Genomic DNA, 71,405 nt, shown 5'->3' on the forward strand with positions numbered 1-71,405 from the left:
CTCAGCCACAATAGCATCGATTTCAGCTTCTTCTAGCTGCCTCAGAGTACCTTCCTCCCATGTCATCAGACCAACCTCAATGTTCTTTCCCCCACTCTCCACTACCTGTAAATTTGCAAACCTCATCAGTTTTTTTAAAACAAAATTCACTACTTGTGTCTGCAAAATAGGTTCATTAAACATTATTTTCTAACTCATTTAGTAAAGTCTTTTTTGTTAGTTTTGCCTTTAACTAAAGCCAAAATTTCTAGGTGACGCATATTAATTACAAAATCCACACACTTAGGTACGTAAGAATCTGATACAAATGATCAAAAGAAATTACTTGGTAACAGAGCACCCATCAATAGCTCAAAAGAAACCTACTTGGTTTAGTTATAGAGAACAAAGGAACAAACTAACCTCAAGCAGAGCACGAATAGAAAATTTCACAGTTTCTTGGAGAAGGAGGAAACCGAGATGAAAATAGAGTACCACTTGATCTTAATCAGGGAGGAAATCTTCGCCTGTCGTTGAACAACTTCAATCTATTCCTAGTATATGCAAATAAGGAAATTAAGATCAACAAAAAAAAAACACAGAGGGGATTTCGAAATCCTAACCTCTACGATCTTGGGAACCAAGATGATAAGAACTGCTCCCGAGCTTTGAACAACTCCAATTGTAGCCGGCGGAGATTACAAAGTTATTCTAGTGGCTGATGTTTAGAGAGAATAAAAGAAATAAGGAGGATGAAAAAGAGATGTGATGATGAGTTCAAGGTCTCTGTTGAACTAAGACGGCCGCAAAAGAAGGTGGTGATGGCGAAACCTAATCGCCTCTTCGTTGGAGAGAAAGAAGAGTAGGAGTCGACTACGTGTTCTAATGTTTTTTCTTCTTCTTTTTTAACTTTTTAGATAATAAAAGTAAAAACAATATGAATAAATTATATTAACTTTTAATAGTTGTATTTAGAAATTAATAGAAAGGGCAAAAAAGGATTTGTATTATTGTTTATTCTATAGGGACAATGATTTTGGTTTTAATTCTAAGGGGACAAGGTTGTAGTTGTTTTGTTCCTTATTTCTAAATTTCCCATTATTCTACATGTTTTTGAAAGTACTTTCCACCTTCATCTACCAATCTTCTTTTGATCTGCATTACAAAGAATACAAAATTCCACCACTTTACTTTTGTTCTAAGTTGGTAGAAAACTTTTCTGCCGAAACAGTTATTACAGTGATGGAATTCCTAAATGCTAGGAAATTCGGTAGGAAATTAGCGACAAAAATTGCAGTGCTAATAAACTTTAGGGATGCAAGGGAACTGTTTGAAAATTGTTCTCATTACTGGTTCTGTGCCATGGAGGGATAAAATCCAAAAAAAATTGTAGTAATTTGACAATTATGTTAATGCTTGGACATTTATGGATATTTCTCTTTTTTTTTGTCTTGAAGCAACCACAAGAGGCACGTTCAAACGGGAGTCAGTGAATTCTACGATCTGTAGCTCATGTTTTGAACCTTTAATATTAGAGGTTTAGAAGAGACGCTGCAGGAGTAACAAATATACTTTAAACAAATAAAATCAATGATTGACAGAGTCCACTTATGCTTTTAGGATATGATGCTAAAATCAAACTTCCGGTTTTATTATTCATCAAAGGACATCAGACAAAACAGATTAAGTGAGGTATAAACATAATGAGAGCATCTAACAAGTTTTACAAACTTCTAACTCCTTCATCTTTCCATAAACATGAACAACTCAAACACCTCTTTGCTTCTTCCATTACGACAGCATCCACGGATCATAGAATTCCATAGCATCAAGTCCCGTATAGCTGCCTCTTCGAATACTTGGATAGCTCTGCATGTCAACCATAGGACCCCGTATAACAACATCAATATCATAGCCGTTTCTGATCAGGAACCTGTGGGTTACTTTGCCTAAATTAAGAGAAGGAATGTTTGCACAACCCACGAAGAGCGTAGCTAGTGTGTACTTGCTAGGTTTTGCCTCAAGTTGCATCCCTTCAAAGAAAGATAAGGCTGGTTCGTTCACTCCTGTCAACTCGAGCTAAACCAGCCAATAAAGCATTCCATGAAACCTCATCCTTTAGTTCACTCATCTGACCAAACAAAACATTGGCACTCTAAAAGGTACCGCATTTGCCATATTATCAAGAATTGATTGGATATAATCAAATGCATATCGTATCCATGTCGGTAGATAAAACCATGAGCTTGCTTCCCCATTTGAACATCTGAAACACCTGAGTAGAGCAGTCATTTAGAATCTACACAAGTGTGAGATTATCAATATCTTCTATCTCCTAGCGCATCAAAGTTAAAAAATCCAGTGCCTCATCTTATTCATTAGCACGCATATATACATCCAAAATCGGGTTCCATGAGATTATATTCCTCTCAGGCATCAAATCAAACAGTTCCATTGTTAGGTCAATCAAGAGAAGCATTTTACTAATTTATTTTAATAATTTATAAGTGCCAAAAAATTGTAACTAAGGGGCAACATTTTTTGTATGCGGTTTAGGTGCCAACGGACTTCGGATCGGCATTGCTAACAACCTAACTCAGCAATCAGCATGATTATATTCAGGTAATGAACACATTCTCTAGTTGTTGATTGTCCTAATTCATGATTCTAGTTAGCTACTTTAAAACACAAATTATATCAATTGACCTTGCATTCTAGATAGATGTTTCTTCACTTTTCCTTCACAGCCTCTACATTAACAGTGAAGAGAATCAAGAGATACTCTAAGAACAACCACATGCTTTTCCAAAACAAACACACAACAAAATCAACCCTCAAATCTTCCGTTGTTTAGCATTCAAGCTCTATTTTACTTTACTTGCCTGGTGGTCCAAACCAGAAGAAATCTTATTTTTCTCTACCATGGCACCGCTGGCACCTTTTCTTGCCTCAAAATATTAACCAACCATATCTTTACCCGAAGACTCGGATAAAGGAACTGAGTCGTTTCCAATTTCTTGTGAAGGAGTCCGGCAAGTCACCCAAACACACATAGACACACAGTCGTGCAGTCTCTACGTAGTTGGGAAATGGTTAGTTCGGAAACCGGTAGTAGTTGTGTTAAAGAGGCAGAAACCTGAAAAACTCAGTTGGGATAGGGACATCAAATACAGATAAATCAAATTATCACCTCTCTGCTTTGCATCTGTTAAAGTTTGGGTTTTGATGCTAATGATGACTCGAAACATTTGTATTGCTACATCTTCCCCAAACTCCCCACCACACCTGGTTTCTCCCAAACCTCGTAGATATCTTTACACTCCCCGTGACTTAACGACCTCTTCAGCCGAGGTTTGGAGCTGTTGTTACTCCTTTGAGAATGTTGAAAGGAATCAAGACCCATTAACTTGGCAACCAAATTAGTCGAACCACCACCGACCGTCAATTCCAGTTCTTTTGACAACTCCTCTTCTAAAAGCTTCTTTATTGGTGTTCCATTGACTCTTATGGCATCCTGCAGTCACAATGAACACAAAGTGAACATTACATATATGAAACCGAAAGCTGTTGTCCTAACAGGAATAATAAACTAACAACTTTATCTTCTATCAGATCAAGTTGATTCCTATTTAAAGAACCTGTGGAGACATAATCACCATCCCTTAAAGATCATAACTTTATAAAACCCAGACAGTTAAAAAGAAAAAAAAAAAAAACTAACCATCATCGAAGAAGGGTTTATCAGGGAGAAACTTCTTCCCAGTACTGACTGTTCTGAAGTCGAATAGGTTTAACATCCGACCCAAACACCCTGGAATCTGTCTCCCAATGCCCTGAGGCTGCTTCTGCGTGATTCTTCTTCGATTCCGATACACTTTCGACGGCTGAAACATATTAAAGAAATTGTTATTAAAATAACAGAGATTTTCTTGCGTAAGCTGAAGTACAAATAGTGTTAGAGGAGGAGACAAGAGATTATTATTTTTAAGGGAAACAAAAATCATGGGAAATAAAAGGAAGGAAATCTATTGAATTAAAAGAGCAATCAAAGTCGTCGATGATCAAGCTCTGTATTATGATACTGAAACACATAAATCAAAAATTAAAGATACAAAAGTCTTATCTAAGGTCTCAGTTCTAAACTGAAGTCAAATTTTTTTTCATCTCTCAATCTTGTTCCAGTAAAATTAAACTACATAAAAATCAAACCTGGCTGAAACCGAATAGATAGATATTAATATAGAGAATTGTTATAAACCTGGCTCTGATACCATATCAGTTGAGCTCGATAGAGTCGAAGACGAAGCTCAAAATGGAAAATGATTTTTTGTTATTCACCTTTCTGTTACAACCGAACATTTATAGTAATAGAGATACCGGTTTACACGGTTTACATCAATCTAATCTCAATTACCGATTTACACGGTTTATAACAATTCTCTATATTAATAATAGACCGAGAAGAAGGCAACCAATCATTGGTGGTATTGAGAGAACGGCTGCTTTCTCAAAATTAATGTTCTGCTGAGTGGCTTTTGATGTGATGCTTCTCGGGAGAGGCACCAGGCAGAGAGGTTTGTAATAAGAGTGAGAAAGTCTTTCCGGGCGGAGGGAGACGGGTCGATGACTCATTCTATCGGAGCGGAGGCTCTTTAGGGTTTCTAGATCGTCTCTAGGGTTACTCGTGCTTGGAGCAAGTGAAAGCAATGTAGTTGCGGAGAGTATGGTAAAGATCGAGTGAGTTCGTCTTCTTCTCGTTAATGGAGAGCATCAGATTAGAGATCGCCGACGAAGCCATGGCAGATGAAGAGATTATGATGATTGCTCTTCTGATTGTTTATGGAAACCTAAAGGGTCGCTAAAAATAGTTGATGCAAGCCAATACACAGATTTAATGATTTTAGGGCTTTTTCAATTTGTATAAATTTATAAAAAATGTACTTGAGCCCACTTGTGCAAAAATCAATGAAATAGAAGGTCGATAAAAAATTAAAAAACGCAGATTTTTTTTGTGTGGCACCCACAATTTGCCTATGTGGACAAGCTCAGGAGAGAGCAAAAAAATTTCTATTATAATATAGACTAGGGAGACGGGTATGTGAATGAATGTGAAATATATAAATATCTCAAATTTTAATGAATATTGAAAACATAAGTGTACTCTTGTTACATTAATTTTTACTATAAATTTAAGAATAAAAATATACACAACGGCCAATACCAAAACACACCATTAAACAATACAGCATCAGAACTCGATGAAACTTCAGATAGCTCATCTCACTCACTCACGAAGTGGCCCTCGCAATCCTATATGAAACTTCAGATAGCTCAAGAAAGAAATTGCTTGTAGAGCCTGCTCCAATCTCATCTGCTCAAACCTTAGATTAGACTCAATATAGATTTAATCAAAAAGAGAGCATTTTAAAGAAAATGATGATGGTATCTTGTCTCATGCAATCAAAATCAAAAAATTGAACGAATCGGTTTAAATTTTTGAGTTCCAGTTTGTATCTGAAGAAGAAAGGGTGGAGAGTTACCGAGAACGACATTTACGCCAAGAATATATTTGTGTATAAGCCAAGAGACTCCTTTGACTTCATGAGGCTTTAGGGTCGCCATGACTCCGAACTCTCTTCAATCCAGAGGAAAGTGGATCTCAGTTATATGCAATGGAAGTGAACTACACATCAACCATTAGATTACATGGAGGAGAGCCAAATGCATTCGTTGTGCCAAAGAGACGGAGAAGCAATTAGAAATCAAAGAAATAAAAAGGTTTTATATTTTTGCATATAAGAAAAAACTTAGAAAATGAGATAATACTGCTGCATCCCAAAGCTGCAAAGGATCCAACCGAGCGAATAAGTCTTGTTGAGATTGAAGCAGCCATACAAACCAACCGAAGAAACCCCTACTGCTCATCTACATCACCAAATCGAGTTTCTTAATCTAGGCTACAATGCAATCTAAACGAAGCACGAAAACACAAAATCAGAATGTCAATATATAAGAAGATTAAATCATATTGTGCTCACTAAGAAAAGAAGAAAACTAACCGGTCAGAGGAGTGGCGATGATTGACGGCGAAAGCGAAGAAACTATCAAGGTGTCTGCAAAACGTTAGCAAATACAAACAAAATAATCAAACGCATGCGAAATCATTTCTGAAATAGGTGAAATAAAACAAACTAATAATCAATCTTTGTGAAATAGATAACAGACTATTAAAAACACAAATTGACAAATACAATATCGATTCAATACAGCGCATGTGTGTGCAACTTTCAATCTGTAAATTTAAAACAAAAGGCGGATCTAATACATAACCTGAGAATCAAGCAAGAGCATGTCGACGCCCATGAGTTCTACACCACGGCGGACGTTTCTGGCCTCCCAGAAACGGAGAAAGCGGACTTCAACTGTGGAAGAGAGGCGGCCGGTCTGCAGATCGAAGAGGAGAACCAAAATGTTAGCCATAGTTTTTTATCTGATTAGTTTAAAACGAATGAGATGTCTTTTCTGGAAAGAGGAAAAGCATACTTTCTTATAGTAGACTTCACCGACTTGCACAACAAAAATATCGCGTTGAATCTACATCGTGGTTGATTGATTAATGGGGGGGGGCTTAAAGATGATTGATTGGTTACTGGTATCACGCGACGAAGGAGACGAAATATCAGCTACACAACGGTGGTGATTAAAGCACATGACGGGCTGCACAGCGAAACGGTCTAATAACGAAAACAATCAGGCGAAGCCCGCAATTATTTATACGCTGCGTTTAAAGAAAATCAACACGTGTCGGCTCTTCATCACCCTATTTGATGAGGTGGCAAGAGGAGAAGATAATCTCCCTCTTCTTTATAGTATAAGATTGGCATACTTTTGTTAACAATTTTTTTTTTGAAAATATGGATGGTTAGAGATCTTGGCTGAAGTTGACCGAACCAGCTAAATGCATCTCTAGAGATAGAATATGGGAAGATCTTACATAGCATATGGTATTCAGATACTTCATTCTGCTCGCTCCCCGGCAACGGCACCAAATTTAATTAAAGAGTGATTTATACTCTTTCAAATAAAAGGTTGAGCTGTAGTACTTAGGGATCTAATTCACAGGGAGCTAGGGCACACACTAGATATAATAGTTATATGATTAAGTTAGGCTAATAGATTATAAGACTGTGTATATAATATATCAAAAAATAAGGCAGTAAATAAGATGAACAAGACAATCGTTCAGCTTGACAGAGAGTTTTTTGATGGAATGATGGTTTGCTAGATCTAGGGTTTCTATTCAGGAATCATGATTATAATGATACAGATGCTATATAAGCTGCGTGCACGATATTAAAGGACTCAACAGTAAGAATAACCGATCAACTTTCATCTTCTAGGTTATCTATTACTAGATCCAAGATCTCCAACTGTCGTTGAGAAATCCAGGAAAGCATCGATCGATGTCTCTATAAGAGAATCGACTGATATGCCTTTCATCTTGTCGATCGATATCTCTATAAGAGAATCGGTCGATACGCTTCTCGTAAGCTTTTAGCACGGGTTGATAACGTGTTCACTACGCTTTCTAAATCAGCCGTCGCTTGTTTCTAGCAATACTAGCTCAGAGAAGACAAGACAGATAATAAATCTATAATCAAGTTCAGGTTAATTACTCATAAACAAGCATTAAGAACAATCTTCTAAGATGAATATCACAACTTAGCAATTCTATATTTGGGGCTAATCCATCCTAACCTATCTTAATCCTAAACCTTACAGGTGGATATATACATACATGAAGTTTGTCATAGAAATCATAGATGAATAGATGAAATAGCATAAATAATATAAAACCAAACCCAATGGAGTTCCAAGAGGACTCTGAAGGAGTTCCTCTCTTTTATCCTAACTAAGGACAATGAATAATGAAGTAAATAAATCGTAGCCTTCAACAATTGCTTAAAACACACATAAATAGGGTTTCTAGTCGTCCAATGGTATTTTGGTAACTTTGTGGTAGCTTTTGAGATTCAGTCGGTCATAAAATATACTCGGTCCACACTCTGACATCCCCGTCAATCGATGTGCAGTGTGCTGCATTGATCAACATATGTTCCTCTTCTCGACAGTTTCCTCTCACGAGGAAGACTGATCACTCTTCACTAAAACGAGAATAACATCTGCTACATGATGCTGATTGACCTCAAACCGGTGGCGTTGGAAAGCTAACTCAAATCTCTATCGTCTACAGAAATATGGGTTCAATCTAACGGTGGGAAGGTCTTCATCCATACCTAAACATCTGACACGTATGTTCAGTTCTGCACTTCGAAAGACTCCAAAAAGACAACAAAATCACAACTTTCCTCCAAATCGTCTCTGAACCTGTAAATACTCTAGAAAGACTCCAATACATAATAAATAGTATCTAAATCACTTATATACCATGGCTAAAAGTGGGTAAAATCTATGGTATATCAATTTTTCGGTAAGTCATATAGGATAAACATGTTAGTTTTGCATTTGACCGGATTGTGTCAGAAATATGACTTTTCCTAGACGATTTACAAGGAAGACTTAAAAAGGAAGTCGTCTAACAGAAAAATAAAACTTTAATATTTAACTATAGTTAGACGATTTCCATGTAAGTCGTTTCAAGTTACTTTTGCAATTAAAAAATAGAACATAAATATTTAATTTTATCTGGACGATTTACATGAAAGTCTTCCGATAGACGGCTTACACAAAAGTCTTCTTCAATAACCAAGGTTTGACCAAAATCTCGGAATAAAATTCTGAAAGACTTTCTTGTAAGTCGTCTATTAGAAGACTTCCGTGTAAATCGTCCAGATAAAATTAAATATTTACGTTTTATTTTTCAATTGCAAAAGTAACCTGAAACGAGTTACATGGAATTCGCCTAATTATAACTAAATATTTTAGTTTTACAAGTAAGTCATTCAGGAAAAGTCAAATTTCTGGCATAATTCGGTCAAATGCAAAACTAACATGTTTATCCTAGACGATTTATCGGGAGATCTTCTCTGGTATTTTCGAGATTTTTTTTTACTAACAAAGAAAAGTGGAAGACTTCCCCAGAAGTCTTCTCTAAAAATACATATAAAAGTCAATTGCAAAACTAACATCTGCATTGACCAGAAGACTTCCGTTTAAGTCTTCTACTACAAGAAGACTTACGCGGAAGTCTTCTGACGAATAGATCTGGGGAAGAAAATTGATTTTATAGTTTAAACCTTCGTTCGGAAACTCGCTAGGCGTTACGCGTGCGGCGTACTGGAGCCTAGCGATTTATTGAAAAATCGGGAAAAAATCGGGGAGTATGCGGAGCGGAATTTTTTGTACTTTTATACATATAATACCTTATTTATATGTATAATACAAAATATAATTGTAAATACATGTTTATGTATAAAATACTCTTGGTACTAAAACTATAGATTTGCAAATACATACTAAATTAGTTCACAAAAATAGATCGCATATAGGAGATAAAAAAAAAGTTGTTGGAACACATCCAAAAATGAAAATAATGGGGTCAAATACTAGCAATAACTAATTTACAGAGATCAATATGCAAATATAAATGAACTAATAACACGTGCTTGCTACTGACACCACAATTCAACAATAACTTTGTGACCAAAGTTACTTTCTTCTTTCTTTGTCCCGATAATCAACCTTCTTCTTCTTCTTCAATTCTTCTGTATCTTTAGTGATTTTTTTTACTGAATCTTGTTTTTATGTTAAGAAACAAAACTTAATCACAGACAAAGAAAACAAGTTTCTGTTTCAGTCCGGTCCTCAGCCTCCGTTAATCACCATAGATGAAACAAAGATTGGGGTAGAATCAACGATTTCTGACCAAGCGATTTTGTGGATTACGCGGCCGAGTTCTATAAATCTACGCAGTCCACGCTCATTACTCGGCTCACTGCGTAAAGCAACCGAAGTGGCCCAATTCGCCACGGTTGAGCTCCGGATCACGTTTACACGGCCGATTAAACGTCTCCGCGGCCGATTTTTAGAACAAGGGTTTAAACCAGTAAGATAACTTGTTTAGTACACAGAAGTCTTCTCCAAACACACATAATCTCATACGAAAGTGATTCACCAAGAATCATAAGCTCGAATGGTTCTATGAACCATAAAAAAAATTGGATCAAAATATTGTGTGTTTGGATGAATTAAGAGAGAAAGTGAAATATATGTTGTTTTTAGTTCATAAGAAATGAGATAAAAAAGTGTAAATCGCTTTCATGTGCATTAAGAACTTCAAATTGGTTGTTCGTGATGGTTGGTGTGTTGATGGCAATGACAATGTTGTAAATAGTTGAAGAATATGAGGATGAGAGATTAAAAAAATCATTTTCGAAAAAGAAGAATAATAACATTTTCATGAATAATTTGAACTTTTGGGGTGAATAGAGAAAATGAAAAATCAACATTTGAAGTATGAGAAACATATCAACATTTGTTTTATATATCATTAATTATGAACAAAACTTTGGATGAATTAAGAGAAATTAATTTGCTGGTTATGAATGTAATGCAGATAATATGCAGTACAATTAATTTGCAGATTCATCTGCATTTATTTGCCATTCACTCTTTTAAATGCAGAACAAATAGAAATAATAAAATATTTATAAATCTGCATGCAGGTCATTAATGGTCTTTAAAAATCTGATCTGCAAAAAGTAAGAAAAAGTAGTGGGTAAGATGCAGATGACCAATTAGAGCTTATGAATAATAAATGTATTTTTTTCATTTTATTAGTTTATTATAATTAATTTATTTAGTTTCTAAATCAAACAAAAATTCTTTCAACCCTATAGTTTAATATTTTATTTCATTTTCTATTTTAGTGTAAAATTTTGTTTTGATGAGTTTATTTTCTAAATTATATAAAAATCTATATTGTTTTATACATCAGTTATCTTCTAAAAATATATTTAAAGAATGTTATATATAGAATTTACATATTCACAATAACATATAAAATTAGACAATATTAAATTATAGGCATGGACATTCGGTTTTCGGTTCTTACGATTTTTTTTGGTTAGAGGTATAGAAATTATTCAGTTTATTTATGAAATTCGGTTTGGGTCCGGTTTGGTTCTTTTCAGTTTAGGATCAGTTTGGTCGCAATTATAAGAACTGATTAATATCCGATAATTTTTTTATTCCAATTCTTTTTTTTTTGAATGAATTTTAAATTTATTCAAAAAAGCCTTTTTACAACAGAGTGCAGACCAGTTTAGGATCTAACCAGTAATAACAAGATTTCAAAAAAGAAAACCGACTACACTCTAGATTGGAACCAATAACGAAGAACATCCTCCATGCCTTTCTTCCCCTTCAATCTGACCAGACTAAGCTTGTTCCTGATACACTTGTTTGCAAACTTCTTTAGCATAGTTATATGCATCAACTTCTCTCCATGTTTCACTCTGTTTCTCTCCCTCCAAATATAATAAGTAGCAACATGAAACGTATACCTCAAACAGAACAATGATATCCTGTTGAGGTTTCCTTCTGAAACTTCCTTCACAATTGTTGTCCAATTCTCCGAGTAGGCACTACCAAGAATACCTCCAACTAGAGAGTGCCAAAGCTGAGCAGAATATGCGCATCTGAAAAATAAGTGATCACGGGACTCAACATCATTATTACAGAGCACACATTTGACATCAATTCCCTGACTCCATCTCGCAACCCTATCCATAGTTGAGAGTCTATTTTGCATAGCTAACCATACAATAAAAGCAAACCTTGGAGTCGCCATTGAGAACGAAACACCCCTAGGCCACTTCAACTGCATAGTATTAGTTCTCAAGTTTAACCAAGTCTCCTTTGTAGAGAAACTTGATTTATAGCTTGACTTCCCTTTCCACAAACATATATCATCACTTTCTTCACTCAGCTTCTCTCTTACAGAATTTAAATTTTCCTCCACTTCATTCAAAACCTCCGTACGACGCCTTCTTCTTCGTCTAAAACTCCAAGCCGCTTCCGCTAGAGTTGCTTCTTTTCTGATTCCCATATCTATTAGTCCTCTATCACCCAAAAGATCATGCATCACACCCATATCTGACCAGTTATCATACCAAAAAGAAATATGCCTTCCATTACCAATCTCCTTTTTGTAAAATTGCTTGGCCACTTCTCTCAGCTTAAGCATTTTCCTCCAAATCCAAGAACCAATCTGAGTGTGAATTCTGATCTCCCAGAAGCTTCTCTTTTTCAAAAGATAAACTCGAACCCACTTACCCCACAATGAATCTCCAGCAAACATTCTCCATATAATTTTGAGACCATAGACAATATTCACTTCTTTCAGCGGTCTGATTCCCAATCCTCCCTCCATCTTTGGTTTACAAATACCTTTCCAAGCAACTTTTGCACCCGTAGACCTCAAATCAGGGTCTGACCAGAGAAACGAGGCGCAAATGCTTTCAACTTCCTTTATGCATTTACTAGGCAGCCTGAAAACCGCAGCCCAGAAGTTAACAATGCTCAGCAATACTGCACTTATCAACTGAAGACGCCCTGCATAAGAGAGATATTTACTTGTCCAAGTACTTATTCTACCTCTAACTTTCTCCACCAGCGGCATATAATATTTCCTTTTCATGGCTTGAGTCATGAGGGGGAGACCCAGATAGCGTAGTGGTAAAGTACCCTCATCAAAAGGAAAGTTTGATAGGATTTTTCTCTTTTCCTCAGCTTCTACACCCGCCATATAAACTGTTGACTTCTCAATGCTGATGCTCAGGCCAGACCAGCTTGCAAAAGCTTCAAAAACAGACAGCACCCCCTCAATGGAATCCTTCTTGCCCTCCACAAAGACCATGAGGTCATCTGCAAAGCAAAAATGTGTGAGCGAGAGTGCTTTGCAACGCGGGTGAAAGTTGAATTGTCCATGTTTAGCCGCCTTATCTATCCTATATGAGAGTACATTCATACATAGGACAAATAAATATGGCGAGAGAGAACAACCCTGCCTCAGCCCCCTCTTGCTTTGGAAGTAACCCGCAAGCTCGCCATTGACTTGGACTGAAAAAGATGGAGAAGTGATACATATTTCTATCCAATGGATAAAACGAGCAGGGACTCCAATTCAGTTATGATGAACTTTTATTTAATTTTCAATTTCACTATATTTATTAGAATGATGATAGTTATTGTTATTTTGTCTTTATTATATTTATTACTTATTTATAATATTTTTTATTTTGTTTATATGTTTAATTTTCATTAAAATTTCAAAATGATTTAACTATAATAATTTATTAATTTAACTTGATCTGCATTTGTTCTGCTTGATCTGCATGATCTGCATTTGTTCTGCTTGATCTGCATTTTTATTTGATCTGCGTTTTTTGGTCCGCGTTACCCATTCTAAGCAGGTTCACTTCTAGGGTAAACCTTTAAATTTCACCTCTCACTTTAACACCAATCAAAGTGTCATGTAAATAATTAAATAAAAATATTAAATTAATATAAAATATTGAAAAAATAAAGCCAAGTTTAATGACGCTACCTAAACCCTAAACCCAAATCTTAAATTCTAAACCCAAACCTATACCCTAAACTCAAATCTTAGACATTGAACCTAAGAGCATCTCCAAAAGAACTCTTTATTTTAGAGTTTGCAAAACTCTAAATTTGAAGTTTCAATGTGTTTTTCTCTAAAAAAAACTTCAAACCTAACTTTAAAATTATTTGTATTTTACACTATTGTTCCTATATTTGTTATAATTAATATAAATCCATAAAACTTATAAATAACTAGCACATATATAAAATATTACATTAATATTAATTAATAAAATCTTACAGTAAATATATAAATTATAGATATAAATACATACCTAAATATTAAACTACAAGAAAAAGACATATATTTTGAAGCTTGCAAAACTTCATATTTGAAGTTTAAAGATGTTTTTAAACTTCATATTTGAAGTCTAAAGATGTTTTTAAACCTTAAAACTTCTTAAGGTTTATATTTAGTTTTATGTGTAAAACTAAAATTTATGAAAACAAATATAAAATATAAGAATGGTTTTTTTTTAAGATTAAAATGATAAACAACAAAATATCTAAGAATCATAAAATGTAATATGTAATTGTAAGGAGCAAAATGCAAATAAAAATGTGAAACTTCAAATTTGAAGTTTTGAGTAGTCACACTCTATATTTGAAGTTTCAGTACTAAAAACTTCAAATTTGAAATTTTGAAGTTTCCTTTTGGAGAACAAAAAAACTTCAAACATCAAATTATAGAGTATCTTTTGGAGATGCTCTAAAACCATATATCTTAAACCCAAATCATAGATCATCAACCCAAACCATAAACCCTAAATCCATATCCTATTCCCTAAACCCAAATCCTATACCTTGTACCCTAAACCTAAATTATATCCTAAACACAAACTATATACCCCAAATCCAAATCCTCTACCCTAAACCCAAATCGTAAACCCTAAATCAAAATCCTATAGCGTTTAAATTTAGGGTTTTGGTTTACGGTTTGGGTTTAGGTCTAGAATTTAGGTTTAAGGTATACAGTTTGGGTATATGATATAAGATTTGGATTTAGGGTATAGGATATAGGATGGGTTTAGGATATAGGGTTTGGATTTAGGGTTTATGGTTTGGTTTAGGGTTTAGAATTTGGATTTAGGATATATGGTTTGAGTTTAGGGTATAAAATTTGGGTTTAGGGTATATGTTTGGGTTTAGAATTCAAGATTTAGGGTTTAGGATTTAGCCAGCGTCATTAAAATTGATGTTATTTTTTCTTTTAACTATGTTTTTAATAATTTTTATTTTTTATTTAGTTATCTATATGGTATTTTGATTAGTTTTAAGAGAAGTAGTGAATCTAAAAGTTCTATCTTAGGGGTGAAACCTAAGTTTTGTTCATCAATTATATTATATAGTTTATATATAATTTATCACTGTATTTTCATTGATCGGTTTTATTCAGTTTTTTTCGGTTTGACTCGTTTATATATTAAACAATATTTATATATTACGGTTTCTTAAAAATGATGCCTATTCGGTATATTTAGTACTCCATGCAAATCCAAACTGTTTTCTATATTTCGGTTCGGTAGATTTTATTTGTTTTGGTTTTACCAGATTGAACACTCTTGCTTGTAGTCAATTAATGAGAAATATTTTATTCTGTATTTTACTTTAAACTATACTAGATTTTAATCCGCGCTTTAAAAGCGCGGAATTATCTTTTTTAAATATTTAATTTTATTACATAAAATTGTACTTAAATTATATAATTGTGTTTTGTAATATTATTTAATAGTTAATTACAAAAAAACATTATTTAATATTTATTTTATATGTTTTTGATGATTAATATCTAAATTTTATAATATGTGAAAATAATAATTACTTTCTTTTTATAAAATTTAAATCAAACTCGAAACCCATATACTATAACGTTTAATATGAAAGAGAAATCAGCATATCTGGCTGCCTCAAATTGTATCCAAGCTATGGCCTATGGTAGATTTATTAAACCTAAGAAAATAGATTTTATTTTCACGTTTATATATTTTTCAGGTCTATTTTTTGAAATGTAAAAAAATCCTTTAACCATAATTCAAAACATTGTATGAAATATATTTATGTGCACAATCGGGTTACATTAGAATATGAATATTATCTAAAATTATTTTTAAGAACTACACAATTAATTCAATAATAAAAAGATGCTGCAAAAATAAGGAAAAACTTACATTAATAAGTGAAATGTCATTGTAAATAATTTGAAAAATCTATGGCAGAATTCTAATAATTTAAAAAAAAATATTCTTGTGTCTAGTATATATATTGTTTTGTTATTGTATATTTTGTGCGTATGCAAGCTAGAGAATAAGTATATCTTTGGAATGGTCCCATCATCCTACAAAATACTATATACTAAAATCTAGTACAAAAATAACATAATTTGTATAACTTTTGTTGGTATCAGTCCGTCTAATACACTACACTTATGAAGTTCTGAATCTTAAAATGCCTATTTTGTATGATGAATTAGTCTTATTTCTATCTTGTTAATAATAGTGTTATTATAGTCCGTCTAATGCTGGTTTCCAAAATGGAAAGTTAATATAGGCTCATATAGCTACGAAAATTAGGCAACATTAAAGGGTGCAACAACAGTTTCCAAAATAATCTAAGGAAAATATTCCTCTAATTAGTTCAAATAAATATATTGATATTAAAATTAAATAAGAATGGCATGCTATTGTAAATATCTAACAAAATTAATGGCAGAATCCTACGAGGGATTCTGCTTTAATAGTATAGATTGTAATAATATGTTTGTTATAATTGGCTATTTGAAAGATTACACATCACCATATGACGTTGACAAATGTAAGATACATAATCTTTTCTTTTTGATCAAAGATTAGATTTATCTTGTTTAATAGTCCAATTAGTTTTGAACAAACCAAAAATAATAATAATTAAATATTGAACGAATCATCTGGAGATTACACGATACTGACTTGTCATATATCCATGCAAAATTTTAAAATGCTTGTTAAAAACCATTAGGTTTGTGGCAAAGATCAAGCATTATTATCCCGGATTATGTGGCCCTGCTTCTGACATTGAAGCTAGAAAGAGAATCACGTTGTCAGTTGTCTCCCTGGACACGCCTGTAGCTTTTGCCTAACTAACCAATTTTCAAAAAAAAAAAAAAGCTTCTGCCTAACCACGTTATCAACCACCATATAAGTATAACCAGGGTCTGAGTGAATGTAATGTTGCTTCGAAAACTCCGATCTTGAGATCAAATCCACATTGTGCCAAAAATAAGGTATTTTTCTCGTCTACATGATTTTCCTTGATTCATTATATAGTCGGGTATGTCCAAGAATCTCAGAAGAAAATAACTTTTGAAAAGGAAACAAAATAATAAAAATGAGAGTGGCGGTGATCGGAGGTGGAGTTTGTGGATTAGGAAGTGCCTACGTTCTTGCAAGAGAAGATGGAATGGAGGAGGTGGTGTTGTTCGAAAAGGAGTTTCTTTTGGAAGGCCATGCTAAAACGATGCGTCTCGATAGCGTTGATTTAGACGTTAGATTCATAGTCTTTAGCCCTGTACGTACGGTTGCACTTCCTCTCTCTTTTTCTAAAATTGTTAGTTAAATAACTGGAAAATATTATTTAAATCATTAACTTTTAAATTTGATTGAAATAAATATAACTTTTCAATTTTTTGATAAACAAAAAAATATTTTACTTTTGTCGAAAAATCATTTTAATCATAGACTTTGTTGATTATATCATTTTAGTCATATCATTAGTTAACAATAATAGTTAACTAATCATGACTAAAATGGGTTTTAAAGTTAATATCTATTTGGCACAAATATATCAAAAAAATTTCAAAATATTAAAATTTTAATATTGAAAGTATATTTTTTATAACTATAACAGTAGTAATAAATTGAAAAATTATATTTTTTATTCAATATTTTTATTTATAAAACTTTATAGTTACGAAAATAATTTATTCTAAAATTTAACCTCCAATTTTTTGTAAAAAAAACTTGTATTTATATTTTTGCCAAAAAATCATCAATTTTAAAAGATATTTTAAGCATATTGTTAGTCAACTATTACAGTTAACTAACGATATGACTAAAATGATATGTTTAACGAAAAATTATGATTAAAATGGCTTTTCCACAATAATTGAGTATTTTTTTGTTTGTCAAAAATTTTATGTTTTATTTAAATCAAAATTGAAAATTGATGATTTAAATTACATTTTCCCAAAATTAAATAACCATTCTAGTTTTTATAAATGAAAACCGCGGTTTTAAGCAATACTACATACAATATCATTTTGCTTTAAAACTTCTCCTTTTGAATATATATACCTGACATAGGAGTTATTTCTTGAAAACTATACATAAAATAATTAGATAAAATAGATCGATACATATAGTAGTGGAGGTCTATGGGACAGTTCTTCCATTGATTAAGAATTTCGATTTTTGAGAAGTATGATCGACTAACATCACCTAAAGCATTGTTAAAATACTGAGTTAAGATATGTAATAAAAGACATATTCCTCTCTTTTTTATTATGTTTACCAATCAGGTGAAACAACATTAATTGCATTTTATTCAGTTACACTGGTTACTCTTTAATAGGTAAGATTTTTTGTGTCCATCATACTTGACGAGGGAGATATTTACTCTGGTACTAATTTTTATTTTTGTTTTATTATTTTGTTTTCTTCACCGCTTTTTCTCCTATTTACTCCGATACTTTTTCTCCCATTTACTCTATTCTAATTTACTCCATTTTTTTTACCGATCACTCCCTAGAATCTAGGGCCTAGATTACTAATACGTTAAGCATGGGAACTAAACTACTGCCAGTGAAGAAAACGTATAAAAATATTACCAAGTAATAAACCCGGCCCAGAGTATAGTACGGAAAGCGAAGTTTACCAAATTCATGCAGCGTAACAAATTAAGTGGTCACAGAGCCAAAGTTCGATAAGCAACTTTTTGGTTCATAATTGAATACCTTTTATTGGTGACTAACGTAATAAGCACGTTTTGGTGTTCTTCTTATTGAAACCTAACTTTCAAATTCACTTAATATCTGGACCAATCTCAACTAATTCTCAAAAAAAAATAGTCGTCTGGTTCCAAGTTTCCTAATTGAATTAACTCGAATATTCCTCTCACCAAACATCAGTATTAGTTCCTGACATAACTCGAAAATTACATGAATAATAGGTTTACGCCTTGCCTTACCTTTAGCTTTTTTCTTACTACCAAACAACACTCATTGATTTAATAAAATATTTTCAAAAAAGGTTCAGCCTATGTTTTTTGCTTAACAAGTATTCTTGCTTTGCTAAATTGTAAATATCATATCAGAAATGAACTGTTGAGGTTTATAAGATGTGATTAACAAACTATAAGACCTCTAAAACTTACTTCCAAAGCAAAAAAGGTAAAAAACATGGAAGCAGAAGTCAATCGAACTTGAAACCGTTCTGCTTTGGGGCGAACATGACAACAAGTCTCGATACAGACTTGTAGTAGCCGGATAGAAGGTTGAGAGCCGAGATGGGCTTGAAAGGAAAGACCCGAGAAACTAGAATACAAAGAACACAATGCTAATGGGAAGTGGATTCAACGGCTGCCTGCAAAAGTTGCTTTACTCCGAGGGACAAAAACAATCCCGCTCAAGGACTGTCCTCTAGGTCCGGGCTTGGAAAGAACTAAACTTGGATTCCAGCAATAGACAGGACAACACATACTACGGGTGTTTATTAACGCTCAACTAACTCGACCGCACTCGCCCTCTAAACCGGTATAAAGAAAGAGGCAGCATCACCACCTCCAGAGTCTTACTACCTCCTCCAATTGCAAAGTGTTACCCAGAGCTCTAAGAAAACGAAGAATCTCCACAACCCAGCTCATGTAAACCTGCAATTCCAATCCCAACTAACAAGCAACGTCAACACCAACAACAAAGGAGGGGAGATGAGCTAATTTAATGCATCACTCAGTAGCTAATCGCCTAATCTTGACTAAACAGAGTGACAGAGATAACCATGTCGCTTTCCGTCCGAGGTCCCGAAACCTCTAGCTCAGGCGACGCGTACCCAGATAGCCTTTGAAGGTAAAGACCAAAAGAGACATTTTTTCCGGTCCGACAAGAAGATTCAGATGTCGGGAGTGGAGATGAATGCTTCGGTGGTGAGAAAGATGAAGCAGCGGCACAGTCGCTAGAGACATCACGTCGCAACTGCCTCTCAGCTTTGACGAATCAAATGACGTCACCTGCAAAAATGACGATCCGAAACAGAATCACTTACCAACAAACCTTAACACCGGAGATGGATTTGGATATGACGGAGTCGGCAAAACCTTCTCACAGCACCAAAAGGTGCCGGAGAAGCAATCATAGCAAAGGGAAAAAAGGGTTGCGAAGGTTAGGGTTGAGAGAGAATTGACGGCACGTGGTTTTGACGCACTTTTTTGTTTTCTGCGAGCGTATATTTCAAACTTTGCTTTACAAGTATTGTCGGAGGTTGTTCTCAGGACAAATGAATTATAGGCCTAAAACTTGAACAAGAAATAACTAAAGGCATACTAAAGTATAAATAACCAATATAACAAATGGACAAACTAAATCGATTAGTTAAGCTCAGGTAGCAGTGGGCGGCTTCCCCCTCCCCTCTAGTTTGGTTACGGCATTCGGGTCAAGATCATCTTAGATATCAGATATACAAAAAGGAACATGGACATGGACCAAAATGTTGAAGTTTTATAAATACTATGCTTTATGAAACATGAAACCATATAAATATATATAACACGACATTATAGTAATGTTTTGATGTTTACAAATACTAATAGTTGTGTCAGCGTTTACTATATTGTATTTCGTATTAAAACTTGACACACGGCGCATCCTGATGTTAGTTTTTTTCATAAATTGCTTTAATGACAACTAGATCTTGACCCGTGCGACCGCACGGGTATTAATTTTCAGTTTTAGTTTTTATTTATTTATACTAAATAGTATATTTATAATATTTGATCGTTTTATATTGACTAAGCTAGGAATAGGTATTTGGGTATCCACTCGAATCCGGTTAAAATTTATCAGGTTTGATATTTTCGAGTTTAAAGATTCTATCTCTATTCCGGTATTTATAAACTTTGGTTCCTATTTGATTTAGATATTTGCCGGTTTGATAACCCGTTTAAATTATTTTAAAATTTTCAAAATTTATATACCTTTAAATATCCTTAAGTCTAAAAAATATAACATGTAAATTTGAGTAATGTAAGCTGAAGTACCTAAATTAAAAATTAAAATAATTAACTTGAATATTTGGATGAAGAATAATATATATATATATATATATTTGGAGTTTTGATTATTGTTTATCTACTTTAGATGTTTACTTTTGACTATTTTTTATATTTCAAATCAACTTAAAATAGCTTATATCTTGGATATTAACTCGAAAATAGCTAACATATTGAAGTATATAAATATGATTTAAATACATTCGAATATCTGAAATATTTTGTTCGGATAAGGTTTAGTTATGGTTCTCTAGATACCAAAATGGTAAATCCGTTTGGATATTATCTAGTTTCGGTTTAAATTTGGTAATAATTTTTTCGTTCAGATTTGTTCAATGAAGAATTGATATTATAATTTCGATGAATTGTTTGTCCAATAAAAATGTATTTTTTTGAATTTGACATTGATTTAATTGAAAAGTTAATGAAGTGTATTTAATTCAAATTTAATTTTAGAAAACACATTAATGTAAGTGGAAAAGACAAAGCATTAAAATAGGAAGTATTATTTAATTGTGTATTTAATTCAAATTTAATTTTGGAAAACACATTAATCAAAGTGAAAAAGACAACATTAAAATAGGAAGTATTAGTTAATGTCAGTGGCATGGAAGTGTAAATAACACTGAAAACTAAGGGATATTTTATATGTGTACTTCTCTTTTAATAATATAGACTAGATCTTGACCCGTGCGATCGCACGGGTATTAATTTTCAGTTTTAGTTTTTATTTATTTATACTAAATAGTATATTTATAATATTTGATCGTTTTATATTGACTAAGCTAGGAATAGTTATTTGGGTATCCACTCGAATCCGGTTAAAATTTATCAGGGTTTGATATTTTCGAGTTTCAAGATTCTATCTCTATTCCGGTATTTATAAACTTTGGTTCCTATTTGATTTAGATATTTGCCGGTTTGATAACCCGTTTAAATTATTTTTAAATTTTCAAAATTTATATATCTTTAAATATCCTTAAGTCTAAAAAATATAACATGTAAATTTGAGTAATGTAAGCTGAAGTACCTAAATTAAAAATTAAAATAAATTTAACTTGAATATTTGGATGAAGAATATATATATATATATATATATATATATATATATATATATATTTGGAGTTTTGATTATTGTTTATCTACTTTAGATGTTTACTTTTGACTATTTTTTATATTTCAAATTAACTTAAAATAGCTTATATCTTGGATATTAACTCGAAAAATAGCTAACATATTGAAGTATATAAATATGATTTAAATACATTCGAATATCTGAAATATTTCGTTCGGATAAGGTTTAGTTATGGTTCTCTAGATACCAAAATGGTAAATCCGTTTGGATATTATCTAGTTTCGGTTTAAATTTGGTAATATTTTTTCGTTCATATTTGTTCAATGAAGAATTGATATTATAATTTCGATGAATTGTTTGTCCAATAAAAATGTATTTTTTTGAATTTGACATTGATTTAATTGAAAAGTTAATGAAGTGTATTTAATTCAAATTTAATTTTAGAAAACACATTAATGTAAGTGGAAAAGACAAAGCATTAAAATAGGAAGTATTATTTAATTGTGTATTTAATTCAAATTTAATTTTGGAAAACACATTAATCAAAGTGAAAAAGACAACATTAAAATAGGAAGTATTAGTTAATGTCAGTGGCATGGAAGTGTAAATAACACTGAAAACTAATGGATATTTTATAGACTTATTCTTGGGTTCACCCCCTAGGTGAACCTTTAGGTTCACCAACCAATAGGATTCAAGTATTTCTTATTTAATACTCTTTTAAAAAAAGAAACAAAATCTTATTAAATTATATTATGTTTTTAAAATAAATAGCTAAAAATAAACAAAAACAGTAATAATTGAAAAAAAAGTTTTTTTTTAATTTTAAAACTATGATTCATCCAACAGTTTAGTGTTTATCCAAGGGTTTAGGGGTTTTCAAGGGTTTAGGGTTTAGTATTTAGGGTTTAGGGTTTAGTATTTTGGGTTTAGAGTTTTTATTAAAAAGAAATTTTGCAACTACAACTATTTTTATTTATTTTTAGTTATTTATTTGAAAACATAATATAATTTAACAATATTTTATTTACTTTTTAAAAAGATATTAAATATAAAATACTTGAATCCTATTGGTTGGTGAATCTAAAGGTTCACCCTAGGGGGTGAACCCAAGAATAACTCTATTTTATATGTGTACTTCTCTTTTAATAATATAGATTTTAAACACAATTTTTTTTGTTCAGACCAGAATGGAACCTATCTGAAGGACCCGATTCTAACTTAACATATACCTGAATATTCATATTTAACTAGATTATTTAAAAAATAAAAATGTTTTATTAACATATTTGAGTTTTTGTCACGGGTAAAAAAAATCCTTCAAACATGTAAAATTACTATGGTTAACACGTCAAATAATAATGTTAAATTATTATGATAAAAACAACTAATGAAGTAGTGTAAATGTGCAAAAATGTAAAATATTTAATAATGCACTTAAAATAGTTTAATTTTGTTTTGTATTAATAATAAATACCCCGATTTAAAAATAGTAATTAATGAAATAATTAAGAATAATGAAAATAAAAAGTGAATATAATAAATTTATTGAAAATAAGGTTAGTTCTATTTTGTACAGATATACTGAGTTTCTAGGTGTCTTTCAAACGAAGTCACAATATTGTAACGGCAAACAGCATTTTCCAGTATATTATGAAAGCGGAACAAATGATATATTTAAGAACTTTTTACTCTTTTTCTTCTCATCCTATCCATGTAAACGCAGACACATTTAAACGGCACTTGGAAAAAATGAAACACAAGTGGATAACAATCATGAATATGCATGTGATTAGGTTATGAATCCGAACATGATGGAGTTCTTTAAGAACTTAGGAGTAGACATGGAGGTTTCAGACATGTCTTTCTCAGTGAGGCTCGACAATGGCAGAGGCTGCGAATGGGGAACCCGCAATGGACTTTCAAGCTTGTTTGCTCAGAAGAGAAACATTCTCAACCCTTTTTTCTGGCAAATGATTACAGAAATTATGAAGTTTGAAGATGACGTACTAAAATATATCGAAGATCTGGAGCGTAACCCTAGTGCTGATCAAAATGAAACCTTGGGAGAGTTTCTAAAGTCTCATGGATACTCTGCCTTGTTTCAGCAGGCTTACTTTGTGAGTTTTGGCATGTTTTTTTTTCATAATTTCTTGGAAGACAAGAAAGCTTAATTTATGTTGTTGGGACAGGTACCAGCATGTGGTTCCATATGGACAAGCCCACCAGACAGTGTTCTTAACTTTTCAGCTTACTCTGTCCTGTCTTTTTGCCGCAACCACCATTTACTTAAGGTTCATAAATATATTATCAGTCAAATTGTGTTTTTAAACTTTTAAGTCTAACCAAAAGAAGAGTGTTCTCTTACTTCGTTTTTCATTTCTTCCTTAGATCTTTCCCAGGCCACAATGGCTTACTATTGCAGGAGGTTCGGAGAGTTTTGTCACAAAGGTTCTGAACTATTAGAAATTTACAATTGCATATATTTCTACACTAATCACTCATGTATGGTTTCGTTACTTATATTACTTGTGGAACAGGTTAGGGCAGAACTGGAGCAGCGAGGATGTAAGATTCGAACAAGTTGCAATGTACAATCTGTTACAACTTCTGAGGATGGTTGCGTCTTAGTAACAACTGAAGATGGATCTCAGGAAGTATTCGATAGGTGTATATTAGCTGTGAACGCACCAGACGCTCTGAGATTGCTCGGAGAAGACGCCACGTCTGATGAAGCCAGGGTTCTTGGTGCTTTCCAATACGCTTACAGGTAAACCTCATAGAGATATCAGATAACTAATATTGTTATTATCGGTAGATACAATACCCTAAGGATTAGGACTTAATACCGTGTATATAAACTCTACTTTGCACATACACTTTACATTCTATTTCACATGTTCTAATCTGTTTAAGTTGCATTATTGGGATTCACTAAATTGTCAATATGTCATTGTTATCGACATGTAGTGATATTTATCTCCACCGCGACACTGATCTGATGCCGCGGAATCGTGTTGCTTGGAGCGCTTGCAATTTCTTAAGAAGTTCTGAAAATAAAGCAAGCCTTACATATTGGCTCAATATAATTCAGGTATATTGATGACACTTTTGAATATAAATTTTACCATTATATGACGAGATTGGAATGGAACTGTGTTTTCTTTGCAGACTCTTGGAGAGGAACATGATCCATACTTTCTCACATTTAATCCTGAAGTTACCCCAAATAAGACATTGTTTAAGTGGACCACTGGTCGTCCTCTGCCATCTGTTTCTGCTTGGAAAGCTTCACAAGAGTTAAACAACATTCAAGGGAAGCGCGGTCTATGGTTCTGTGGTGCATATCAAGGTAGCCCCTAGATTTTCTATTGTTACTCAAATTCATTTAAGAAAAAATTACTCATTCTACCCTTCTTCTTAGAAAATCTCATGAAAAAATAGTACTAGAAATTTGGAACTTTTCCATCAAGACCTAAGCATAAATTTGGTACGTTCATAGGTCTAATTTAACTGAATACTATAGTAGTGTATTTCCAACATGTGATTTACAAACAAATCATTTATGGACAAGTAGCAATCTCTAGCTAGACCCACCATATTTGAAATAAAAATGATAGAATGAGCAAAACCCAAATCCATCTAAATATTCATTTGGTTCCTTTTTACCTTTTTGCAGGCTATGGTTTTCATGAAGATGGGCTAAAGGCATTGATCATTCTATAAATAATCCAATTCATTGTTCCTCTTGATAGTTTTTTTGTGTAAATTTAAAATTTGTTAACAGGCTGGTATGACGGCTGCACAAAGTCTGCTAGGGAAAGATATGGTTCCTCCTCTGAGCAAGCCAAAACATATGGTTCCATCTCTAACCGAAAAAGGGGCTCGGTTTTTATTTACTAGATTCTTGAGACATTTCATATCAACCGGTTGTGTAGTGTGAGTTCTCTCCTCTCTCTATAATGCATAGCTTCATATATTTAACGTACGTATACTTACTAGTAATAGATCCTAACAGAGTATATGAAGAAGGAGGAACAATGTTCACTTTCAAAGGAAAGGATTTGAGATGTAACTTAGAATCTGTCATAAAGATTCACAGTCCTCATTTTTACTGGAAGGTTGGCACGTAGGATCACACCAGAAAGAGCCTTTAACTCAATGAATAAAGTTTCTTTCAAAACCTTAAGTATTATTTTTCCTACAGGTTATGACACATGCAGATTTAGGACTTGCCGATGCTTATATAAATGGAGATTTCTCGTTTGCCGATAAAGATTCAGGACTTATCAATTTGATCATGGTATGGAAATGTACATGCACTTATTTTAAGAACAGAGACTAATAAACTTCTGACATATATCTATCTGTTTGATTACAAACTTGCAGGTTCTCATTGCTAACAAAGAATTGAACTCAAAGAACTTAAATCTTGCTAAGAAAAGGTAAGCTTTCAAACTTACCTTTTCTTAGCAAGATTTAAGGTTTCAAACTTTCAGCTTTGGGATGATTTTGTAAGCTTCACTTGTCATATTTCATGTTTTGGGATTATGTAGAGGTTGGTGGACACCTATGTTTATGACTGCTGGTCTAACATCTGCAACACATTTCCTAAAGCATTTCTCTAGGAAGAACACTTTAACTAAAGCTCGAAGGAACATTTCACGTCACTATGACCTTGTAAGTTGTCTTATGCTCGCATCCTTTCTATCTCAAGAATTTTTTCTTATTCTTGTTGAGGGTTCTTGATTAGCTTTGTCATTGGATATTTTTACAGAGCAATGAGCTTTTTTCTCTATTCTTGGATGATACCATGAGTTATTCTACTGCGGTATTCAAGGTGACAATGATATTTCCTAACACTTTTTTTATTCTTTTGTTAATTTGCTATGAATATAAATTTATTCTTTCTCTATTTTTACATTTTTATAGCCAGACGATGAGGATCTGAAAACTGCACAGATGAGAAAAATATTTATTTTAATTGATAAGGTATGATAACATATTAATGTTCTTGATTCAGAACATGATTTTCTCTCATATTTAATTTAATAAAGTTGCACATTTTAGGCGAGAATAGAGACGAATCATGAGGTTCTAGAGATTGGATGTGGATGGGGAACTTTGGCCATAGAAGTTGTGAGAAAAACTGGATGCAAATACACTGGCATTACACTATCTATCGAACAGCTTAAATATGCAGAAAAAAAGGTTAAAGAAGCTGGACTTGAGGTTTGTGTTGAACCATCCCTTGATTGATTTTTTCCAATGATCCCCCACCAATGATCCCACCAAGGCTATATAACCAAAGATGTAACATCTGAATCACCAGGATCGGATTACATTTAAGCTTTGCGATTATCGCCAACTATCTGATGCTAAAAAATATGACAGAATCATATCTTGGTAATACATTTTTTTCTTCTCTACCTGATTGTATATAATTGTATAACCGTTTTATGAGTCTACGACATAACAGTTTTGGAATGTTGTTTCAGTGAGATGATAGAACATGTTGGCCACGAGTTTATGGATACATTCTTCAGTCACTGTGAAGCTGCGCTTGCAGAAGACGGCATCTTTGTCTTGCAGGTAACACTTGTTTCTTCCCCTCACAGTTCCATTGGATCCCATATCATGGTTGCATATATAACCTTTGATCCTTTTTAATGTTTACTTATATAATAACAGTTTATATCGATACCGGAAGAGCGTTACAATGAATACAGACTAAACTCAGATTTCATAAAAGAATACATATTCCCTGGTGGATGCCTTCCTTCTTTAGCCAGAGTTATTTCTGCAATGGCTTCTTCTTCAAGGTTGAGGTAAAGTATATTTTTTTTTCTTTTTCAGAGTTTAGCATGAAAAGCATTTTCTTAAACTATCTAACAACTAAGAAAATACAGCATTGAGCATGTTGAGAACATTGGGATTCATTACTACCAAACGTTGAGATGCTGGAGGAAGAACTTCTTGGAAAATCGAAAGTAAAATCTATATATTTTTATGGTTGGAATCTTTACATTTGCATAGACATTTGCACTCGTATCCCAGCAAAAAAAAAAATTATTGTTATTTGTACACAGACAAATCATGGATCTTGGATTCGATGATAAGTTCATAAGGACGTGGGAATATTATTTCGACTATTGTGCAGCTGGTTTCAAGACTCTTACTCTTGAAGACTACCAGGTAAAACCTTGAACATAAACGACGTAACCATGCTTTTTTTCCTCAGTGTCACTAGACAAATACTTGATCGAATCATCCGTTTCCACAACATTGCAGGTAGTGTTCTCACGTCCGGGGAATGTGGCTGCATTCGGAGATCCATTCCGTAACTTCCCTTCTGCTCATAATTAGTAGAAGAACCTTCTCAATACTTTTAAAGTACTATTCTCGGTTCTTGTGCTGTTTCATATTCATAGTTTGCGTGTGAAAGCATCTGTAAACTTAAAAACAGAAAACTGCGTTCATGATTTGATTCTGCATTCTCTGTACCAATAATCTCGTATGTCTAGACCAAATATCAACTTATTCTACCTCAAAAAATCATATAATATAACCGCGTTAAATAATGTTGTTTGATTCCTTAGTCGAACTGTTATGGAGTGATTCACTTTCCTAAGGCCTTGGAAAAAAACTATTATACAGTATTACATGATCTTTGGTAAGAACAGTCTTGGCCTCTTGGTGGGTTGTTAGCATTTTTTTAGGTTTCTACTTCTAGGTTGAGGTAGAGTATTTTCACAAGACATTTTACCTGAGTCGAATTACACAATAACTGGGTTCATTTTAGCACGAGAGTAGAGACACATACGAGCATTGGATAAAGAAACCATTTAAGCTAACACAGTTCTTCCCCTAGATAAATAACTACTACTCTCATTCTCCTTGTTGCAGTAGTAGCACCTTACTGCGGTACTCCCCCAACGCCCATATCGGAAAGATGTTCCTGTAAGCAGCGTATGTTATCATGCAGTTCCGGTTGAATACTCCCATTATTTCCTGACAGACAACAAAACCAAGAGATTAATCATCCATTATTCACCCAAGAGTAGTAGTTAACGCTGCAATCTCGTTACCTGTTGTGGGAAATCGCCTTCCTCCATTTGAGCATTAAAATCAAGTATCTTGCAGCCCTGTGTAGTGGTTCTTGATCTACCTCAGCCTAATTAAGAAAACACACACACACACACACACACACAAAGAGAGACATTAATGTAAAGGCATAGAAAAAAGAATGCAAAGTTTAAAGTATTCAAAATAAATCACTCACCTGCCCAGCACCAATGAGTGCGAGCAAAGCCCATGATGTATTCACAACATGAGAGTTGTCGCCTTTAATGCCTGTATATACCTACTCAAAAGAAGAAGAAAACACGCCAATTCATCAGTAGAACATATGAACGAACATATATGCAAAGTAGTTACTAACCTTGTCTTGACATGAAAGATAGCTTTCTCCCCATCCCCCTGAAGGAAGTTGTTTCGACGTCAACAGAAATTCACAAGCTTTCGCAACAGCTGGAGAGTTTTTCAATGTTTTTCCAACAGCTTCTAGCCCTTTCACTCCAAACCATGCACCATACGTGAAGCAAAATGCCCATGATCCATACCTATTATCACAGGTTACGAGACTTAAACCAATAAATATAAGCACAAAAACAAGAAATGTGACTCTGCACAAAAAAAGTGTTTCTGTCGTGACTAGAGCGACAAACCATGAGCCATCTGTTGCTTGACTTGATTCAATGAACTTAACGGCCTTCTCAATGCATTCATCTACATCCTTCTTCCGATGACCCGGATAAAGCTTTCGGAATGCTACCAAAGCTTGGATAGCAGCTGACGTTCATTCCACGTAAGTACAGTACCATTCGAACGCATAAAGGAAAATTTCCAAAACATAAAAATGTATCATTAAATGGAAGATGCTAGAGTCTTACGGATAGTCTATAACAATATCGCAAAGGTTTCTGAAGGGTTGACTAGCTGTCAACAGATATAAGCAAAACTTGTCACTATGGAAGAACTCAAGCAGAGGGGAACATTAAGGACAAATTTTTGACAACTTAGTCTCATAGATACAAATAAAAAGTATATGTTATCAAGCTTCAGAATATTACTGATCTATGTTAGGTACAGAGGCATTACCTCCAACCAAAGGTATGACCTTGTGAGCTCATATGTTGCGACGCCTCCATCTGTATTCTGAAGTCAGAAACTAATTGCTTAGGAAAATGTTTTTCTTTGCGGAATGTAGTCTCCTATGACTGATCAAATACACTATAACTAGCACCAAAAAAAAATTCAACATGTAGCGAAATGAGAACGTTAACAGCATCATATAACCGGTTCGTATCTAGAGGTTCACCAACAATCTCCTTGGGGACTTCAGATAGCGAAAGAGTAGCCTGCAGAGGGAAAATAATAACAGATTCATTACGAGGAAAAATAAACATTTATATCCATAACTTGTAACAAGCAAAACTTGTCACGTGTAACATTGATATTTTGTAAAAGAACTTGTTACAAGTTATATACGACGAGGAATATATATAGTTCGTCTTGTCAATGCAATTACTGGGACCGCTACAATAAAAGAAGCGCAAAACACTTCTTAATTCTTAATCGTTCTGAATACAAACTTATCAGCATAGCGACTGTTTTTACTCTGATAACTTTACACTTCTAGAGTTTTAGTTTAAAAAAAATTATACTCCCTCCGTTTCGAATTATATGTCGTTTTGGAGCAAAATTTTCGTTTCAAAATAAGTGTCGTTTTATTATTTCAATGCAAAATTTATTGACTTTTTAATCTATTCTATTTTTCTATTGGTTGAAATCTGGTTAGTTGTATTGGTAATGATGTTTTTATCTAGTAAATATACAAAATTAAATGTTTTATTAATATGTGTGCCGAAGTCTAGAACGACAAATAAATTGAAACGGAGGGAGTAGTTTTTAGTGCGTGCACGTGACGCATCCCACTAGTATTCGGGACCTACCACTTGTGGATTTTAGACTTCAGCGACCAGCCAGCCGACCAACATACTTTTTAGTTAGTTTGTCGGTAAAAACTAAAAACGAATAAAACGTTTCAAATTTTCTGACGATGTAGTTATTAACTATTTTAGTACTAGTTATTATTTTCTACGGCGGACAGTATCCTAGAACTCCAGCGACGGAAGATGTTCGTATATAATGATGCATAGTAAACTTTTTTCCAAGAATTTATATTCATTTTGGAAATGGAACTTCACAACTCATCTAAGCATCCAAGATTTAGGGGGTGTTATTGGTTTGCATATTTTAATGGATTTTCAAATTCAAAACAAATCTAGTGTTATTGGTTTTATGATTTTAAAATTCATATTCAAATCTATTGTTATTGGTTTGTGATTTTAAAATAGATTTTGAAATCAAGTGTTATTCAATTACAAGGATTTGTTTAAGTATTTGATTTGAAATTGTACTTCAATGGATTTGTGAGTATTTTTAGGATCAAAATACAAAGAAACAAATACAGAGGTAAAACTTGTTATTTTGCTTGGATTTGTATTATATCGGTTAAACTTCAAATTTTATAAAAATAACAGATTACTACATTTGCACTTGCACGAGGACAAAACTGAACCACATCACCTAGGCTACAACCTCATCACCTAGGCTACAACCTCATCCAGATTGAGTCTTGATGTTCCTGTCCTCATCCTTGACAAACATATCCAAAATCTGAGTAGACTCCAACCAATAAATCTCTTGACATAGAAGAAACTGTTTTCTGGATTACTAAGCCCAACTCCGTTTCTAGAGATGATGATAGATTGATTGCTAATTCTGGAATACATGCTCTGCCTGAGAAAAAATGGTAGAAACTGTGAGACGCGAGGAGTATACGTAGATGCCGTTTTTAACAATAGCAACGTCTTGAAACCTAGGGAGGTTACTGAATCTATTGTTAGTCCACGAGATGCTTCGGTTTCAGATCCTTTACAGAAGAAGAAAATATATATAGCGTATGAAGATGATGAATTAGTTGCAAATCCATTTCATTCATTTATAAAGTCCACTTAATTTGATTTTGAAATCTAATCTTTGATTTTGAAATATGTTTGTTTGATTTTGAAATCAAGGGATTTGTCAATGATTTGCAAATCCAAAACATTTTTCTAAATCCACAAAAATACTAGAACCAATAACCCCCACTTATATTCATTTTGGTAATGGAACTTCATGACTAATCTAAGCATCAAACTATGTTTTTCATATTGTAATTTCTCCGAAGCAATTATGTTGAAAACCTTTGCAGATTAAGTCAAACTTACATAAATAAGTTCAATTCCAATCAAGCATTAAAACACCAAATTTGATGTAATTTTGTTTTTAACAAAATACCAAAATTAACACAATGTCACTAAATTTGCTATAATATAAATAGTGTTAAACAGTTTTACTCCAAATATTTTAATTCATATTTTATTATGCTTAATTTAATAATATAGTTCAACTAGTATCATTATTACTTAGTTTAAATAATATATACTATTATTTTGGTGTAATGATAAAAGATGGAAAATATATGACACTAGAACACCAATTTTGGTGTAATTAATATTGTGGAAATTCTATAAATTAATATTCGATAAATTAATAAATATCATAATTAATAAATTTCTCTAGTTCAAAACTTGGTCCATTCAAAATATAACACAAATCAATAAAATAATAAATTTTAGAAATTCTTATGTAAATATAAAGTCCCAATAAAATTATAAATTAATAATATATATATATATATATATATTACATTCATAATAGAATTATCTATATATTTAACACTTAATATATATTTTGATGAGATTTAACAAAGTTATATCTAAAACTGAATTTAAATTTTGTGAGAAATATTTTATATACACCAAATAACATAATAAAATAATACAAGTGTCAATTTTTAAAGGTTAATTAATGTATATACATATTGTTTTTATTAATTGTTTACCTTTGAATAACAGTGAATTTGATATAGTTTTTATAAAGTGTTAATTGAATAAAAGAGAATTTCAAGTGATATTAAATAACTTTACCCAAACTACATATTGAATAACAGGGGATTTGAAAAAAAAAATCTAAATCATCCCTTGAATAACAGAGGAATCAAAAATCCATGGTTCAATACATCTCCCTAAAATCAAATATTTTTCTTATTTTATAAAAATATATCTTAAAACAGAAAAATATAAATAAGAAACTTTTTGTAAATTAATAACTTTATAAATTAATAAAATATCAAAATCTCAATATTATTAATTTATAAAGTTTTACTGTACCAATTTCGTTGGTCAAACTACCAATAGTAGAAACTAGAAATATGATATATTTAGACAAATGTTTGGGATTCTATTAACACAGAAAACAAATATGCAAATTGTCTCAGAAAACCTGTTCTTGTCATTTTGCTTTATCCTATCATGTTTCTTTATTCTTACCACCATAAGATTCCGACGGAGCTCTACCCGATCCACCATGCTGCCTCCTGGACCTCCACGGTTACCGATCATAGGGAACATTCACCAAGTCAGTAAACTTCCACACCGTTCATTTGCGTACCTCTCGAGAACATATGGACCAATCATGCATCTAAAGTTTGGACGTTTAAACACTGTGATCATAACTTCACCAGAAGCTGCAAGAGAGGTTCTGAAAACACACGATCAAACCTTATCTGGCCGTAGCTCTCCTAACTCGATACGGTCCATTAATCACCAAAACGTTTCCGTTGCATGGATTCATCCGTCAACGGCACGTTGGAGGTACAATCTACTATCGATCTTTTTCTGTGGCGTTTTGTTTATTTTTTATGAGTTTTGCTACTTAAAATTTGGATTTTTCGATCAAATGCATATAGTTGTATATGTGGTTTTTAGTAGTTAGGCTTTTTTTTTACATTTAAGAAAATACACTATATTAACAAGTCTTAAATTGTAAACGCAAACTAAAGATATAATTTTTAGTTGTGGTATAAAAAGAATTAGTTGTGGTATATTTGTGTTTGTTTTTGCAAAGCATACGGAAAATAAAATGCTTTTTTTTTGCTTTACTTTTACTGCAATCTTCAAATACGTTTATAACGGAAATCTTGTTAGCAAAATAATTAACCTAATAATTTGTTATTATTTTCTGTCTAGTTGATAATTTATTAATATGCAACCATAAAAATCAAACGCAACAAAAGCAAAAATCAATTATTGTTATGTTTTGTTTAAGACTGTTGAGAAAGCTGTCGGCGACTCACCTATTCTCACCGCAACGTATTGAAGCAACTAAAGCTCTGCGGATGAAAAAGGTGCAAGAGCTAATGAGCTTCATGGATGAAAGCAGCGAGAGAGAAGAAGCTGTTGACATTTCTCGTGCCTCTTTCATCACAACTCTCAATATCATATCGAACATTATATTCTCGGTTAATCTCTGTGGCTACGGCTCGGAAATTTCCAATGGATTTCATGACTCAGTTATTGGAGGCATGGAAGCTGCTGGGTGTCCAGACCTTGCTAACTTCTTCCCGTTTCTTGGGTTTCTTGATCTGCAAGGTAATAGAAAGAAGATGAAAATCTGTTCAGAGAGGTTGTTTAAGGTTTTCCGAGGGTTCATCGATACTAAAACTGCGGGAAAATTATTGCGGAATAATCCAAAAGATGCTTCCAGCAGAGATTTTTTGGATATGCTTCTTGATCTCACCGTAGGGGATGAAGCCGAACTCGACAATAATGATATTGAACACCTTCTCTTGGTAAATCCTACTATCGTTGCACTTAATCAAAGGCTTTTATAGGATAATGAAATCAATGTCTGAAATAAAAAGAAAACATTAATCTTAGTATTTCAACAAACCATAGATGGATATGTCAAAAAATACGATGATATGATTAAATAAAGACAATTTTAGACCTATGCATTAAGTTGGAAATGGATAATTTGTTTTTATATATGTATGAAATGTCGAGCTCACTCATATTTGATTCTATGTCAGGATATGTTTATGGCAGGCACAGACACAAGCTCTAATACCGTAGAATGGGCTATGGCAGAGTTACTTAGTAACCCTAGAACGATGGTGAAAGCTCAGTCCGAGATCCAACGTATGATAGGCCAAAAAGGGTTCGTTCAAGAGCCTGATTTCTCAGAATTTCCATATATACAAGCGATTGTGAAAGAAACTTTGCGTTTGCACCCAGCTGTTCCTCTTCTCCTCCCACGGAAAGCGGAAACGGACGTAGAGGTCTTTGGATACCTTGTCCCCAAAGATGCTCAGGTTTTGGTGAACGTATGGGCAATAGGACGAGATCCGAACGTGTGGGAGAATCCAACCCGGTTCGAGCCAGACAGGTTTTTGGGGAAAAAAATTGATGTGAAAGGAAGAGACTATGAGTTAACACCGTTTGGCGCTGGAAGAAGAATTTGTCCAGGATTGCCTTTGGCTGTGAAGATGGTATCACTTATGCTTGTTTCTCTTCTTTATTCCTTTGACTGGAAGCTTCCAAACACGATCGACATGGATGAAACTTTTGGTATTACCTTGCACAAGACTAATCCATTACATGTTGTTCCTGTTAAAAAAAACCGCTACTAGTTAAACATTCGCAATGGTTTTTTCTTGGTTAGTGATGTTGATGCATTTGAAAATTTGAAGTTTGTTTTTGTCATATTATCTATTATTTATCTTATGAATGAAGAATATCACAAACCATACAACTATCTATATCTATATTATTAAAGTTTTTTTTTTTGCTAAAAATAAGGGTTAAACCCGGGTCAATGATGACACAAGCCTAACCCCCGGGTGGAGGTACAGCCCACGGATAAACCCTCTCCTGGGCATTCAAATGAGTCGAAAGCAATAACTCATATCCGTGTGGCCGGTGAGGTTTGAACCCGGGTTCGCCTTATTGGGTTTCTTGAAGTTGAAGTACAAAATCAGAGTGTTTGGAGACTTAGATAGGAGTATTGAAAAAATTTAGACTGTTTGGAAACATGAATTGTAGTCTTTTAAAATTAATTTTGTTTGGAAACAAAGATAGTAGTATTAAGTAAAAAAGTAATAGGCTTAAGTTACTAAGTCCATTATAAAAAATGTTTTCAATATATATATAAAATACAATACAAAGCTCAATTGGAAATATCAACTCAAATTATGGTTTTTATATTTCATATTAAATTTTAAAAATATAATATATGTAATTATTTATATGATGGTACATATAAAATACTATTAATTATATGATTACTTATATGATGGTACGTATAAAATACGATTAATTATATGATGAAAGTATACAATATATAATAATGACTAAGGATGGGTTTTCGGGTATCCAGACGGGTTTTGTTCTGATCGGTTTGCGTTTCAGGTTTTCGAGGTCAAAGATTTCAACCCTATTATGATATTTCAAATTTTTTGTTTGAGTTTGATTTGAATCTTTGTGAGATTGGTTCGGGTTTGGATAACCCATTTATATTATTTTTAAAGTTTTATATTACCTATAAATTTCTCAAAACCCATTTAAAGTTTGAGTTTTAAATTTCTCAAAATTGTTAAATAAAATAATATATTACCTATAAATTTAAATAGTATATGTCAGAATACCTAAGCTTAACATATCAATTGGCTTGATTTAAAATTTTGGATACGGAATCAATAATAATTTTAAGTATTTTTGGTGATTTGAGTATACTTTAACTATTTCAGATATTTATTTTTGACTATCTATATATATTTTCAAGTATTTTAAACCAATTTAAAAGTATCATTCTTGATATTTTATATACGTTAAATCTAAAAATAATTAATATTTAAGTATATAAATCTATTTTTAGATAAATTCAGGTACCCGAATACTTTGGTCCAGATCATAACCGATTCTCTAAATAAGAAAATTTTGAATAATTCGAATATTTAATCAATTTATGTTCGGGTTTGGTACTATATTTTCGGATCAGTATCGGTTCTGTTCTTCGGAGTCATTTTGGCAAACCCTAATAATTACATGAAAAACAAATATCATCATATTTTTCAAAATATACATCCGCGCAGGTGCGTAGATCAAAATCTATAATCATTTATTTTAACAACAACCCAAATAAATATGTTGATTGGAGAGGGAATAAAATAAAGTCAAAGAAATACATAGTTTGCCACATACACTTTATGCATCAAATTTATTTAAAAAAAGTTTTACTAAGATAAATACATTCAATAATTACAAACAAATAATATATTTCATGAAAGTGAAACATAATATCCGCGCTTTCGAAGCGCGGATCAAAATTTAGTTGATCTTATTATTATTACTGATTCTAATAAAAGAAAAAATCATCTCATTTCTCAAACGCTCTTATCTCAATTATAATTTATAAGATTTCTTCTCATAAGGACCTTATGATAAGGTGGCTAACGTTTGAAGAAGCTGAGGCATCCATAATGAAATTGGGACTTGGTTATATCTGTAGGTCAATGTAAAACCCATAAACAAGCTCAAACCATCAATTGGCTTTTCGTCGTCAGAGACGGATTACGCTTTACACATTTGTGTATGTTTAATAGATCGTAGTCGGATCTATTGTTGTTGACCACATTATTTTAACTGAAAAACTATTTGAAGACACCATAGTTACAAATTACAATACATACCTCATGGACATGAAGAGTGACCCTCTTTATTTCAAAAACAAGGCAAAAGCCAAAAGTTGAAGAACATGTGAAGTAGTCTTTAATTTGTCATTGCATTGTCCAAAAGCTTACATTTTAGAGGTTATACGGCTTAGGGTTGCTTCTATAGATCCAAGAGGTTTATCCGTTGGCAGGTACACATCATCCTTAAACTGGAAAATCAATTTATTAGAAACCATTCATATTCATATCTTGTAGTTTCATTATGAAAAGGTAACAAAAACGTTAAGGTTCTTACCTTAACCGTTGAAGGGTTTTCCTCGGTTGACAGATGTACATGTAAAAAGTGTATATTTGGCATTTTAAGGTGAATCGATGTTACATCAGTGAACCTAGTCATGTTAAAAGAACTTGATCGTGGTAAGAATCACATAAACAGTGAAGAGAATGTCGACATATATGATGATGGTACCTTCTTAGTACAGCCCTTCCCATAAGATGGAGTGTGCCTTGGACAGAAGGGCTGTACACACCGGTTTCATGATGACCAAAGAAAATATCCACCAGCACCTTCTTTACTACCTGAACTTCTCATTTAAGTAGAGTTCTTTTTCCGGGATGCTTGCAACAGACTCACACGAGGACCTGTCACCACGTCTAGTTTCGGTTTCACTAAAAATAGGATAAAATGGTGATTGTTTAGAGTTTCACTCAACACTCAAAAAACAAATTAGATGCAACCAAAGAATGACATACACTCTTTCGCTCTCTTGTTCTTGTGATTCTTGCGCTTCTTCTTGGGAATCGATGGAAACTCTATAAGATGGAGGAGTGTTATTATCCAGAACAACCTCACCATATGCAAGCAACACAATCAGGGATTTTAACTGAGTTTCGTAACCTTTACACCGAACCAGTCCACTCAAGATAATTAATAGTTCTCAGTAGAAGTATCTTATAATAGCTTTCATTACTTTGTTCTTTCGTCTGGTTTATGCATCCACAACTCCAACAAAAATCATTAGCACTAAGCTAAAGTGAATCAATATTTATTACTAATTTTGATTTGGTTAGCATGATAGATAAAAAGAATATTATTTTCTTATGATCTTTCAAAAATGTAATTGTTTAATGGTTGACTGCTAAATGTCATGAGAGAGTTGATAGTAGGGATGCGTAAAGGTACTTTAAAAAATGTCATCCTACCATCTGCTTGTGTAGGAGAACCTTGAGGGTACTCAATATTTCTGAGAATATGTTTGAAAATTTGAGTATCGATTCAGTTCAGGCAGGACCAGTCATCGGCTAAAGCCCATAAAGTTAGACGATATATATATATATATATATAATATATTATTCTTTTTTTGATCGAAAGTAAATGATATATTATTAGATGTTAAATTTAATTAATAAATCTAATTAATCTTTTTACTCTATTAAAATACAATTTACTTTTTTAGTTTTTCTTTTCTATCTCTTTCAGCTAATATTTGCTAGAATACATGTATTAACAAGCAATATTATAATAATTAATTTGAATTAGAAATTATTTGTATTAACAATAAAATTGTGATTAATTTTATTAGGAATGCATGCATCTTCTATTATGCCTTTTATCCTTTCTTCTTTCTTATGTTGTAATTTTTTTTAAAAAATGAAATAAAAACACGTAAAATTATTACAAAGTTTTAATATTCATTGAAATTCTATTATGCTTCTCAAAATTTTACAAATTGAAACATTGACGTTGAAGTGATTCTATAATATGTTTTGCTCTATTTTATAAATATTATTTTTTATTTTTAGAATTAGTAGAAAAATTAGTAAGAAATAAAATTTAAAATTAACTAATAAATAAATATAAAAATAATAAGTGATGATTAGAATACGACTGCTTATCTTTCATTACGCTGAATAGATAAGATAATTGTAAATAATATTTTGATATTTTTTTCGTTAAACAAAAATACAATTTTAATAATTAATATTTGATACTATTTTAGTTACATATTTAAAATATTGTAAATTTTTAACTATAGTTAAAGGACAGAATTTTGTGGTCTGCTTTAGGCGCCGTGTGGTCTGCTTTATGCGCCGCCAGTTCAGGTATACCGATAACCTAACTGCTCTGGTCTGCTTTATGCGCCGCCAGTTCAGGTATACCGATAACCTAACTGCTCGACCCCTTGGACCCATTCAGTTACACAAACATTCTCTTTTGTACCACTCTCAAATGTTATGCTCTTTAACCGAAGAGATTCATATTTTGCATGTGGAAGTAATCAAATGTTAGCTTTTATTAAATATATGGACTCATGATTGATTCTTCATTCTGTACTGACAATCTTATATCGACCATACTTCAATAATTCAATTCATTCTACAGGCAAAGATCATGACCACCTTCAACAGTGTGTCTGATCCTTATTGAGCAATGATTCACTTCAACCAAAACAAGAAAATTATAATTCAAGTTGAAATATTTTGGGTACAAGGAAGCTCTGTACTACATAGTTATATAGCATATAAATGCAAACCCATGCATCACATACATTTTTGTGTACCTCATGAAGAGTGTCCCTCTTTATTTCATAAACAAGGCAAAAGCCAAAAGTTGTAGAACATGTGAAGTAGTCTTTAATCCATCATTGCATTGTCCAAAAGCTTACATTTTCGAGGTTATGCGGCTTAGGGTCGCTTCAATAGATCCATGAGGTTCATCCGTTGGCAGATAAACATCATCCTTAAACTGCAAAAACAATATATCAGAAGCCATTCATATCTTGGAATGTCATCATCACAAAAGACAACAAAAACAGTGAAGATTTTTTACCTTAACCATTGAAGGGTTTTCCTTGGATGAAAGATTTACAGGTAAAAAGTGAATATTTGGCATTTTAAGGTGAATCGATGCTACATCAGCGAACCTGATCATATGTCAAAAGAACATGATCATGGTAAGAATCACATGGACAGTGAAAGAGAATGTAGACAGATATGATGATGGTACCTTCTCAGTACAGCGCCTCCCATAAGATAGAGAGTGCGTTGGACAGAAGGGCTGTACACACCGGTTTCAGGAGGACCAAAGAAAGTATCCATCAGAACTTTCTTTACTTCCATGAACTTCTCATTGAAGTAGAGTTCCTTTTTCGGAATGCTTGCAACAGACTCGTACGAATACCTGTCACCATGAACGTCTAGTTTCGGTTTCAAGAATCAATAAAAAAATAAGAATATCATTGATTAACTCATACCTCCAAGATGCATTCACCTCTGTAGCAAGCATTCTCTCTCGAGTATCAGGAAGAATGGTGTACTTGTCTCTCACAAACTTCTCAAATCCTGACTGTTCATTTGCATAAAAGTGGCTTCCGTGAACAATTACTTAACAGTATCTCTTTCCAAAGCAGATTCACAAATAATAACATCTTTTGCAAACCAATAACTCTATGCATCGTAGGAAACACTAGCCAAAAGACATTGAACGCACAGTGACAATACAGAAAATTCAAAAGAACAAGAGAAGGATGTGTACCTGGGTTGTCTTAAGCAGAGCTAGTCCTGCAACACCGGAAGTTAAGGTTAGTGCACCAGACTTATGTACTGTAGCCTCCACAGTATGGTTCTCTGACCCAAGCTTGAAACCTTCACACAAAACAATAAAACCTTTATTGAGAAACTTAATCAAACAACATGTTCCAGAAAAAAAAAACACACAAAACCGACCATGTAAATGGGGCTTTCCATCGATGCATACACGCTCCCATGGCTTCTCAATGATATTAACAATAGCAGTGTAAACCTTGAACAAACAATAAACAAGAAAAGAGATGGGTACGTACACACACAGTTTTTTAAGAGTAACAAGGCAGAGTGTATATTGAGCTGATAGTACCTGTGGATAAAAGGAGCAAAAGTGATTCCCTAAAAGTATTGCAAATTCCTCAACAGAGAGTCGATCTCCACACTCTTTCGCCTTGACATAAACCTTTTCATTCAAAACATAACTGATCAAATTAAGTTGGATATGTTCCAGTCAAACAAAACAAACAAGATAGTGACACCACAACATATATATCTCCAGCCTCAGGATCCAACAAGTTGTTTCATTACAATGATCCAAGACCAAGCAGGGACAGACTATAAACTATGATCGGATGTAATAAAAAACATCAAAGCTTTTGTCTTTTTGAGTCAAGATCAGTCAAAAAGTTTTCATTTTTAAATTATTTGGACTTACGGTGTTTTTCATGGTATCGGTGGCGACGATGTCGGAGTTATCGTCACGGTGGTAAGAAGAGAGGCAGTGAGAGAGAAGACTGATGCTAACGTTCCATTCGACAAAGTGATGAGATCCATCCAAGCCTTGACGCCAAACTCTCCCAACTCTAACTCTGGCTTTGCCATGCCTTTGATCCACTCTCAACCCTTCTGCTGCCATTTAAAATTTTGAACAGATCGTACGATGATTACTAGAGAGAATCAAAAGGTCACAGTTTCTGAGATTCCTCGGAGATTAGTGGGGGAAGGAGAGAGATGGAGAGATCAAATCGAATCAAAATCAATAAAGAAAGAAAGCGTGTTGGGATTTGATTGCAGACAGCACATGAACCAAGTTGAAAGCTGACGTGTAGACGGAATCTCTAGTTGTTGTTTTCACGGACATTCCGCTGGTTATATTTCTTTCCCGACCACAGTTTAATTCTTTTTTTTTTTTTTTGCAAACAGATACTAAAATTTCTTTTTTTTTCCTCAAAAACAGATACTGTGGGTTGACAAAAAATAAATAAATAACAGGCTGTTGACAAAAAAAAAATTAAAATAACAGAGACTAAAATTTTACTAGTTTATATGCTATTCAAATATTTTGAATGTTTGCTAGGACTATTTAAAGTGAAAAACTATAAATAAACAATGTCAGGACAATAATAATTTACTAATTTATAAAATTATAATTTATTTTTAAAAATCTCTTTTTATATTTATCTATTTAAAATATTTTTATTTAAAAAGGTGAAAATTATTATTTCAAAAAATTAAAATTTATTGATTTTAGTAGAATGGTGATCATCTACTTCAAATTGGATGGGGATGTGGGTTTTGATTGGTAACATGATTTACACTTGATTTAGTTTGAGTTAGGGGTATAAATCAAAAATGTTACCAATCATGATTTAATTATAACTTTTTGATTTTGTGTTTGAGTTATATTGTGGTAAAGCTGAGTTATATTTTTGAGTTGTCTTCTTTGTAAAATCACTAAATCAAATCATAAACCAACATCAAGGAAAAAATGGTGTATTAGGACTTGAGTTAGTGTTTGATAATTCTGTTATTCCACGTTTCTTTTTTTTCTTAAACATTGAACAATTTTATCTAACGTTTTCCATGGTATTTGTATTAACTTTTGGTTAATTAATAACTATTTATTTGTTAGTCTCTTTATCAGCATTCTACGTCCATTCAAATTATTCAACAGAATTATTTTATAATTTAAATTACTAGTTATGTTTGTATATAAAGTTATATGTTTATATGACATTTTTTGCTATTACATATATAATACATATGTTTATGTATCTTTCATTAGTTTTAATGTAGTAGAGTTTAATTTTCTCTAATCTATTTTCGTTTTAAAATTTTGATATGGGCAATCATTTTAATTACTAATTTTTTATTTATATGAAATAATATCTACTACAATTTATATAAGGTTACCAATCAATTGTATTATTAGTAACTATAATTTTCAGAAAATATATATTGCAACTTATTTTTTGTCAAATTTTTATTATATACATATTTAAAACAAAAAATAGTTTTATTATTATTTATTTTAAATGGTATAATGTTTTATTTGTTTTTAAATAATTCATTATTTCTAAATTTATAGTTTAAGTATTTATAAAAATTATACTGCAACTTATACATCAAAAAAGTTATTAGTCATTAGTTTTAACTATATTATAACTCATATTTTTACTATAAACTTACCACATGAACTTACAGTTTTTACCACCTAATTTTTACTGCAAATTATATCGGATTACAGTACATACTGCAAATCAATACAATACTAAAAGGCAAATATAAGCATCAACTAGGCTATCCACCTCAGCAAATTTAATCCACCAATCAGAACATATTTTTCTTCCACGTCATACTTTAATAAAACACTGGACTTACGTTTGGGCTTCATACTTCATTTGTTATTTGCACAAATCGAATAATCATAGACCAAACCGAATGGGCTTAATTGTTTGCTTCACATAAGATTAGAAAAGTAGATACGACGATGCCGGATGAAACCAACATCATCTCCTCTATCACTTCGTCTTCTCGACTTCCATCCGATTGAAACCGAGCCACTCATTCACAATCAACACTCCACTTCGCTTCGCTCAATCAACATGTTCTTAATGATTTCGTTTCAACTCCTTCTTCTCCTGCTTCTTTATATACTGAACTTCTTTGTTTGTACAAACCTAAACCCTATCCGCTCTAATCTTAATTCATGGCGACGAAACCACATGGGAAATCCCCTGTCTCATCCGCTTCTGTTGAAGAAGTCATGTTCTTCAGAGATATCTCTCTAGGTCCCCAAGAAACTCAGCTGCGATTCCGTCTGATCCACTTCTGGGAGGCTTGGAACCCCGTGAAGAAAACGCTTATTGGCCTGGAGATGCTCCTCATCGACGAAAAGGTTATATGAAATCTTCAATTTATACTTTATTTTCAACTTATTTAGGTCATGGACGAAAAGGTAACATGAAAGCTTCGTAATTAATCCGTTTAGGGATTCATAATTTTGTAATTTATCTGTTTAGAGATTTGATGAATATAAGCAAGTTTAAGATTACTACCTCCAATGATCTGTTTGCTTTGCTTAAAAAAATGTTTGAAAAAAAACGTGTTTAGAAACAGAGATTTGATGAGTCGTGTTTACATGGAATCTTCGAAATTATGCAATTTTGTTCCCGCTTTGTCAATTTAAAACATTGTTCTCTTATTTATTTTGCTTTCGTCTTATGTTATTCTTCACAGGGAACTGTGATTCAAGGATTCATCTCGCCTGGACGTATTAATAAATATATTTGCATCAAATGAAACGAGGCTCAGTTTACAAACTCAACAACTTCTACGGATCGAAGAACAAAACTGTGTATCAGGTTTCTGATCATGCCGTTACCGTGTCTTTCTCATGGAACTCTGAACTCTCGGTTCTTGAGGACAGTACCACCCCTTTTGATGAAGACAGTTTCCGGTTTCATTCGTATGCAGAGTTCGAAGCTAACTGTGATCTCAAAGGAGACCTCTACGGTAAGCTCTCTAATTCCCACGTCATCTCTGATTTGCATTGCTTGATGATTGGATGTAGTTTAATCGTTTCTTTGAGCGTTTCTTGCTGCTTAGATGCAGAAATCACAGACTTCTTTAGTGTAAAGTAAATTCATGATTAGGTCTTAAATATTCTCTGTAGTTGAATATTCAAGAGTCCTTCGTTTGTCTGAATTATTCTCTGTATTAACTCTTTAAAGAGGGACATGTGGATGGACGTAGTTCAAGTTTTAAGAGCTTTTGGTTTGTCTAAATCATTCCCATACGAAATTCGGTTATGTAGTTTGTAGCGTTAGGTCACGTAACTTATTCCCTTTCGTCCTTGGATCATTTTGATCATAATAGAGTTGCGTAATATGTATGTGTTTCGACTCCATTTGGTGATAAATTAGTAGACTTCTTATCTTGGAGTCATGTAACTTATACTCCTATTTTGTAATAGACGTAGTTGGCCACATGAAGTTGGTTAATGGACAGAGTCTCATTGATCGCCCCGTCCTTGACGAAGTGGAGATTGCAAAGGCGAGGCATCTTCTGGTTCATGTGCAATCACATGAGTACGTATTTACTTTTCTCTTAGACACCACTCTCTGTATTTCTCTTAACCATTCAGTGTCGATATTTTGCAGTGGTCCAGTGATGAAGCTCTACCTTTGGGACCAGGCTGCAACAGACTTTTGCAAAAAATTCAAATCCTACGAGAACACCCCCACCGTCTTACTGGTCACGACCGTTAACACGAAGACTATAGGAGGTTCCCATTCCTCTCTTTATTATAGCTTACTTACAGTGATTCCTGAACAATATACAGAACATCCTGATTCCTGAATGCATAGAAAATATATTCTGAATAAGAAAAAAGGTCAGACTCATTAGACCTTTATAAATTATTTGAGACTTTCTGTTTTGATTTTCCTTTTGATTTGAGAAATTTGTTCTTACATTCTTCTGCAGTTGACAAGTTAGTTTACAAGGCTTTATGTAAGCACTAGATCAGCTTTCAGAGTTTCTTAAAAAAAGGCAGAAGATCATGTGTGATCGAGACTGGTGTACTCAAAGGCATTAATCTAAATACATCAAGCGAGCTGGGGAAAGGTTAATTCTTCGAGATGGCTGCATTCTTCGAGAAAATTTTAAAGATTCAGAATTTCAATGCAACTCCATGTTCTTTCGTATATTGCTCATGTGGTGACCTCATGAGAGCAGCCTTTTCTGCACGTATGTGTCCCAAAATCTTTTATATTTTTCTTTATGAATTAAGAACCTAAGCTAAAAACAAAATTTACTCTTTACAGGAAGAATACAGTCAGGGATGTACATGCAAATGGATACACATACGAGGAACCCATATCTACTGGTGAAATCAAAAGAAAAGTTGAACCCTGGATTGACAAGGCTCAACAGTTCAAAGCATCATACAATCAGAGAGGATGACGACCAGAGAAGAAAAGCCTTCTTATTGTTTACGTTAGAGATTCATGAGGGGACTTGCTCGAGCCTCAGGATAGAGTCATAGAGGGAAGCATTTCAGAGTCTCATGTGACTTTGTTCTCTGGAATTTGTATACAAACAGAAACAATACACTCATGAAGAAGAAGAATCAGCAACCTGGTAGGGACTTCTTACACGGTTTCAATATGGGCCGGAATTCATTCATATCAGTTGGTTTAAAGTGGTTTAGTGTACATGTAAATTAAGTTGGTTTAGTCCGGTTTAGATAATCTTATATATAGTTGTAAATAACAAACTTTACGGTTAACGAGATTGAATAATATCATCCTTTACATTTCTCTCTCGATGTTCTTCAATCTCTATTAATTCATTCCCTCTTGGATGGGACAGAGTAACCGGAAAAGAATAGATGATGGAATTTGTATATACCTGTCGGGTGGCCAGTTTCATCAAGAGCTCCACATACAATTCAGTAAAAGGTTTGATACATATTTCCTTTTTACAAAATAGCTTTTTAATTTTAAGGCTGACGAAAAAGTTTCATATTTTAAAAGACAAATACTATGAAATCCAAGCCAACCTAACGCATCATCTCAATTTTGAGAAAGTATTTTTACCACAAAAAAATCATCAAAAGATACACGTTTTCCGACCGACACTATGGTTGTGCAAGCCCACAATAAAATAAAAACAAGCAATAGTCTTTTTAAGATGTTCGAAATTTCTCTTGGACACAACAATTGGTGAAGGCATGAATAGTTTTGAAATTGTGTGTATTTAAAAGTTGGTGATATATGATGAATACGCTTTTCAAATACAACTTTTTACAACATGTTTGTTTTCAGTGGCAGAATCATATTTACAGTTACACTTTATTTATGGTAATTAGACAATAATTTAAAATCATCAAAGTCAAATTCAACAATATCAACAAAAGAGTAAAATATTTTCATATGTCTTACTCTTTTTTTTTTCGGCTAAAGATTTCATGTCTTACTCTTTTAGATATTTCGCAGTTTACCGGTTCAAATTATGTAGCATTATTAAAAAAAAATTTTTAATATGTAAGCTGGTTTAAAAATATTTATATTATATGTATGATATATGATATCAGATAAAATATAAAAATACATATTGTTCTATTAGATAAACCGGTTTCTGTTTTCAAATTGTCCGGTTTGGATGAACGGGGTTGTTGTTTGATATTTTTGTTAATTTTATTTATTTCCGAGTAGGAGCAACTTATTTAAACAATAGGGGATTTACATTATTAATCAATATATCTTATGCATCACCTAACATCTTTTCATCGACTTTTTACTTTATGTTTAAAATTCAATTATATTTACGGAACTAACAGTTATTTATTCTATTTTATTACATTAATCTATGAAAACTATTTATGCTATTCTTCTTTGACCTAAATAACTACAAAACAAAATAAAACACTACTATCATTAGCCATTGTCAAAACTACTATCATTAGTCATTTTCAAATGAATAAAAAAAAACATTTTGAATTCATTATAAAACAAAACATGTGAACCCGGATAAGTGTTGAATTGTTAAGTTTAAATAATAGTATATATACTTTTGTTGCTTATTTTGTTGAAGGAAGATGAGTTCAAATTTACCAAATTCAATAAATATACCAACTTGTGTTATGCAAAGACAATCAACAAAAGCCAAGGCCAAAGTTTAAAAAATGTCATCTTATATCGGCCTAAACATGTGTTCTCTCATGGTCAATTTTATGTCGTTCTCTCACGTGTTACAAGTAAAGCGGGATTAACGATCATTAAAGACAAAGATTCACACCAGCTCAAGATGAAAACATTGTCTACAAAAAGATCTGCAAAGGTCTTCTCCCCCACATATGTATTGTAATTTAAATTATAAGGGCGGGTATTTTTTTTTGTTTTTTCGATATAAAGATTGATAATTCTTCGTTTTAAATATATAAATTGTGACATGATCGAGTTTCAATTATGCGGGTTTGTTATAATGTGTACAGTATGACGAAATTTAAAATGCGTCACAACGATTTTATGTTTGTAATTAAGTTAAACAATGGTTTTATCCAGTGTTTTGAAATCCGACCGGGACCCGCAGTTGAATCGGAAAACTCGGTGACCCAAAATAAATTCTGATTGGGTTTTGTAAAAAACCCAAAATTTAAAAACCCGCAAAAACCCGCTCAAACCTACTAAAACCCAAAACCTGGTACCAGTTGAACCATCGATTGAACCAGTAGATAATTTTTTTTTAGTTGTATATCAAATGAAAATAAAAATATAAAAAATTAAGTTAAGTATTCTAAATGTTTATTAAACATAAAATATATACATATCCAAACTATTATTTTATGTTTTAAAGATATTTAGAAAGTAATAACTTTAGTTTTATATATTTTTATTTTATTTATTTTATTAGCTAATATATTATTATATAATAAAATTAATTCATTTATTAATATGCGGTTCACCCGCGGTTTACCTGTGGTTGACTCAATGACCCAGTAACCCGGTAAATCGTCTGGTTCAGTGTCCGGATCGGTTTTCAAAACATTGGTTTTATCCGAAATTCTTACTTGGGCTATTATATAATTTTAAAGATTTATAATTTATATAAAATATTGCTAAACATATAAATTGGCCAATAATATTTTTGATTAAGTCTTATCCTCGTGTAGTTACAAAATTTGAATCTCTAATATCAACTTATTAAAATTATTACAGACTTTAATTTGTGGTATTGATATTAAAAAGTTTATGGAATTTGAATTTGATTATATTAAAACATAACCCATTTAATTAGTTAGCAAGTCCATCTAAATATTGAAATAGGCCCATAAAATCGAAAGACACTAATGCCATTAATGAATTTTTTAGTTTGTTCATATCATTAAGGATATTTTTGGAAAACTTTACAACATTCATTAAGGACATAATTTGGGAATGATTCTGATCTAATGGTATTGATGCCTCGATTCCAACAATTTTAAAATGTTTTCTCATAAAAAAAACTTCAATAGACTTATAAAGCACAATGGGGCATCCACTTGAAAACTTACAAAGAGTTCTTATTCAGCTATATCAAGTATGTATCTTTAACCTCTCAGAGCAATTATTTCGTAATTATATTTAAATAAAGTTAACTAACTTAATTTTTATCCTTTTCAGGTTATTTTTATTATGGACCACGAGACTTTATTCTTCAGAATAATTAAACTATTTCTTACATTATTTACGTTACTATAAGCAATCCTTTTACTTTTTTTTTATTGGTTACATTCACTTAATAACTATTAGATTTCAAATAATTATGTGAAAATAGAATACTCCAGTCCCAAACAAAATCCAAAACTTATGATCTTAAACTTAACAATTTCAACACTTATCCGCGTTACGCGCGGAGATCGAATCTAGTCAACCTTAATACTACATGTCACCGGTCGGAGCCGTGATTCAATTCTTGAATAAAGCCTTTTACATCACACAATATATGATTTATGAGGTAATACCACAGCTTACTGCTGTCTAAGATTATTAACTTTCACTTTTTTAATTTTCTCGATATAGCAATAGAAGTCTATCGCTGTCATTCTAAACATATACACACACAAAGTGTGTACTTATTGATGTACTTATTAATAAGAACATCAGCAATTAAATGAGCTAATATCATTTTCGAGGACTATTACCTTCGAAATTATGTACAAGCAAACAATCAACTAACCCAAGAAACAAAACTATGCACATAATAAGAGCTAACAATGAATGGTGTATAGGAAAAAGTTTTGGCCCATAGAGAAGCTAGCCATGAAATGAATGCAGATTAACAACAATAAAAAAAAAAGCATGTAGAAAATGATCGTCTATAGTCCGTTGTTTCGTCTGCAATGGAACCAACAAACCATTTGCATGATAGGAACTAAGATGCTTCATCTGAATCTAGAAACGATGTGACAAATCGAATAAATAGACATTACCTACTTTTAGAAGTTACATGATCGTAATGCCACAAAAATAGAAATCACGAAAGCTCAGTTCAATCCACACGATTTGAACAGAATAGAGCAAATGATTTATACAGCTAAGATCTTTACTCAACCAGTGCTCAGCATGAATCAAAACTAAATTACACAATGTTGAGTAGGAAGATAAGAAAGGTTTCATAGTGTTTATTTTATTCAACCTGAAACAGCTTGAGGCTGGAGTTGCATAGAGTACAGATAAACAAACCCAATAAATCGTACAATGTTACAGTTTTAGACATAAGGCCTTCATGGATTGCTTCATACATTCATCTGAATCGTTTTATTCTTACATTTTACATATCATTCGCTTGTACTTCCCTTGAGGTTTAGCCTTGAGACCATATTCTCCGTCCTCTGCAACAAAAATGATACCCCAAAGTTATTCAAAACATTTTATGAATATACTAATAATATGGATTACAAAAGAAACACTAACCTGTTCGGAATGAGAAAGATACTTCCCATCAAGTGTCACGACAACGCGGTTATTACCATCCACTCCTTTAACTTTGTCCACGGAGCAATAGAAGTCTATCGCCGACATGCTGATACACACACAACAATGTAACAAAATGTTCAGCTATAACAAAAACCACTAACAGAGAATTCAAAGGTTTCTTGGTGGATGGATCATTCTGCAACAGCTCTTTTTGGTCTCTATACACTACTTCTTTAAGAATAAGAAAAAAAAAAACAGCAATCTTATTCGTTTAGAGGATACTGCTAAACAAATATTACCTTCTCAATTGTTCACAAGGTAACTCAAAAAACATAGTAAGAAGCAGCAGTGGCCAATAGAACAAAGTTTTGGCTCATGGAGAAGCAAAAAATGGACCAAACGTGAATGAAGAGAAACAAAAAGAGACTGTGAAAAATTGCCTTATAGCTCTATTAGCAAACAGTTCATATGCTGCATCTAGATACTAGATACATAATCTGCATGAAGAAAAGGACGGACCTTGTAACACGGTCTAGTTCTTGTTCCAAAAAAGTGTGAAACAATAAGTTTCACTTCAATCCTCAGAATATGAACCAAAGAAACAGAGAAAATGATTCTATACTACATCATGATCCTTATGAGCGACCATAATGACTCAGACTTTACATACTAAGATTTATTCCATTCACAACAACACCAAGCAAGGATAGTTTGAACTCACATGCCATCGCCAAAATCTTCATTGATAATCTCTTTTATACTCTCACCGAAATGCATCACTGCTTCATTCAACCTATAAAGAAAAAGCCCAGATACTAATTAACTTCGTGGCAGAGGATATAATAAAGAATACAAAAAAGAAAAATACCTGTAGACGGTAGGTTCTTGGATAAGGTTTGGATCATATGATCTCCACGGAGGAGACACCATGGCAGCGATTAGTTCGTCGGTCAGGGCAGGCAAAGCTTCACGGAGCTTTGGGACTGTGTCGGGTTTGAGCTGGGCTTGGCGACGGAGCAGCTGAGCCACGTAGACGTTGGTGAGACCTGTCTCCTCCGCTAATTGGCTGTAAGTCTTGCCGGAGGCTGACTTCACGGTGAGAAGTCGGTTTGTAACGCTCTGCTTCGTCGCCGCCGCTTCCATTTTCTTTTTGACCAAACAAGTGGAGGGATGAGTAATCACTTTTGTCTTCTTAACTTCCCTTCTCTGTCTTATCAATTAGGCATATCCGGTTCTTAACCGATCGACAGGTTTACAAACAAAATTCAATTATCGGTTTGGTTCGCGAAGGTCGATTAGTTTGATTTTGTAACCAGAAACCAAACTAAAGTTATATTTTTTTTACCAGAAAAAAAAGAAGGATCCGCAACAAGTCTGGTGAGTGTTTAAAGGGAGGAAAGGACTAGAATGCATTCTGCAATTCTGGTTTGAAACACCAATGTAAACATTTTACAGGTGTGGCAAAGGAGTAGAGTTTTTTTTTTTCAAACTAAAGATACATTTAAAGTTCAAAAATAAAAGAAAAAACTAAAGATACATTTAATGTAAAAAAGTCTTTTATGAATAAAAGTTAACATTCATTCGAAACAAAAGGAAAAATTAAATAGAAACTAGAGTAAAGAAAATTTAATCACTCAAAATTAATCAAATTTATCTGAATTTAATTAAATTTAATTATAATATAACTAAAACCTATGTTATTTGATGTATTTCGATTTTTTATAAACTGAATTAACAAAAGGTTAAATAGGAGTATCAGTTCAGTTTATTAACACTTTTTATAAATCAAAATAGCCAAAAACAAAATAAACTGAATTTCCAGATTTATTATCGATAGCAATCAATCTTTTTTTAAACAATAGAAAGTAGCATAATATCCAAAATTATCACTCTTTGAAATTGGAGTTGAATATATTTTTTCTTTTGATAAAAATATTATATTATTACCCTTTTAAGTTTATGACAGAAGATACACAGATAACTATTAGCAGTATGCAAAAATTAAACTAAACACAAAATCAAACCAAAAATAAAAGGCATAAGATTAAACCGGGTGAAAACCAATCCCAAACTAGCAACAAGCCCACACAGAACGGATGACTTTCGGACTATCTCGATAACCGGACAACAGAAAAGACGACCACATCGCAAGATAGGAGACGATATGGAACTGGGGCAATCCTATATCTCCCATTACATCGCAAGACAGCATAGTTGTTAAGTCAGCTCACCTCCACTGAAGAAGAGAAATCTAGTGTCCTTGTATCGAGCAAGAAGGCGGATTCAGTGAAGCACCATATCCGAAACTATGCATAGGACCTGAAGAAGAAACTGTGAAATACAGAGAAAAAATATGAACTTTGATGTTGTTTTATTATCTCAAAGGCACAGCTTCACCTATGGTGATTACAAGATATATATAACGATCTTAGGAACAATCTAGATCTCTTCTCAACCTTATTAACACAGCTGTTACACTACTTTTTACTTATCGCACCAGCTTGACAAGATTATCTCAAAAAAGTCTGGGAGGAGCGTGCCTTGCTTTGCTGTACATCCAGCTTGAGTATAAGTCTTCTTGGGCTTCACTATATCAGCTGTAATGTGGGCCTCGTGTGTGACTTGGTGGTGGGGGCAACACCAACACCAAGTTTGCTTGTCAACTCTTCAAACGTTCTTCTCGGTAATTATTTTGTGAAGATATCAGCCATTTGAAGTGTTGCTGGAATGTGCTGTATCTCAATCAAGCCCAATGCCACCTGCTCCCTAATATAGTGATAATTCGTGTCAAAATGCTTGGATCTCTTGTGCATTGCCGGATTTGTACTTGAGTAAACTACTGACAGATTATCAAATAGAAGCATTGTCGACTGAGGCTGTTGTACACCAATGTCACGAAGCAAAAATGATATCCATGTTATCTCCTGTGCAGTTGCACCAAGAGCTCTATACTGCGCTTCTGTAGACGACCTAGACACCATCAGTTGCCTTATTGCTGACCATGCTAAGATGTTTGGACCAAGCAGAGTTCAGAACCCTGTTGTAGACCTTCTAGTCTCCTTACATCATACCCAGTCGCTGTCACATTAAGCTGAGAGTTTCAGAGCTGCATCCTTTCGAAGATGAAGATCCAAGCTTACAGTACCTTTAATATACTGCAAGATCCTTTTGAGGAAGCCAAAGTCTGCATTGGTGGGAGCGTCCATCCTTTGACAAACAAAATTCACTGCATATTGGATATCTGGTCTTGTGATTGTAAGGTACTGCAGCTTCCCTGCAACACTTCTGAAATAAGTTAGCTCAGCAAAGAGAGCAGATTCATCATACTCTGGTCTCAGCGGAAGAGGTGTAGCAACAGGGTTACATTCACTCATTGTAGAATTTCCTTTGCATAGCTTGTTTGATGTAAAAACATTCCACCACTGTTCGCGTCTATCTTAATTCCCAAGAAGCAGCTAGGAGGGCCCAGATCTTTCATGTCAAGCCTTTTGTTGAGCGTTTGCAGCAAGTCATTCGGAAAGGTAGTATCACTGCCTGTAAGAAGTATGTCATCAACATACAGAAAAAGCACCAGAGTATGCTGTTGTGATGATACGTGAACAAAAACGGGTCTGACTTGCTGCAGCTGAAGCCAAACTCTATCAGGAACTGACTGAACGTGTCAAACCACGCACGTGGAACCTGCTTGAGGCCATACAGAGCTTTAGTCAACCGACACATGTGATCAGGTTTGTTTGTATCCACAAAACCCTCTGCCTGCTGCATAAAAACTGGCTCTTGTACTTCTTAGTGAAGAAATGCATAGCAACATCAAGTTGTCTAATGAGCCACTCCTTTGCAATAGCTATATTGAGAAGAAGGCTGATAGTAGCCTTACGCACAACTGGACTAAACGTCTCTAGGTAGTCTATTCCTTCTTCCTACCCACACCCTCTGGCTACCAACCGTGCTCTTCTTTTACGGACTGTACCATCAAGATTCAGTTTCTCAGTATACCCCCAACGGTTGCTAATCAGATTCATGTCTGGAGTAGGAGGAACAAGCGTCCAAGTATACAGAGTGTGAATCTTTATGATCTCTTCACTGACCGCAAAGTTCCATTATGGATGTTCCATCGCCTCTCTTATATTTTGTGGGAGTCTATGTTGCCGTGTTGACGTCAGAAGAGCATATCTCGTGTTTGGTCTTTGTATTCTAGACTTTCCACTAGTTCTCATTGGATGCGTGTTAACCACGGGAACTTCGTGAACTTCTTCTTGGGGCGATGGAATAGGGGAAGGAGGAGGTGAGATTTGCTGGTGGATCTCAGGTTGCAGAGGAGTTTCTTCAGTTTGGATAGGAGGCTGAAGTATCCTCATCACCTGAGACGGTTGAGGTGCCTCTGGTGGTGCAGTAACACTTTGCCAACCTTTAAGCAAAGTAGACTCATAGCGAGGCACGGACTGTTTGTAGGCATCTTTGAATGGAAATACTTCTTCATCAACCACAACATATCTTGAGATATATACCTTGCATGTAGGAGGATATAAGCATTTGTAACCCTTGTATTGCGGACTGTATTCAAGGAAGACACATTGGAGAGATCGATGCTCCATCTTGTGATCTGCAACAGGTCTCAAGTAAGGGTAGCAAGCAGAGCCTAGAACACGCATGTGAGAGTATTCTGGCTTCTGTTGTAGTAGCAATTCCACTTGATTAGACTTGTTATTTTGTACAGACGGAAGATGATTACCAATGTAGGATGCTGCAAAGAATGCTTCAACCCAAAAATTTAGAGGCAAGTGACTATCAAACATCATAGGTAAGCCAAGCTCTGTGATATGCATATGCTTATGTTCTGCCATCCCATTTTTCTCTGAGGTATGTGGACAAAATATTCTGTGTTGGATGCCGTAGCTTGTCAAGTGATCTTTGAACTGTCTGCTCATAAACTCTCCTCATCCATCAGATTGAAAAATCTTGATTTTGGCATTTAGTTGATTCTCCACAAGGTTTTGAAACGCAACAAAGACTGAGAAAAACTTTGTTTTATTTTTTAACGGATATAATCAAGTGTACCTACTATACTCATCAGCAAAGATGACATAGTATCTAAACCATTGATTCGAAACAACCGGGAGGGGCCCCAAAGATCACTATGTATGCAAGCTAGAGGTGCTGAAACAGATGAACTAGACGAAGAAAACATTAGACAACTACTCTTCTTCATCTGGCAAGGCTCATATAAGGGGTGATTCTGCTCTTATTAATAGTAATGTCCTTGCTGGTATGTAGATGCTGAAGCGTACTAGAGTTTGAGTGACCAAGACGCCAATGCCAAACTGCTTCAGTCGCTGCAACTTGACGATTGGAGAATAGTACTTCAAACTTTTTGTTCTTCAGCATGTAAAGACCTTTATCCCTTAGCCCCTTTAGAACCACTTTCTGATTTGTCAGATCAATCACATATACAGAGTGAACATCAAAATAGACACCACACGGATAGTCTTCACACAGTTTCGAAACAGAGATTAAAGACTTCTTTATATCAGGACAAACCAATACTTCATTTAAAGGAATGTTACATGTGGAAGAAGTGACGTTTGAGGCTCCAACATGAGTAATAGGCAGATATGCCCCATCACCAACCATCACAGTATCATTATCTTCATATGGTTGAGCAGTCTGAAGGTTTCTGAGGTGAGGCCGTGACGTGTTCTGTAGCACCAGAATTAGGGTACCAATCCCTTTCAGACTCATCAGTAGTATGCATAGAGTTGAATGCTGCTGGACTTTGATAGTTATTGTCAAACCTGTTGTAGCATTTGAGGACTATGTGACCAGTACGCCCACAAATTAAACTTAATAACATTTTACATTATTTTAAAAAAATTATAGTTAGGGACAGCATATTGGCAATGTGCTTTAGGAGCCACGAATGTCCGGACCGACACTGGAACTAGCTATTCTAAAAGAGATGTGAAATATTAGCATTTGAGTAAATAAAGTGAATACCACCTCTATGTGCTTCTCGTCGAAAGTTGAGAAAGGCGAATAATACATGATGATTATATACCAGAATATGCCGGGTGATGGATTTAACAAAGTTATTTAGGAAATATAAAAAATGGGTATATTTGATCGAGTCGTTTTGTAATCAAAATCACATTCCCATAATTGGGCTAAATTTATAAAATTATTAACTTTGAAGAAAAGATAAATGTCTCATCCACGCATGTTGCATATGGTCAAAAGAGTGGAATAGTAGTTGACAGAAACAGAAGGCTATAGAAACGACTGTAAGGGGTTTGTGCGAAAACAAGAAGGCCCCTGGAATTCGATGGAAATCTTAATATGATTTTGAAATATTATTTGAGAGATTGGGTCATGTGGAAAGATGCAACCCCATTGGATGAACAATAATTCCACATCTTTATTAAAATGCGTTTATGGTCTTTTTACAATACATGTTTTCATTTTTTTAACGTACATGCAGTTTGGTCTTTCTTTATTTTAGTTTATAATTTTCATTTTCTTTAACATTCACGCAATTTGGCACCTATCAATAAAGAGTTGATTACTCAAAAAGACACATTTTTCTTTTTTTTGACAACATAAGACACTTCCCACTTGAGAGACACTTTTCACCTCTTCCCTCTCTAGTGTTTTTACACACATACCCTTTTGTTTTGGTAAGGTATTTGTAAGAATGTCCCTGCTGAAAAAAACAAAAATGTACTTTGGTCTGAGCGTATATAAATTGGTTTGAGTATACTTAGTTTTTTAATGTTATTCTATATTTTTCATTATTGCTTTTTATTCCATCTTATGTTTTTATTATGTTTTATCTCTAAATTTAAGATATATAAAATAATTATAATTATCACAATAAATTAGATATGAAATTCTCTATCTTTTAAGATCCATTTTCATATATATATTTTTTAATTTGCATATAATAGAATGTGTGGACATGGACAAGAAAAAAAATGTGGACATGCCAGAAAACGATGTGGACAATAAAAATGTGGTCATAGATTATATGGTGGATGGCAGGAACATGGTAGAGATTATTTTGTGGAAGGTGAATTTAAATTGAACGAGTTTTGTTGATTAGAGTTATGTGGATAGTAAAGTTGTGTACAAACTCAAATTAGAGATAAATCAAAGTTTTTTTGTTTTAGTAATATGTTTTTGTGGACATGATTTGGAAACAAAATGTTGTGGAAGGCATCCAATAAAACAAAAAATATGGACTAGAAAAATTGTGTACAAACTCAAATTAGAATATGTTTTTTGGATGAAGTTTCACGGGTTAAGATTTATGGATGTGTTTTCGTGGACAAGATTTTCATATTGTTAACACCAAATATGAACCACTCTCATCCGTAAACACATGCTTCCATGTCGAAATCAAACATTTCGTTTAAGTAAAAAAACATAGGGTACGCTAATGCAGTAACCAAATGGAAAAACTATATATTCAAGCACTCTATACTGCTACAAAGCTACATCAACATAGTTCCTTGGTAATGAGCCCAAAATCAGCGAAAAAAATTGGATAGACCAATATAAACTAAGCACAAATCTCAAAATAAATCAAATAAAAAATAAAAAATAAAAAATCAGATAAGAGATAGAGAAAGAAAGATATGTTACTGTTAGCTGTAAATTTCTTCGGTTGTTCATGAGCAGAGATGCTTGGAGATCAGAAGGGAAAGCTTGCAACGTGCTTTCTGGATGAGACCACACTTGACTCTGTTACCGGCAGCCATTTTTTACGAAGATTTTGAGCTAGGAATCCATGGATGTCTCACCGGCGAGAAAGGAAGATAAATGAAGCTATAACTGTAAAGACAAACCAAAAGAGACTTTGGTCATAACATAAGCAAAGTCTTTAGTATCAAATAGTTCAATGATTCTGGAAACAGAAAGCTAGGAACCATCCATAAGAACATCAAAATCCACAACCACCTCCATTGTGGTATCCAGGACCACCTCCACGGTGGAGGCTCCACCAAGCCCTTCACCTCCTTATTCCCCACCCTCACGTCTTTCAACCACAGCCTCTTCATATCCACAACCACCTCCATTGTCGTATCCACGACCACCACGTCATCAACCACCACGACCACTTTTTCCACGGGACTGAACCTTGTCACCGTGTCCACCATCATTGTATTCTACCACCGCCTTCACTGTCTTAGTCACTGGAATTAATCTGGTCGGAACTCACATCTCCTCTGCGTCTCCACCACAATGCCCAGATCTCTGCTCAAGCTTCGAAAGCTCGCCGCTCTCATCTTAAGTCTCAATTTGAACCTCATGGATTAATTGCTTTAGTCACCTGAGTTGTTCCGTCGGATTTTACGTCTCCTCTACTACGTCACCTAACTCTCTAAATCTCCTCTGTTCAAGAAAAATAATTAAATAGATCGATAAAGGAAGATGAGTAAGCTTTGATCTTGGATCTTTAACAATACATAGATATATATTGAGGAACTTACCGGTTTTTTGAGTGGAGGCCTTGCGAATCCTGGATTTCAGTTCGTCACCCATGACGCAAACTAATTTTCGATTGAAGGGTTTGAGATTCTTCGAATGTTTTCTAGGGTTGATGAGTTGCCATGGCCATCGATAGGAAAGAAGGAGAAAAGGAGAATTAGAGTTGGAAATTAGAAATTGAGAAAAGTAAATTGATGAGATAATGTTTTCGAAATCTGAAATAAAAGAAAAATAAATAAATAAAATAAGGAAGAAGCTTGGTTTTGGAAGTAACGAGAGAGAGAGATATGGTTGAGAGGGTATATTCGCCGTTCAATACAGATAAATTGTGTTTCCATCAGAAAGTGCCTAATTGTGTAATTGGAAACTCAAAAAGTGTCCTGGAGAGTAAAAAAATCATCAATAAATCACTAAACTTGCATCCAGACAAACAACATGTGTATTATTATGTTTTATAATGCTAGTGATACAAATGTAGTCGTCTCTCTATCACAAGATTAAGAAAATCATATCATATGGGTTGTTTAATAAATTCTAGCATACCAACCTTTCGGACTCTAATTTTAGTTGTGATATTAAAATTTCAAATCATGTACCATACAAAATTGATAAGAATTGTCGTCGATTATAAAATTTGGAATCTGTTTTTATGGATTTTTAGAGAACTGATATCGTATAACAATTTCCTTTAGCTTATATATTTTTTTCTTTAGTTTGTGTATAATTTGGTAACAGAGCCGTATAATAGCATGTGCTACTAAAGCGGTTGAACAGAGTCCGAACTAAAAAATAAAAAGATATTAAGATATTCACAAAAACCAATACATAAATTTAATTTAAAATTTCAAAATTCTAGACAGTCTTAAACTTATAGTTTATAATTTGAAAATAAACTTCAAAAATATATAAATGAAATTATATTATTTAAAAATTGAGACGGTCCTGTTTGATAGTCTTTCACGGAGAAACGTATAAAGTTTTTTTTTTTTTTTTTTTTTTTTTTTTTTTTTTGTCATCCGCCCATTTGCTTAGATCAATTGGTGGTCAGTCGGGCGACTCTCCGTAGAGTGTCTCCGTCTGATCGGGTCTGATCTATATGGGAAAAGATATGGCCTCTACTCCTTGCTTCCTTCGCCAGTGCATCGGCTCGAGCATTTTGGATCCGAGGAATATGAGTAAGTCTCACATCCAAGAAATCCTCTTGGAGTTTCCGGTAGATCTCTATCTCCGCTGAAAAAATGGGCCACTCCGACGGGTTTGTGGTCATGTCCACAAGATCAGAGCAGTCCGTCTCGATTCGTATCGAGGGAATCCTCCTATCTCTCAAGCATGATGTTGCCCATAGCAGACCTTCCATTTCCGCATGTAGCGCTGATAGGCTCCTGTGGCATGCCCGTAGTCCGAAAATTTCCGAGCCCGTTTGGTCCTTCAGACTCCACCCTAATCCACTTACGATACCATTATCGATCCATGATGCATCGATTTGGCAGGTAGGGGTTTGGGGGGTCGGAGGGGACCGGGATATTGCCACCCCCACGGCTAAGGTGGGTCCATCCTGCTCCTCCTCTGAATCTTCTTTCTCGTTCGCCTTTCTCCACGATTCTGCCTCTAGAGTTGCATGTTGTAGCGTATCCATCGGAGAGACGACCTTCCCGTTAAAGAGCTTGTCGTTTCTTGCCTTCCAAATGAACCAACAGATCCATGGGAAGGTATCGAATTGTGGTCTCAGTGGAGCCACTTCTTTTCTTTCCCAAAACAGAAAGTTCATGTTTTGGTATATCGATGTACTCGGGAAGTAACCCGGAGGGGACGGATAGCCCGATAAGGCCCAGACTTGTAGCGCTGGGGGGCATTCAAAGAGAAGGTGGTTGATCGACTCCACTGGGTCGGCACATCTAGGACAGCTCCTATCGTTGCCCAGGTGTCTATAGGTGAGGCTCTCTGCCGTCGCCACGCATCCCGAGATAGCCTGCCATAAGAAATGTTTCATCTTACTCGGGGCCTTCGTCTTCCATACTTGTTTTTGGAGACTCGTGATGCTTGGCTCAAGAACCCTCTCGTCCATAAGACTGAGTTTGTTCGAGCAAAGTACTTCGTAACCAGTCTTGACCGAATATATTCCTGACTTTGTATGGTTCCACACATATCCATCTGGGACTGACGACCGAGAAAGTTTCAGTCCAAGGATAAGAGGGATGTCCTCTGGATGGAAAAAATCCCGTAATAGCGGTATGTCCCACTCCTTGGTATCATACCTAATAAAGGACTGAACAAGGGGTTGGGGTAGTCTATAAACGATGTGGTCCGCCGGTCTGGGTGGTCGGGCTACGGAGTCAGGGATCCATGGTTCGCTCCATACCCTCGTATCACGGCCAGTTCCAATCATCTTCCGTAGGCCTAGCTTAAGTAGGGGTCGTGCTGCCATAATACTACGCCATCCATATGATGGTGAGTATATCTTCCGATCTTCTAAGGGGGAGGAATGACTATAGTATCGTCCCTTTAGTACCCGTGCTAACAAAGAGTTTGGGTAATGTATAAAGTTTTATTTAAAATTGTCTCTTTTCCCAAACAAATTTTCAGTTACATAAATATATATATATATATATATATCACTATACATATATACAGAATTTCGTATTATCTAAGTGAGCAGGTTTCTTATATGGCATCCCATTTATCAAATTTACATTGCACTAGATCTTGACCCGCGCTTTGGAAGCGCGGAATATTTTACGATGAAAAATTTCACTAATAACTTAACAAATATTTTGGTAATTTTTAAAAGTGTGTATTTAAAATATTTTTTGCATTTAAATCAGCATTTTAAATTCAACCCGATTGTGATTATACCGGTTAATTCGGAGATCTGATAATTCAATTTAGGTTTTTAAAATATTCATATTAAAAAAATTACTAAAACCCGAGATTAACCGATTGAACTGTTGGATGACCGATATGTAATCTAATTTGATTTAAATTGTAATAATTTCATAATTTGTAATCTTATACTCCAAATTTTAAAGTTCATTATTTTACAATTTATGAAATTATGACGTTTCTACAAAATTTTAAAAAGAAAATGATAGATATAACATAACTAAGATTAATTATTGTATTGTTTGGAAATATTGATAGTAGTATAAAAAATATATTGTTTGGAAACATTGATAGTAGTATAAAGAAATAAATATATTGTTTGGAAACATAGATAGTAGTATAAAGAAAGAAACATTAATGATTTAATGTAAGTTTAACTATAAAGTATAAAGGTATATTTAATTTAAAAATTTACAAAATAAATGTTAGGTCTAATAGAATGTTTCTGTTTTAATAAGATAGATTGCTTTGCTCTCTAATACAACATTATCGATGGTAAGGTTGTGTATGACAGTAAGGATAATTAAATTGTCCGGGATGTGAGACCGGATCAGTTGTCTAATCCAATCCACACTAAAAGTTTGGGTACTTAAGTGTCTGCATTCATACGAATTCGAGTAATAAGAATTTGTGGAAACAAATAATCGGATATTGAATGATGCATTATTATACATTGTTTATATGATTTTGAAACAAAATTAATTATAACAATTTTGAAAGCTTAAAATAAAATTAAAAACATAAGCATATCCCTTATATATTAAAAGATAAGAACTACAACATTTGAGATACCCATATGTCATCACCACAATGAAAATTATTAGAGAAATAAGTTGGTCATTCTACATATATAATAATTTTTTTATTAGCTAACCATAAATTAATTATTAATGTTATTCATTTTTTAAACAAAAATTACGAAATTTTCTAATCGCTAAAGTATATACGACAATTAATGATTTTGAATAATAAAGATTTTTTAAAATAGTGTATCTTCTATCATTTTTAATTTAACTTATTAAAATAAATTAAAAAACCACATTAACCATATAAGAATACTTTTATATTTATATTTTGAATTTTTAAAATGACTATAAATTATCAAAACTGTTAAAAGTCTCACATTGATATTTTTTTGATCCGTGATTTAAATGTTTTTGTTATGACAACATACAAATGATTACAAAATCATATAAGCAAAATTTTTATTTAATAAATAATATATATATATATATATATATATATATATATCATTTAAATTAACTGTGTACCATTGACCAAAAAAAAATTAACTATGTACCATATAAAAATACATAAATATTTTAATTTCAAATTTTTTTATGAAAAAAATTATTTTTTGATAATATCTTTGAACAAATATTGAAAACTCAATATTTTAATTTTAAACTTTGCACTGGATTTATTTGTTAATTAGAAATTTCTAAAACTTTAAAAATTACAGAATGAAAATTTTGTTACCAGTTATTTAGATTTTTTGTTATAATAATATATAAATGGTCAAAAAACAATATCAGTATAAAACATTATTTAATAGATATCATTATTATAAATATACTGTATATCTATGTTAATATTATTTAAATTTAATTATATACCATATAAAATAGAAAAAGTGTCTGTTTGGATTAATAAAATTTATTTATACGTTCGCAGCAAATTAATTATATACGTAATAGTTACTGATTTTTTAATTATTTAATATAAAGTTATTATTTTATAATATATAATACGTAAAAATAATTTTTATGTAATGTTTATTACGCACAAAACGCAGATCTTAACTTAGTTTAACTGGTAAAATTAGATTTACCAAAAAGATAGTAAAACTAGAGTGGATCGGCACGTTTGGGTGTCTTTTTCATTAGTTTTCATGTAAATTAAAATTGATATGTGTAATTATTGATGTGGTGGTTAAAGTTTGGTGCTTATTATTCGATTTTTTAATTTTTGTAATTAGAATTTTAAATTTAATAGATTTGATATGTATGATGATGTATTTTTATCTACAATTATTAAACGTAAATGTTTAACTTCATATTGTAGTTGTGTTTAAATTTTTTGAAATATAAATTTGATATGTATTGTAATGATTTAAAATATTATATATGTTTCACAAAACAATACATATTTATATATTTCAACTCATTTTCTCTAACTTTTAGTTTTTTTTTATAATTAAAAGGATCCATATTCTTAACATGTTCTGCATTGGACCAAGTTTGTTTGGTATTTTTATAAATAATATAAATACAATATTTAATTTGTTTCATAACGATCAAATATTACATGCTCGGTGTAATAACCGCAAAAAACTATAATCCCTAATTTGTTAGAAATTAGAAATATGAATTAATTTGCATTATTACCTTTGTAGCTTTTTATGTGTAAAACAATTCACTAGTTATAATTTGAAAATTTTAATTTTCTCGAATTTACATATCATATTGCAGCGAAAATTCAGCTTTTGAACATATATCTAAATTTGAACTTTCTTAAAAAAATTGTATTGGATTGGATGGTAAAATTATAAAATCAACATATTAGAGTAGCAAAATTATGGATCTTCGATCTGAACTAAATGTACCCTAATTTTTTAAAAATATCTGATTGTTCCCTTTTCTACAAAGCCGTAGAGTGAATTCGTTCCAAAGTTTGTTTACAATTTGCCTACAATGATATAGGAGATAGACTAAAGAACTGAGAAATAAATCTAAATCAGTTACAAAAAAAAATTCTAAATCTAATGGTCAAAGTCAATAATGATAACGTGAAATATTTCATAGTATAAATGACATTGACATGTCAATTATAAAATCTATTTGACATGTCAATTTTATAGCTTCATAAACTATTTGATTAAATAAAAATCTCATAAGTTATAAATGACATTGACATGTCAATTAAATAAAATTAGTGTTTTGAAAGAAAAAAGGAAATAAATCATTAATTACTTGAACTTACTTTTTTGGTCAATAATTACTTGAACTTACTTAAAATTTATACTTCAATCTTATTGTATATGACTAAACAAGAAATGCTTAAATGGGTTAATATTGACTTTCTTCCCGTCTAAAATTCCAAAATACAATTTTGCCTCTACAATTTTTCTTTTCAGATAGCACAATTCCACAAACGTAGTTGGTAAATATATAACATTCCTTTTCCTCATCAGACTAACTTGTCGATGTGTTTGACCAATTCGTTTGAAATTTATGCACGATTAAAAACCCGAGTATGGGGAATTCTCTAATCAAATATTTATCGTATTATATAAGAGTATCCTCAATATATTAATCCAGGATCATCAGAAGATTTTTTTTTGTAGCTACATTTCATTACCAAGATGATTTTTAGAATCTTTAGAAAAACAAGTTGGTCCATCCAAATACATATATTATATTTTTTTATAAACTAACTACTAAATTGATTATTAGTGTACAAAATAATATTTTCAATTTTTTCTTTAAACAAAAGTTACAAAATTACCTAATATGATTAGTATATATGAAAAAATTGATTATTAGTGTATAAAAAAATATTTTCAATTCTTTACTTAACCAAAAGCTACGAAATTACCTAATATGATTCTTTGTTGTCATGGTTGGAGATATTATGATTCTAATTACTTAAAATATAAATCTATTTATTGTTAATATACTAAAATTAAAAGTAAAACTAAAATAAATAATAAACACATTTAAATTTTCACTGATAGTATTATCCAAAAGTTCTGCAATCTGATGCCTAGTAAAGAGTAACGTGTCCTATTGAAAATAAAAAAAAAAACATTTCTTGGGATTTTTTTTTAACTTGCTTTTTGGTGTTCTTCTCCATCTCCTTCACTTGCAGTCATCACTAACCTGGAACTTCAAAGATACAAAACATGTATTAATTAATTTGTACATAACAGATCATACACAGATTATAAGTATATGTTATGCTATAAAACCACATTTATAAACTTGTCAAACCATAACAAACGTAAGAACTCAATTCATATAACAGAATCAGATATACTTACTCTTACCAGAACTTTTTTTTTGAGAATTTCTCTTACCAAGTTGCAGACAAAACTCTTAGTTTTTTTTTGAAGATTTACATTAAAAATAAGTAACTTCAAATTCAATAATGCAAAGAGAATTGAGAAGAATTGGAGAGTATTAATTTGAAAAGGAAAGAAAATAAATCTAAATAAAGACCAAACATAAATTTGCATGGATTAACTTTTTGCTACATTTAAAACAGAGAAACAAGAAAAGAAAAGAGAATGAGAATAAATCCATAAATTAATTGTTTGGAATTTATTGAACTCGTGACATTTGGTGGAATTTAAAGTTGATATGTTTTTTCAAAAAATCTGAACGTGTTGTTAATGATATGAAAAATTTAGGGTTTTAATTCTTTTGAAGATTTTTTAGTTGATATTTTTTTTGTTAAATAGATGCCATGTGTCAATTCAAAAAAAAAGATGCCATGTGTCAGAAATTTGTTAGTCATGTAGTATTACACTAGTATTACCTCTCGTGCTTCGTACGGATCAATAAATTTTATTGTATCTCAAATATTTTGATCATTAAACTCTAGTGATTTTAAACATATTAAATAAATTATTATTTTTGTCACATCTTTAAAAAAAAAATCAAATTCACTTAAACTTAGCACATTGTATAAAAATACAGATTTCGCATTGGTACATAAACTTAGCACCTTATATAAAAGAATAGATTTCATAGAACATGTCAAATATCAAATGTATGTAAATTGTGGTTAAAATCTCTTAAATGAATATACATGTACGCGCTTTTTCATATCCAAATTATATATCTGCAAAAAAAAAAATCATAAGTAGATCAGTAGAGTTAACAAACGTTAAAGTTTTATCATAAACATGATAAGTAGATCAGTATTCTATGACATAACAGAAATTAACATCTCTCATTTTTTTTTTAATTCTCTTTTAACTTTTATCATGTTTTGTTCACAGAAACTTGAATTCTATTTCCTTTGCTATATAAAAATAAAAAATCTATGTAAAACTGAGTTTCGTTTATTTAAACATTTTAAATTAACAGTTTTAGATATCATTATTACAAATGTAAATGTTTTTACCTTTCTCCACAAGAATATATATTTCACATTGAGAACAAAACTCTGACTTTCTATTCCTTTCAAAAAAATCAAATAAAGTATAATTTGATAGAATTTTCAACTTATATTTTGAAGAAGGAATCATAGAGAACTATTAAAAAAATAGATGAGAAGATGAATCGATAAAGAAGAGGTGGAAAGAAAAATACAGATTTTATTAAGGAGATGAAGCAGTTAATATTGAGAATTGCTTAATTTTTTTCGTGATGACAGTCAGAGAAAAAATAGGAATTTTTTTTGCAGTTACATACGACGTTTAAACAAAATGAACGTGATACAATTTTGATTTTTTGTAATGTGTTAAATTTTAAATTTTTGAAAACAGTTTAGTTTTTTGATTTTTATGGTTTTCTAAAGAAATTACACATGTCAATTTCTGATTGCTTGGATGACTTGTGCTTTAGTATATAAGAATAATATTATTTTTTGTATAATATTTGGTGTCATAGTTGGAGATAACAAAAAAATTTGACACCAAAATACCAAATTTAATATTATTTTAGTATTACATTTGATGTGGAGATATTCTTAGTTTAGTTCTTACCAATAAATGGAGAATCATTGAAGATATTCTTGCTTCCAACGAGTTTCCAGTAATGATTGCTGTCGCATTGAGCTATGTGACTTTTGGTGTTTTGATCTCTTTGAAATTATTAATTACTAGTATATAATCCCGTGCAATGCACAGACCAATTTTGCTTGCAATAAATTTAGTTTTTATATAAATATTGAATTTTATTTTTTTGTCAAAACTAATTATTATATTTGTTATATGTCTGGGGAGTTGGATAAACTAAAAACTAAAATTAGAGGTGTGGCATTGAAACAAAATAGGTTAGAACATGTTAACTGGTTTATTATGATTTTTCAGAGATACATGTTTGGAAGCAATATTTATAGAAAAATAAGAAATAAATACACATAGAAAATAGTTTTTTTTAGAAAATAGTTAAATATTATTATATATGATTCGTTTAGTTTAGTTTATACTTTTTTATAAATAAGTCTTCTTTAAAATATAAATCTATTTATTGTTAATATACTAAAATTGAAGTAAAACTAAAATAAATAATAAAAAACATTTAAATTTTCACTAATAGTATTATTCAAAAGTTCTGCAATCTGATGCCTAGTAAAGAGAAACATGTCCTATTGAAAACAAAAGAAAACATTTCTTGGGATTTTCTTAACTTGCTTTTTTGGTGTTCTTTTCCATCTCCTTCACTTGCAGTCATCACTAACCTGGAACTTCAAAGATACAAAATATGTATTAATTAATTTGTATATAACAGACTCATACACAGATTATAAGTATATGTTATGCTATAGAACCACATTTATAAACTTGTCAAACCATAACAAACGTAAGAACTCAATTCATATAACAGAATCAGATATACTTACTCTTACCAATTTTTTTTCTTTTAAGAATTACTCTTACCAAGTTGCAGACAAAACTCTTAAGGAGATGTATTCAACTAAGAGTTTGAAGTGATTTGTATTAAAATTACAAATCCACTGTTATTCAAACGTGGATTTTAAAAACACTTTAAAATCCAGTGTTATTAAACTTGACATTTTATAAAACACTTTAAAATCCACTGTTATTGAACAAAACTTAAGTTAGAGATTTTAGAGTGATTTAAATGTTTCTAGAGTATTTGAGGTGATTTCTTTAGTTATAAAAATAAAAATACAAATCCCACTGTTTTAGATGAGATTTCAAAGTGTTTTAACAAAAATCACACCAAATCCTCTAATTCTCCTACAATCATCTAAAAACTCATTAAAAATCAAATCACTTCAAATTTCAGATTCAATACATCCCCTTAGTTTTTTTGAAGATTTACATTAAAATACGTAACTTCAAATTCAATAATGCAAAGAGAATTGAGAAAAATTAGAGAGTATTAATTTGAGAAGGAAAGAAAATAAATCTGAATAAAGACCAAACATAAATTTGTACGGATTAATTTTTTGCTACATTTAAAACAGAGAAACGACGGAAGAAAAGAAAAGAGAAGGAGATTAAATCCATAAATTAATTGTTTGGAATTTATTGAACTCGTGACAATTGATGGAATTTAAAGTTGATATGTTTTTTTTAAAAAAAAAATCTGAACGTGTTGTTAGTGGTATGAGAAATTTAGGGTTTAATTTTTTTTCAGTTGCTAAAACTTGTAATCGATAGAAGATTTTTTAGTTAATATTTTTTTTGTTAAATAGATGCCATGTGTCAGTTCAAAAAAATAGATGCCATGTGTCAGAAATTTGTTGGTCATGTTACTTGCAATTTAGTATATAAAGAATTACCAAGGATGTAAAAATGGATCGGAATATGGTATGGTTAACTTTGTAGATATGATTTTTATGATTTAGCTCATAAACCAGAAATCAATCACAAACCAAAGAAACTGAGATTCGTAGGTAAATAAGTCTAGAACTTTTAATTTGATGATATATAGAATAAAACAATAGTTTTGAGAGACATGTGGTGCTATTATAAGAAATAGCTCGTAGACCCACAATACACAGAGGCGGACCCACATGGAAGAAAGGGGGTGCAATTGACACAGGTTAAATATAAGGGAATAAAGATTTAGGCTGTATATCGTAGTATGAAATGGCTCAGTTGGTCGTTGTGTCCTTCTATTGACCCCCCTAACGTGACTTCGACTCCCAGTCCTACGCCCTCTGTTGTCCATTTTTAGTTTAAATTAATTATAGTTTGGGCTTTTTTGTTAGGCTTGGGGTAAGTATTGATTATGACCCAGGTTAAAATCTCTCCTGGGTCCGCCACTGACAATACATGCATTAAATTTTTTGATCCATATAGGTTTGATCTCTATATTTTTTGCATCTATTAATTAATATCATTAAATTGGTGATTTCAAAATATTAGGTTAGCATTATCTTAATGTAAATTTTTATTTTATAATATGGGTTTATGGTTAAGCGATATAATTATATATATATATATAAATATAAATTTTGTTCACATAATCATGGTTTTGGGAATATAAAATTCTTTCAGTTGTAACATTTTGTATTGTTTAACCTTTTCTTCGGTTATAAGTTTTGTTAACCGATTTAGCTTTGTATTGCTCTTTCTACACGAGATTAGGATAGTTAAATGTAAGTTCTTTTAATATGAGTTTATGGTAGTGAATATTGACACACGGTCCAAATATAAAGACAATAAAGTACAATCCATGGTAAATCTTTTTTTTTTGATAATATACGGTTCAAAATCTAATCAACTAAGTGTTTTCCTTACCATGTACATAAATAAACAAAAATAAAATTAAAAAAAAAGAATTTTAAAATAAAAAGTTCGTTAATTTTTAGATTCTGTTAGTTTCTTACAATATTTAATTTTAAGCTTAATATAATTATATGTAAAAACAAATTACTTTGTATATGTTGTATTGAATTTTTCAAAACGAGTATAAAATTACTAAAACTTTTAAAGTCTCACATAAACTTTTGTGATCATGGTTTAATTTTTTCTGTAATAAGATACAATGGTTATAAAACCATATGAAAAAATAGTTTTATTTTAATAGGTGTTTATGTTATATATATATATATATATATATATATATATATATCGTTTAAATTAAACCATACATCATATAAAATACATACTTATATTTTGATATTTGCATTGAAAATATATTGAAAAGTTAATATTTTAATTTTGAAATATTCATTTTTTTAAATGATTATAAATTATTGAAACCACTAAACATCCCACATTAAAAATCATTCGTTAGTATAAAAAGTTTTTACACAAATATCCAAATAATCATAAAGTCATATGAGTAAAAACCTCATTTAAAATATTCATATTAAAAGTATACTATATCTCTATGTTAGTATCATTTAAATTTAATTATACATCATTTACATAGATAAGATTGATTGTTTACATATATCATCTATTATT

General features: G+C 32.4%; 4 protein-coding genes, 4 long non-coding RNA genes and 1 pseudogene across 15 annotated transcripts in view; 3 read left to right on the forward strand and 6 right to left on the reverse strand.

Annotated features, from left to right (window-relative positions):
- LOC130512692 (uncharacterized) overlaps window positions 1-859 on the reverse strand; it is an 893-nt gene extending 34 nt beyond the window's left edge. The window contains exons 1-3 of the long non-coding RNA XR_008946263.1: window positions 603-859; window positions 403-533; window positions 1-105 (exon numbers count right to left, since the gene is read on the reverse strand). The exon at window positions 1-105 is cut by the window's left edge and continues 34 nt beyond it. This is a non-coding gene — a long non-coding RNA (uncharacterized LOC130512692). The remainder of the gene's footprint in view (window positions 106-402; window positions 534-602) is intronic.
- A 708-nt stretch (window positions 860-1,567) lies between these two features.
- Window positions 1,568-4,853, reverse strand: LOC130512699 (uncharacterized). The gene is made up of 3 exons (XR_008946274.1): window positions 4,238-4,853; window positions 3,701-3,863; window positions 1,568-3,493 (listed from the first exon to the last, which is right to left on the reverse strand). It is a non-coding gene; the product is annotated as an uncharacterized LOC130512699 (long non-coding RNA).
- Window positions 4,854-16,726: 11,873 nt separating this feature from the next.
- On the forward strand, window positions 16,727-28,400 carry LOC108861969 (uncharacterized). Of its 5 annotated transcripts, none has more exons than XR_008946547.1 (23): window positions 16,727-16,864; window positions 16,952-17,148; window positions 23,773-24,096; window positions 24,169-24,270; window positions 24,368-24,427; window positions 24,517-24,746; window positions 24,947-25,070; window positions 25,148-25,328; window positions 25,656-25,684; window positions 25,764-25,915; window positions 25,995-26,097; window positions 26,184-26,279; window positions 26,366-26,421; window positions 26,533-26,656; window positions 26,754-26,816; window positions 26,909-26,968; window positions 27,047-27,208; window positions 27,309-27,382; window positions 27,475-27,568; window positions 27,668-27,804; window positions 27,886-27,963; window positions 28,041-28,171; window positions 28,268-28,382. XR_008946547.1 is itself a non-coding variant. In XM_018635972.2 (23 exons), exons 2-23 carry the CDS (start codon window positions 16,969-16,971, stop codon window positions 28,340-28,342), a joined length of 2,613 nt encoding a protein of 870 aa, XP_018491474.1. In that variant the 5' UTR covers window positions 16,727-16,864; window positions 16,952-16,968; the 3' UTR covers window positions 28,343-28,400. The 5 variants fall into 5 exon arrangements, 4 of the variants coding, with proteins under 4 accessions (XP_018491474.1, XP_056867369.1, XP_056867370.1 ...); XM_018635972.2 differs by having other exon boundaries at window positions 27,886-27,966; window positions 28,066-28,171; window positions 28,268-28,400; XM_057011389.1 differs by having other exon boundaries at window positions 16,806-17,148; window positions 27,886-27,966; window positions 28,066-28,171; window positions 28,268-28,400.
- A 283-nt stretch (window positions 28,401-28,683) lies between these two features.
- LOC108861975 (uncharacterized) lies at window positions 28,684-29,861 on the reverse strand. Its single transcript, XR_001950949.2, has 5 exons — window positions 29,704-29,861; window positions 29,418-29,598; window positions 29,259-29,339; window positions 29,065-29,150; window positions 28,684-28,987 (listed from the first exon to the last, which is right to left on the reverse strand). It is a non-coding gene; the product is annotated as an uncharacterized LOC108861975 (long non-coding RNA).
- A 3,495-nt stretch (window positions 29,862-33,356) lies between these two features.
- Window positions 33,357-35,620, forward strand: LOC108861970 (cytochrome P450 76C4-like; annotated as a pseudogene).
- Window positions 35,621-40,095: 4,475 nt separating this feature from the next.
- LOC108861971 (uricase) lies at window positions 40,096-42,284 on the reverse strand. The gene is made up of 8 exons (XM_018635974.2): window positions 41,896-42,284; window positions 41,551-41,643; window positions 41,382-41,457; window positions 41,191-41,300; window positions 40,910-41,001; window positions 40,663-40,836; window positions 40,486-40,579; window positions 40,096-40,401 (listed from the first exon to the last, which is right to left on the reverse strand). The coding sequence occupies exons 1-8, from the start codon at window positions 42,094-42,096 to the stop codon at window positions 40,318-40,320; spliced, it is 924 nt and encodes a 307-aa protein (XP_018491476.1). The 5' UTR covers window positions 42,097-42,284; the 3' UTR covers window positions 40,096-40,317.
- A 1,663-nt stretch (window positions 42,285-43,947) lies between these two features.
- LOC108861972 (uncharacterized) lies at window positions 43,948-46,783 on the forward strand. 3 transcript variants are annotated; one of them, XM_018635975.2, is made up of 6 exons: window positions 43,948-44,358; window positions 44,700-44,975; window positions 45,436-45,550; window positions 45,623-45,855; window positions 45,948-46,211; window positions 46,289-46,783. In XM_018635975.2, exons 2-4 carry the CDS (start codon window positions 44,759-44,761, stop codon window positions 45,819-45,821), a joined length of 531 nt encoding a protein of 176 aa, XP_018491477.1. In that variant the 5' UTR covers window positions 43,948-44,358; window positions 44,700-44,758; the 3' UTR covers window positions 45,822-45,855; window positions 45,948-46,211; window positions 46,289-46,783. The 3 variants fall into 3 exon arrangements, with proteins under 3 accessions (XP_018491477.1, XP_056866353.1, XP_018491478.1); XM_018635976.2 differs by having other exon boundaries at window positions 43,949-44,358; window positions 45,623-45,747; XM_057010373.1 differs by having other exon boundaries at window positions 45,623-46,211.
- Window positions 46,784-50,615: 3,832 nt separating this feature from the next.
- Window positions 50,616-52,168, reverse strand: LOC108837481 (cyanate hydratase). 2 transcript variants are annotated; one of them, XM_018610521.2, is made up of 4 exons: window positions 51,792-52,134; window positions 51,645-51,716; window positions 50,921-51,029; window positions 50,616-50,838 (listed from the first exon to the last, which is right to left on the reverse strand). In XM_018610521.2, exons 1-4 carry the CDS (start codon window positions 52,064-52,066, stop codon window positions 50,785-50,787), a joined length of 510 nt encoding a protein of 169 aa, XP_018466023.2. In that variant the 5' UTR covers window positions 52,067-52,134; the 3' UTR covers window positions 50,616-50,784. The 2 variants fall into 2 exon arrangements, with proteins under 2 accessions (XP_018466023.2, XP_056866354.1); XM_057010374.1 differs by lacking the exon at window positions 51,645-51,716 and having other exon boundaries at window positions 51,792-52,168.
- A 6,214-nt stretch (window positions 52,169-58,382) lies between these two features.
- LOC130512842 (uncharacterized) lies at window positions 58,383-59,705 on the reverse strand. Its single transcript, XR_008946448.1, has 2 exons — window positions 59,410-59,705; window positions 58,383-59,311 (listed from the first exon to the last, which is right to left on the reverse strand). It is a non-coding gene; the product is annotated as an uncharacterized LOC130512842 (long non-coding RNA).
- Between the last annotated feature and the right edge of the window lie 11,700 nt (window positions 59,706-71,405).

The sequence above is a fragment of the Raphanus sativus genome, chromosome 5, assembly GCF_000801105.2.
Source record: "Raphanus sativus cultivar WK10039 chromosome 5, ASM80110v3, whole genome shotgun sequence".
In the NCBI taxonomy this organism is placed as follows: Eukaryota; Viridiplantae; Streptophyta; class Magnoliopsida; order Brassicales; family Brassicaceae; genus Raphanus; species Raphanus sativus.

Excerpts from the sequence above, each read along its gene's own strand:
- LOC108861971 (XM_018635974.2), bottom strand. The coding sequence starts at position 42,096 with ATGGCAGCAGAAGGGTTGAGAGTGGATCAAAGGCATGGCAAAGCCAGA. Across the intron at positions 41,301-41,381 it reads TGGAAAGCCCCATTTACATG|GTTTCAAGCTTGGGTCAGAG; the intron begins GTCGGTTTTGTG and ends TTTTGTGTGAAG. Across the intron at positions 41,002-41,190 it reads CTCTGCTTAAGACAACCCAG|TCAGGATTTGAGAAGTTTGT; the intron begins GTACACATCCTT and ends GCAAATGAACAG.
- LOC108837481 (XM_018610521.2), bottom strand. The coding sequence starts at position 52,066 with ATGGAAGCGGCGGCGACGAAGCAGAGCGTTACAAACCGACTTCTCACC. Across the intron at positions 51,717-51,791 it reads CAAGAACCTACCGTCTACAG|GTTGAATGAAGCAGTGATGC; the intron begins GTATTTTTCTTT and ends TTTTCTTTATAG. Across the intron at positions 50,839-50,920 it reads ATCTTTCTCATTCCGAACAG|AGGACGGAGAATATGGTCTC; the intron begins GTTAGTGTTTCT and ends TTTTTGTTGCAG.
- LOC108861972 (XM_057010373.1), top strand. The coding sequence starts at position 44,759 with ATGAAACGAGGCTCAGTTTACAAACTCAACAACTTCTACGGATCGAAG. Across the intron at positions 44,976-45,435 it reads TCTCAAAGGAGACCTCTACG|ACGTAGTTGGCCACATGAAG; the intron begins GTAAGCTCTCTA and ends ATTTTGTAATAG. Across the intron at positions 45,551-45,622 it reads GTTCATGTGCAATCACATGA|TGGTCCAGTGATGAAGCTCT; the intron begins GTACGTATTTAC and ends GATATTTTGCAG.
- LOC108861969 (XM_018635972.2), top strand. The coding sequence starts at position 16,969 with ATGAGAGTGGCGGTGATCGGAGGTGGAGTTTGTGGATTAGGAAGTGCC. Across the intron at positions 26,098-26,183 it reads GTCCTCATTTTTACTGGAAG|GTTATGACACATGCAGATTT; the intron begins GTTGGCACGTAG and ends TTTTTCCTACAG. Across the intron at positions 27,967-28,065 it reads AACTTCTTGGAAAATCGAAA|ACAAATCATGGATCTTGGAT; the intron begins GTAAAATCTATA and ends ATTTGTACACAG.